The sequence below is a fragment of the Enhydra lutris genome, unplaced genomic scaffold (genome assembly GCF_002288905.1).
Source record: "Enhydra lutris kenyoni isolate GAN:26980312 unplaced genomic scaffold, ASM228890v2 scaffoldscaffold7, whole genome shotgun sequence".
Lineage (NCBI taxonomy): Eukaryota > Metazoa > Chordata > Mammalia > Carnivora > Mustelidae > Enhydra > Enhydra lutris.
This window is the reverse complement of record NW_019154091.1, coordinates 25623074-25695162: the sequence shown is the minus strand read 5'-3', so window position 1 is coordinate 25695162 and position 72089 is coordinate 25623074. Positions and strand designations below refer to the sequence as shown.

The 72089-nt window shown below is 41.1% G+C and overlaps 1 pseudogene; it reads right to left on the bottom strand.

Moving 5' to 3' along the window:
• Positions 1-36056: 36056 nt before the first annotated feature.
• LOC111142342 lies at positions 36057-64638 on the bottom strand (annotated as a pseudogene).
• Between the last annotated feature and the right edge of the window lie 7451 nt (positions 64639-72089).

Genomic DNA, 72089 nt, shown 5'->3' with positions numbered 1-72089 from the left:
GAGCTGATCATTGTATGAGTCATGTCATTGTGGAAACAGAGTGAAGATCAGCTAGGACAGATGGAGTCCCTCCTCTGTGCTCTGAGTACCTCAAACACTTACCAGTGTATTACAAATAATATTGTCCCCTGTGTGCGTGTCCCAAGTCTATGTGCATGGACTTCACATAGTCCATGAATTCTTTTTTTTTTTTTAAAGATTTTATTTATTTATTTGACAGAGATCACAAGTAGGCAGAGAAGCAGGTAGAGAGAGAGAGGAGGAAGCAGGCTCCCTGCTGAGCAGAGAGCCCGATGCGGGGCGCGATCCCAGGACCCTGGGATCACGACCTGAGCCAAAGGCAGAGGCTTTAACCCACTGAGCCACCCAGGCGCCCCTAGTCCATGAATTCTATGAAATTATACACAAAATTCCTTAGGAAGAAGGTACTTGCCTGTTTTCAACATATTCCCCAAAGGGTGTATGACCCAAAAACAGTTAAAAATTCTCCTTTAGCAACAGGATTTTTAAAGGCCACATAATATTCTACCATATTAACCAATCTTGTTGTAGATTATACTGCAAGAAACACTTGTGTAACCAAATCTTTTCAACCAGCTACAATTTCTGTAGGATGGAGGAAATTCTGAAATTAGAATTGCTCTAAGAACACTCTTGTTGAAAAGTTTTAACACGTTGTCAAACTGCACTTTAGAAAGGTGGTATCTTTCAAAATCCCATTAGGACGATGCGAAAATGTCTCTTTTTTTTCAAGCAGGCAGTAACACTGAATCTTATCTGTTTTTAACTTTTCCAATTTTATTGGCTAAACTAATAAGCCAATGTTTGAACCATCTTCTTTTTAAGTTCAGGGGACAATATTATTTGTAATACACTGGTAAGTGTTTGAGGTACTCAGAGCATAGAGGAAGGAATCCATCTGTCCTAGCTGCTCTTCACTCTGTTTCCACAATGACATGACTCATACAATGATCAGCTCTAACCCACCCCTCTTTTAAAATTCTGATGGTAGCTAGCCAATCTTGTAATGATTTTGATGTTCTTGGTTTCCTAAATGCCTACTCTCATCCTTTTATAATTGTCTGCTTGTCTAGGATTGTGTTTCCTATTCAATAATACCACACTGGTCTGCTGGACATAGCACCTTTCATCAAGATACCAATGACTCTAGGGTGATAAAATACCTTGACATACACCCCTCACATTGATGCCAGATCACTGGAAACTGCTTCTGGGAGAAACTTCAGGTAAATTTTCCACCTGTCTAAATGTAGTAACTCTGGAACTAGACTCTGGCTGAACAGAACATAAAATCATATCCCTAGAGGTAAGAGTGACCTAAAGACTCCCGTGGTGAAGAGGGTGAGCTCTTGCAGTGAGAGATTCTGGTCTTAAATCCCAACCCCCTGCTTGCTGTCTGGATGACCTGAGGCAAGTATATCCATGTGTCTAAACTTCATTACACCTTCCACAGACTTATAAAGGCACTTGCTTGGTGAGTACAGTACATCAGGACTACACCTTCATGTTGGTTGTAGGGAAGTTGCAGACCCCCCTACATAAAACAGTAACTTCCTGCTGTCCTCTTCCACACACTCTGCTGCCCCTTTCCCACCTAACTTCTGGTTACGTACCTCATTATCTGTCATATGACATATTTAATTATTTTTCATCTAGCCTCTCTCACTAGAACGCAACCTCCACAAGAGCAGGACTTTTTCATTCGGTTCTCTGCTTTAATGCTAGAGCCTTGGAAGGCAGACAAATAAAATTATGGTAAAGGTCAAATTACTCAGTGTCTATAGCAATGTATTCATTTCCTAATGGTGCCGTAACAAACTGCCAGACCACGTGGCTTAAGTAACAGATACTGTCTCACGGTTCTAGAGCCCAGAAGTCCAACGTATCACCCACTGGTCCCTCCCAAGAGCTGTGAAGGAGAATCTGTTGCATGCCTCTCTCCTAGTTTGCAGTGGTTTTCTGGGAATCCTTGATTTCCTCTGCTTGTAGACACATTGCCCCAGTCTCTGCTTTCTTCATATGGCTTTCTCCTTGTGTGTGTGTCAAATTCTGTATCCAAACTTCCCTACTTTATATGAATACAATCATATTGGATTAGGGCCCACTCCAATGACCTCATCTTAACTTGATCATCTGCAAAAATTATATTTCTAAATAAGGTTATATCCATAAGTACAAAGAATTAGACTTCAACAATTTCTGATAAGACACAATTCAACTCAGAACAAGCAGATAGCACAATACTCAGTACTCTACTGGCACTCAAAGTTATAAATTCTTCATATATGCTCAGGTTATGGGATTATTATCTTACAGAAAAGACTAATTTGATCTAGCATGAGAAGTTCTGACAAGTCACTGTGATATAACCTCACTTTGAGGAAATATTAACCAGACTTGCTGCCCCCTCATGCCTTTGACTCTGAATAATGACCCACAGGGAGGAAAGGCAGCTATGAAATCAAAGCCTTTGCCATCACTGTATACATGATATTTTATAGCCAAGAAAAGAGAGGCTAAAAGGCAAGAACCCACATGAGATCTTCCAATTAGCTAAAGCCAAATTCAGTTAAACCCCAAATTTCTCACTCCTGGATCCTTTCCTCCTTCATACAAATCTACCCACATATATTCAAGATAATAAGTATGATTATATAAAGACATTTAAAAACAGGTTGATTGTAGAATATTTTGCTTCTAGATTAGTCTGAATGACTAACACCAAATCGAGGGGGGGGACAATTGACTAGAAAAACAAACTGGAAAAAAAAAAAAGAAAGAAAGAAAAACAAACTGATCCATAAATATAGTAACCTGATCTTTGGCAAAGGAGCAGAGACAATACAACAAAGCAAAGATAGTCCCTTTAACAGACAGTGTTAGAACAACTAAGTGCAAAAAATTTTTTAAAAATTCATGTACACACAGAACTTATACAATTCACAAAAATTAACTGAAAATACATTCCATTTCTAAATGTAAAATGCAAAGCTATAAAACTCCTAGAGGGTAACACAGGCGCAAACCTAGACAATCTTGGGTGTGATGATGCCTTTTTAGATATAGCACCAAAGACACAAGCCATAAAAGAAATCACTGATAAGCTAGATTTCACTAAAATTAAAACTTCTGTTCTGTCAAAGACATTATCAAGAGAATTAGAAGACAAGCCACAGACTGGGAGAAAATGTCTGCAAAAGAAGCATCTGATAAAGGAGTGTTATCCAAAATATACAAAGAACTTTTAAAACTCAACAATAAAAATACAAACCCAATTTAAAAATGGGCCAAAGACCTTAATAGACACCTCATCAAAGAAGATAAACAGATGGCAAATAAGCATATGAAAAGATGCTCTACATCATTTGTCATCAGGGAAATGCAAATTAAAACAACAATGAGATACCAGTACCCACCTATTAGAATGGCCAAAATCTGGAACACTGACAACATCAAACACTGGCAAGTCCGTGGAACAATAGGAACTCTCATTCATTGCTGATGGGCATGCAAAATGGTAACACTACTTTGGAAGACAGTTTGGTGGTTTCTTATAAAACTAAACAAACTCTTACCATTTAATACAGCAATCACACTTGCTGGGATTTACCCAAAGGAGCTGAAAACTTACCCAAGGAGCAAAAACCTTGCTGTGGATGTTTATAGCAGTTTTATTGATAATTGACAAAACTTGAAAGCAACTGAGAAATCCTTCGGTAGATGAATGGATAAATAAACAGTGCTACATCCAGACAATAGAATTGTATTCAGTGGTATAAAGAAAGGAACTATCAAGCCATGAAAAGACAAGGAGGAAATGTAAATCCATACCACTAAATGAAAGAAGCCAATCCAAAAATGCTACATACTGTTGAATCCAACTATATGACTTTCTGGAAAAGGTAAAACTATGGAGACAATAAAAAGATCACTGGTTGCCCCCAGGAAATGGGGGAGGGGGATGAATAAGGTAGTGGAAAAAAAATGCTCTGTGTATAATTCTAATAGTGGATATAGTCATTATGCATTTGTCCAAACCTAAAGAATGTACAAAACCAAGAGCGAACCCTAAGGTAAACTTTGGACCTTGAGTGATTATGATGTGTCAATGTAGGTTTAAACTTGGTTTAAAAAAACAAGTATCATTTTGGTGAGTGATGCTGGTAGTGGGGGAAGCTATGCACGTGTGAAGAAAGGGAGTATACAGGAAATCTCTGTATCTCCCTCTCAATTTGTTATAAACCTAAAGCTTCTCTTTTAAAAGGTCTTATTAAAAATTGAGACACTTCTGGCCAAAATTAAGTGCCTATTTAATCAAATCTAGGACTCCATCGATCGTAAGAGACACCATTATTTTATCTACTACCAAAAAAGAAAATAACACTGCCAATTAATATGTGACGTTATTATAAGAAAGATACCGCTCAAATTCTGACGTGTCCATTGTGAAAGTGTCTGAGTCTCAAAAGACACAAAACATGGTAGTATAACCCCTCAGTCATTGGACTAAACATTTCATTTATATAAATTATCTTTCCTACACTGGCTCAGCCTGCTGCAGCTTATTGGAAGGACTGGTAAAATCGATTTCAAGACACTCCAAATCATTACCCTAGATCCCTCAAGTGACTGAACACATCCTCCTGATGTTTCTATCAAACAAAACTTGTGTTTTGTACCTTCAGGAACAAGAACTAACCAGTGAGAGAGAACATTCAGAATCAAAAAGAAGAGAGTGGAGAAGGAAAAAAAGCAAAGGTATTTCCTGCCAAAGCAGACATTTCCAAGTAGAGGGAAGTGGGAGAATGACAGTTCCTTCATAGATTCTCCAAAAGAAAATTACAAGGAATTCATCAATCAGGATCTGGAGCTGAGACAAGAGCTATGGAGGTATGAGAGCCCCCTGTGAGGATTAAGAACCTGAAAGGTTTGCTCTTGCTGTCTCCAGCCTGGCACAAGACCAGAGCCGCCTCTGGCTGGTATTTACAAAGAACTGGTGAGGGGCCAGTTGGCTGCCAGGGACTTGTTTCTGTACCATTTATCACACACAAATTGCTCTGCAGCTGGAAAAAGAGTCATGATAGCTGCAGCCAATCAAGCCCAGCAACAGGACCAAGCTTCCCTTTCTAGTCTCAACCCCTTCCTCACCAGGAAACTGGTAAAAGCCCAGCAGTGTCTATGAGAAAGGGACAGAGGAAGCTATGCAGAGCGTGGTTAAGCTGGCAGATAACTTGCCATGATAGCCATTCACTAAGTATTTATTTAACACCTACTATGTTCTAGGTCTTGGGAATATGGTGGTAAACAGGACAGCACACACATTCTGGGATTTTGGATTTGGAATAATTTGTACCCTGGGCTCTTCAATCTATTTCCAGTTGTAGGGAGAGAAAGGGCCACATATTGTCCCTTTGTTCAGTCTCTTCAACTGGTTCACATTCTCCCACCAGCTCACATTTTCCTACCCTCCCAGCAACATCCATAGGATCGGTCATGGGAATGCCAGCTCAGCAGAGCAGCCCAGGAAAATTAACAGCCCAGCGAAGCGAAGAAGTCAACATTTCATCATAATTTTGGAATATTTGGATGTGATTCACAGAAGAAGAAGGAAGGAGGACAGATAAGAGGGGTATGGTTGAGGTTAACAAGAAACAGTACCGCCTCACAGCTCCCACCATGCACTGAATAAGTTAGTGCAATTTTCTTGGGAGGATAAACACTGCTGGCCATTCAAGCTGACAGTGGGAGCTGGACAGTTGACATTTACAACAATGCTCAATGCAAATCAAGGCACTTGCCCCCAGAAATGGAATTTCATAGATTTATCCTTTGAAAGGCCATTTCTCTGACTAGTCTGGGTCAGCAGTTAAGCTGAAAGAGAAATATTTCTATTATTTGGCAGATTTTTCCAAAGCATCTAGTTCATTAGGCAAGAGAGGCCTTTATAAAGTCTGATTCTGGTGTGGTCATCAGGCAAACAGAATGAGAAAACATCAAAGAACAATCCCATTTCCAGAAATGATTAAAACAAATACTTCCTCTGCAGTCCCTGGTGTTCCAAGGGTAGGGGGTGGACCTTGCAGGCCAGGTGTCCTGGCACCTTTCCAGTTCAGCAAAGATCTGAAAATAACATGCTCCGTTAACACCCATGGCTTCACCTTGAATAAGCAAAACTTTCCACGCATGCCACTGCCACTTACTATTCCAGAAATGGATTAAAACCCAGAGCCACTCACTAGTTGGGTGACCTTGAAAAGTCTCGAAGCCTTAACTAAAGCCTTAGTGCTTTGCACCTGCTCTTCCCTCCACCTATGTCGTTGTAAGCCCAGCAACAATCAGTAATTCGCAGGTGCACTGTGTTTTATTTTCCTTAGAGCATTTAATATTTGAATTATCTCACTTATTTTTGCTTGTTTATCACAGCTGGCTTCCTGAGAACAGGGACTAAAACTGCCTTATTCATCTCTGAGACCTTGGTACTTAAAAAGAATATTTGGTACCTAGTAGATAATAGATATCAATAAGTATTTGTCATGTAAATAATTGAAAGACATTTAAATTATTTGAGTCAGAGTTCTATAAAAATAATAATAGTAATAACAATAAAAGAAAATACTTGCCCTTTTGGACTATTTTAAAGATAAGTGAAATCATGTCAACAAAAGCAGAGCCTGGCATATTGTAAGATGATCCATAAATATGAACTTAAAAAATACATTAGCATTCCTAATTCTACAAAGGCCTTTTTTTCAGGTGGCTTTCCAGAAACAAAGATTCTAAAATAATTCATACTTAGATATGATTAACTAATAATGGCTCAATAAATAATATTTATAATATTCTAAGCTACCATCTACTGAAAATGCATTATAAATTCAATAAAACTTTTTTGGGGGGAAAATACTATAATATATTCATCACTTGTAATGCATATCAATTTACCAAATTCTAGAAAAGTGAGAAAGTTTTTTAAATTTTTTTAAAGATTTTATTTATTTATTTTAGAGAGAGAGACAGAGATAGCAAGAGAGAGCATGAACAGGAAGGAGAAGGAAAAGCATGCTCCCCGCTGAGCAAGGAGCCCACTTCGGGACTTGACCACAGGACCCTGGGATCATGACCTGAGCTGAAAGCAGATGCTTAACCAACTGAGCCATCCAGATGCCCCTGAGAAAGTTTAAACACACACACACACACACACACACACACACACACACGGTATCACTTATCCCTGAAAAAAATAAAAGTATATTTTAGCCCAGGTGAAAAACTCTCTACTAGTACAGTTTAAGGTTGTACAGCTGGGTGGTGGGAAAGTTAGTGGGGAGGAAGACTATGCCACCTTGAATCACACTGTATGATTCTATGTCCTGGCCCAAGTGTGGAGTGTGAGCAATGGTTCTTGCTTTTGGACTTAGGAAGTAAACAAAATCATGAGCAGACATACAGCTAACTCTCAATCCGCTTCAATAACTAGGGTCAGGGTATGCTTGACTGGTCAAACACCCTGAGAAATCAGATTACTGAAAGGCAGTGGCTCGAAAATAAAGAACAGACTGAGGGGACACCCTCCTTTTACCACATGAGGGACAAAGATTGAGCTAAACTCTCTTTTATTAAGTAGAATCACATTCATCTACTCTCTAACAGAAATGCTCACTTGTGGAGGGTTTTTTTGGGGGGAGGGGTTGTATTTTTTTTATAGTACCATGCTATATGTTACATCCAGGACTTATTTATCTTGTAACTGGAAGTTTGTACCTTTTGACTACATTTACCCTCACTAGTTTTAATTTTATCCCCTCGTCCTTCCAGCACTCAGTTGCTGGGCAGTAGGGTTAATGACCAAATAACAGGATGATAAGAAAACAAGAAGCCTAAATATTCCAGGAGCTTAACAATCAAGACATAGCTGACCGGTCCCCCTCTCCCTCACGAGTGTCCAGTTTCTTCTACTGAATGGAAAGCGCTGTGGACCCATCCATAGCATTTAATGAGCCTCCTCTTTTCCCACTTTCTCACTAATCACAGTCAGCAACAATGAGAGTTCAAAGGTCTTAGAGTAAAAGCTGAGATCCTGGGAAGAGAAGACAGGAGGGATTTTCCTGTTAAAGCTGTACTTCTGATATCCATACCTGAGGTGAATTACTCCCATTATGATATATCAGTTTATTTTTTTTTTATTTACAAACATAAAAAAGGAGTTAGACTGGCAGACAACATATTCTAAAGGTCCTGACTGAGTGCAAAGGGACGCCTTAATGTTCCTTGGAGGTGGGGGTGATCACTAGCAAGTCATGGCCTTCCTCTTGCATTTCTTTGTCCTGCCCTCTCAAATAACAGACTGGGGAGGATATGAGGGGAGGAGCAAGAATAAGGACAAAATTAAAAGGTCTGTTTCCAAAGGGAATATCAGTATATTTTCTTAAGCCACCTGCCAGCTCCTGAGTCTGGGGAACCATCAGATTGTCTGAGAGGAAGAAGTGGGCTACTTCTAGAATAGAACAAAAACAAAAACAATTTAAATGAGCTTTCCTCACTGACCTGACTAAAGAAGGGCCCTTCGATGACAGGTGGAATTTCCAAAGCTGTAAATCCATACAAGAGACTATTTTCAGGAAAGGCAAAACCCAGGGTCAGAGGGAAAAATAGCCTTAGTTTCATTGGGGTTTTGTTTTGTTTTGCTTTGCTTTGTTTTGTTTTCCCTAAAAGGAGTCTATAAATCAATTGGCTCCTTTGTGCCTTCCTCCACACAATACAGGGCAGATTGCCCAAAGGGGAAAAAACCTCCATCCTGTCAGACTAAATAGCAGCTTGGGTCCAGGCAGCACACACCAGAAAAGGGACAGTCGTGTGTGGCACTCATCCTTTTCAACCATCAGGGCTAGTTCTGTGTCCTCAGCAGAAACTTGAGATGAGCTTCCCTGCAGAGTCAGGCAGGCCTCTACCGCCCTCCTCTCCAGTTGTGAACACCATCCCCAGAGGCATTTCCTATAGGCATTTCCTATAATATGATGCAGGGAGTTCTAGGAGTCCTGGAGAGACCCTACAGAGATAACCAGATGACCAGATCAGCACATCTGGGAGTCACCCACTCTGTGCTCAGCAAACAAGACGAATGGCTGCAAAAGGAACAGAGGGTGTCACCAGGAGGTTTCCTCTTGTACTTTTAAATTTTGTTCTGCCACTGACCACACATATCCAACACAACTGAAAACCCTGAGCCGCATAGAACCTTGTTTCGTCGAAGGTTCTTTGGGGTGAGGAAAAGCCCCTTCCACCTCCTCTGACCACCATTTCAGTATGTTCCCACACCTTCCCAATACAATACAAAAGGATTTTTAAAGAAGCAGATGATGTCTTTACAAAATGTGGTCAGCAAGCTGCTGAGGTAGAGCAGTAGAGAGCTGACTGTATCAGGCCCTGGCTCAAGGTTAATACAGTTGGTACACACAGATATTTAAACTATGAATTTTAGCCCTGTTATCTATTAAGTTTTTACTTCTGCTCAAGTAAAGTAGTTGCTCTACGAATGCAACCTCAATGATTAACTGAGCGATTTAAGATCTTCTAAAGACCACATTTGCTTCTTTAAATTAAACCAAGAAGGTATGGAAGCCTGCCATCAATAGCTTAGAACTCCGTGGACCCACCATAAGAAAGGGTTTCCCTCCACACCCCGGTGCGCACCCCCATAGCAATGTGTGACTGAAACAGAAGTGCCACGAAACAGTGCTCACCCTGGCTAATTTCCACTCAATTTTTCCCTTTAAAAAAAGTCCTGCTGCAAGTTGAAGCCCACTCTATCGAGTTGATGGACCACTAACAGGTGAAGAATAGCATTTTTTTTAAACCCTGCTTTATTTTTTTTTTCAAGATTTCATTTATTTGACAGAGAGAGATCATAAGTGGGCAGAGAGGCAAGCAGAGAGAGAGAGAGAGAGAGGAGGAAGCAGGCTCCCCGCAGAGCAGAGAGCCCGATGCGGGACTCGATCCCAGGACCCCGAGATCATGACCCGAGCTGAAGGCAGAGGCTTAACCACTGAGCCACCCAGGTGCCCCCCTAAACCCTGCTTTAAATTAGATCCAGAAACCAATACTAACGCTCCCCTCTCTATTTCTCCAACATCAAATGCTTTCTCACTAAAAGCATAAACATCCATATATTCTCAGAAATGCATCGTCCAGGGTGTGTTCAGGGTGAGAGAAAGGATAATGAGTGGGGAGAATTTTTTTTAGATCGTACACACCAGAAAGTATCAGCTGAAAACTTTCAGTGAGATTAAGGAAATGGCCCTAATACTACCCCACAGTTACCTTATAATGCCAAATACAATCAACAGGCTCTGAGTTCCTTCCACAGACCAGGTGCCTTGGGAGGCCCGTGGAGGGGAGGATAGAGCTGCAGTAGTGGGACTCTTTGCCGCTTGCATATTCCCCACTGGACAGACCCCCCCACACACATACACGCCGTAGGGGGGTGGGGCAGAAGGAGCAGCCCAGACCTGGGTGCCTCTCCGTTCTCATGCTGGAGAATGCAAACCCCATGCCCTTTGGGGGTGCAGCAGAAAGACCTGAGCTCTCCTCCCTTCCCTGTCAGAGGAGCCTAAAGCCCCATGAAATTTCTCTGGCCAATCCCAAGTTACTCGTCTGACAAAAAGCAGAGAAGGGAAATTGTTTATATTCAACAGTCTAAATTTCATTATTAATTGTTAAGTATTTACATCTTGGCAGGGATAAAGAGTTTATAAAGCACATTTTCCGGCCTTACCTTTCTCCTTCCAATTCCTCTCTTCATAGGGGAGAAGAAAGGGAAAGAGGGAACAATAAAATATAGAAAGTATGAGAAATGAGGGGTAAGAGAGGAAGGAAGGAGGGAAGGATTACCAAAGCTAGGATCTTATCATATCTCAATTCAACTAAACTCTGAAAATTTTTCCTTATATCTTTACAGTGAATTTTTCTTTTTTTTTTTAAGATTTTATTTATTTATTTTATCAGAGAGAGAGAGAGAGAGAGAGCACGCCCACAAGCAGGCAGAAAGGCAGGCAGAGAGAAAAACAGGCTTTCTACTAAGCAAGAAGCCCAACACGAGGCTGGGTCCTAGGACCCTGGGATCATGACCTGAGCCAAAGGCAGATGCTTAACTAAGTCACCCAGGTGTCCCTGCAGTGAATCTTTCAAGGCCACATGAGACCAAAAGTATTTGGAGTCTTCGCTGGGTCTTTATAAAAACAACAAAAATCACACATGTACTAAGGTGTGATGTGAAGTGTGTGAAACTAATGTAATGTATACTAAAATGCATCCTTAGTGCCTTTCTAGAAGTGATAAGGAGTAATCAGTAAAAAGGTGTCAAGACCACAGACCCATTAGTGTTTAGTTTCAAAGAGGTCCTATGGACTTCCTACTTCTTAAATCATTTTTATGGGTCACCCACCCCATTGGCTTCGTTTCTGCCTCTTCTTTCCATCGATCCAGATGTCCTAATGCACACATAGCTAACATCAGAGTTAATCATTTCTTTTCCAAAACGACTCTGTGATGTTTGGGGTGAGGGTGGGAGGGCCAGGAGGCAGCTGAGAAAGCAGTAATTAAGCTGGATGGCAAGCAAAGACTACAAATATTTTCTAGAGAATTAAACGTAAAGTGAACTCAACCTCTCTCCATCTAATTCCAAAGGCCTTCAAACTTTCTCTTAATGACATCTTGATGCTCTCAAAGATCTCACTTCAACTGATTGCTTGCTGTGTTGGTGTTGCCAGCTTGCTTGTTAGCAGACTCTCGCCACCAGGCAGGCGATGTTTTCAAGCCAATCATGAGGGAAGTGCTTAACTTGAAATGAGTCTAAAATAAGTGTTATACTCCCACCCCCCTACCCTGCCCCATTTTGATCCTACAGATATAACTTAATGCTTAATAGGTGATCAGCAGGGCCCACTTCATTGAATTTTCTTCTCTCAGCAGGAATCCAAATTTACATAAGATCACATTCAGAATTCCCTGATGTCAGCAAGCTAAGTGAAAGTAACTGTGTGTGTGTGTGTGTGTGTGTGTGTGTGTGTGTGTGTGTGTGCGCGCGCACGCCTCTGTCTTATTTAAAACTTCAGCTTGGGGTGGAAATGAAGCCACATAGCCCTCCCTAGAAGTAAAAACATTCTCTGTGGTGGAAACTAGCTTGATGATAAGGAAAATATGTAAGTGACATCCACATTGCCATAGAAAGACACCACTAGCATGCATTTCTCACCTCCCAGAGTATCTTCCTAAGTTAGGTTTTCTCTGAGAAAAGCCACATCACAAATGTGCTATTAGGAGTCAGCAGAACTGGGCTTCAAAACACCAGCTTTGCTCCTTACTAACTTTATGACCTTTAACACATAACAAGCAAACCATTCCTGCCCTCTGTTTCCTCAAACACACAGGAGCACGCGCACATGAAATCTTATTTTTAAAATGGCAGCACTTGATTAGATGCTGTCTGAAACTGATTTCCATTTATAACCTTCTATTCTAAACACTGGAGACAGTTTAACCCCTGACAAGTATGTACGGGGTTAAAAATCTCCAAATTACCAGAGTTCCCCCTAACACATAACAAATGCCCCTTGCATTTAGAACAGAGGTTAATTTCACTGCAAGCCTTCCAAGCCAGGGTCATTCATTCCTTCCTTCTAGTCAATAAAATGTATTGAACGTCTGCTACTTGTCCTGAGCGCAAGTGAACCTCACAGAGAGAAGGCAACAGATTTCAAAACCAGCAGCTCTGCAAGGAGGTGGGAAGTGGTTAGGGAACTTACATTGATAAATCATCATACTTAACTTTTTCAACAGATGAAATTCGCATATATCTGTTACTTTCTTTCCAACCCATCACCCCAACCCTTAAGGAACCAGAGCAGACAGAAATAAGACCCCCCTGCTTTTCAAAGTCTGGTGATCAGCTAGTAAACCATGGAGGTTCACAATCAGGGCAAGGAAACTCCCTGCAGCCACTGGAGCAACTATTAACACTGAGGACTGCTCTTGGAGAGAATGGCTATTTCGGGCCATTCTTCCCAGCAATTCCTTGCCCCTCACCCCCCCACACACTATATTATTCTACCTCATAAACCTCCATAAGCTCTTTTTTTTTTTTTAAGATTTTATTTGTTTATTTGACAGAGAGCACGCAAGTAAGCAGAGCAGCAGGCAGAGGGAGAGAAAGAAGCAGGCTCGCCGCTGAGCAGGGAGCCCGATGCGGGGCTCGATCCCCAGACCCTGGAATCCTGACCTGAGCCAAAGGCAGCGGCTTAACCAACTGAGCCATCCAGGCGTCTTCTTTTGTCCAGGAGGCGAGGGGGTATTTTCTAAGAATCCTTTTACTCTCAGACCTAGGAGGTAACACACCTCTCACTAAGGGATGTCAGAAACTCTTAGAGGGGTCCTTTTCCAAACTACATACCCTTCTACCACCCTGCCCACCACCGTGAGTCAGATTCAGATACACCTTTGGGATGTGCACCCCCTGCCCTGGTGTAGCCTAGGGTTTAAGCTGAGTGTGCTGAGGTGGTGTGGCAGGTTAAGGATCTCTGCTAGAAGATCACTGTCCACAACACAAATGCACAAAACTAAAGTGAATTAGCTCATCTCCCCAATTATCTTGCTACCTATCCTAACCAAAATACTTTAATTAAAACTAAGTCTAGATGTTAAACCACACACGCGTGCACGCGTGCACGCGCGCCCACACACACACACACACACACACACACACACACACACATATAATCATGTTCCAATACAATATATATGCCCTGTTTAGGTCTTTAAATGTAAGGAAAATTGACTCCTCCTATTTGAGGAGTCAAGAAACTCAACATGAATTTATATGATGAATAAAAAGTTTTTTTCTTAGATTCCATCTACATGTAGGAACTTTGCTTTATTCACCAGGGATAATTTCAGCAAGGAATCTTACTTACCGGCTAAATTTAAAAAAGAGGAAAGGGAAGGCACAACAAGCATGCCCAGTCTTCTTTCAAATGCTAGTTTTAATTCCAACTGTCCCTTTTCTGATCTGCCTTCCTTTCCTCCTCGGTGGGTGGGCAGTTAGGGGGACAGGGACTGGGAGACTCACTGGGGATAGCAACTGCTCTCTAGATCTGAACACAGAGATCAGATCTGAGTCAAACCAAAGAGTAGGTTCTAGTCCCAGATGGATTACAAGCTTTGTGACACTTGGTTAAGTCTTTACTCCTCTCCGTGCAGGATCCTCTTCTATAAAAAGGAGGTAATGTATGATCTCTGTGGGTCCTTATAGCCCCATGCTCTGGAGGCCTGCTCTAACCAATACAACTGATATACCCGGTAGGGCTTTTCCTACTAAGGAATCTTGTAGAAAATTATTTATAGTCCAGAAATACATAAGTATACCATCCTAAGCAACTAGTTATAAGCATACTTTGCCTACAAGTCTGGCTTTGAGCATCAGTACCTTCTTAGGAGCAAGTAAATGATCACTAGTCAATTTGGGGGTAATCAGTTTTTCTTTCCATCTTGTCCTGTTTCCTGGTTCGCCATCAGTCATGCCCCTGTGTATCTGAAAGGTCATTCAGTGACTGTATTCTTCAATGATCTTCCTGAAAGGGCTCCATTATGCCAGCTGCAACATTTTGATAGCTCTTTTCCTTTGTTCCATGCTCTTCATTTCCTGTCTGCTTTCTTCTGTATGTTCCTCTTACATTTGTGCATCCTACGCATAGCATTAAGCTCACTGCTGCTGTTGTCCCTGCATATTTTCTCTTCTTGGAGGCTTTCATGCAATGGACTTGGGCTCAAGACATCTTAGTGACTATTCCCAAAACTTCTCTGCACTGAATGCCCATTCCCACTCCCTCCCACACACACACACATATGTACATCTCTAATTCCGTAAGTAAAGATCTCAGACAACCTGCTCTTCACATCATTGATCACTCCCTAATTCCGTATCAGGAATTGAAGGTCTCGAAGCTCAACCCAGTCCACAGACATGTTATATCTGCCCCCACCACACTTTAATATCCACAAATATACCCAGATATATTGAAGCTTTGGGCACCAAGTTCCCTGCAACAATCAATAGAAGCTGAGGATAAATGGGCATGTGCCTCCCAGCTCACCCCAATGTCCAGTCTAGGAGCAGGTGCCATTTATTATCCCGTTTGGGCTGCTACCTTCTCACAGCTAGCCTCCTTTGTACTCCACCTGGTCATTAAAGGCATTTCAAGTTGCCACCCCAAGTCACCATGATGGAAGGATTTTTTAATTTATCTCAGAAAATTAAATGTAGTCTAGGCAGAGCCAAGACTTTTTCTGGAAAAATGTTACCAGAAAGAACATGAGGAACTTGGGACCCAAAGTTTCCAGATCTTTTAGTATTTCAATAATTTTCATAGATAAAATCCAGCCTTTATTTACAATATGGGCTTACTGGATTCAAAAAGACATCTCTTCTTTTCTGTACACAGAAGTTAGGGGAGGGTAATGACAGCAAAGGGAGGGAAATGGGATAGGGAAGAAAAGACAGTATTAGAGAATTTGTAATTTCAAAACTGAAGATTCATCATCTTTGGTCAAAACAACACAGAACTACAAAGTAAAGCCAATTAAAAATATAGTCTTCGGACCTTAGTTTGTGACCTAAAACAAATCCAGGGCCAGATACAGGCAAATTTATTTCCTTTCCTCATTCTCAAATCAATTTCAATGAGCATTTATATTTACTAGGCACAGAATTAGCAAGTATTTCTACTCCTTCCCTACGGGCCTGTGGAAGTTATCACCAATGGACAGGGACATCATTCTACACTGAGCCTGGTAAGCCTTCAGACTCTTCTCAGTGTGAGGGACTGGGCAGCCCAACCCCTAGAGCTGGCTGGCAGGATGAAGCTGTTTCTCCGTCTGGACCTAACAGCCTCTTGACACCTTCTGTACATGAAGGAATAACCCTCTAAGATGTGTCTTAGTAGGGAGATGGCAGGGGGAAACATTTGAAGGAAATTAGCAAGAAATGTCAAGTGAGGAAGGCAAAAATAGACTCTCCCTGTATCTTTCTGAAAGGTAAGCAAGATCTCTCCCCAACACAGAAAGAACAAACCATTTTTCAGGGGTTTTTAATATAAATCATCTTACTAAATTCTGACAACAACCCCATGTGCTAAATCTTCTCATAGCCATTACTCAGATATAGACACTTAGGTTACCCAATTAATAAGGAGCACAAATCTTGGCATGTAGCTATGTCATTCTGAAATCAGCCTAGAATACAGGTGACTAGCAGGTTTTATCAGCCAATGGATATGGTCAGTTTGGCTCACACAATTTTTTTAATGTGGTGTTATATTTAAAATCATACATATTTCCTCTAAGATGTCAGATTTCCCATGTCTTTTGAAAACTGAGAAGACCTGGCAACATTATGTCCACAGAGCAACAATCAGCTGGAGCTAAGATCAAGCAGCTAATTTGATTAGAAGGAGACCATCTCCTTTCCAGTCTGCCTCAACCTCTAGCCCCCTAAACACACATACACACACACACACACACACACACACACACACACCCCACACTCCATGAAATGCATGCACAGTAAATACAATAGCCTGACCCCTAGCCACCTTTGCTCTTTGCTTATGCTGGACCTTAATCCCAGGGTGGCCACACTTTCTAGTTCATTGTCCACCAACCTCCTACGTGAAGTAACTCTTCTCATATATTCTCATTCCTTTTCAAAGCTCTCTTTTCTTAAACTAGCACTGTTGACTTCTATAATAGTTGACTTTCTCCTTGGTCCTTCACAATCTTTCCTAAGCAGTCTTTCCAAGGGACTGCCCAAACACCAGAAGACTCACTGTCAAATTCCTGTAAAACTAAAATCATGCATATTGACTGACAGGAATTTAACACTTTCATGTCACCATTAATTTCCATTTTTCCACAATCACGTTCATTGCTATTTACTAATTTTATCATTTTCTACCCTCCAGACCCAGAAAATGCCAAGTAAAACAACCTATACAAAAGAAGAACTCAAAGAATACTTCTCCCTCCTAAATTAGCAAACACGATATAGTAAATATTAAAAACTACCTGGGAACCTGGGTGGCTCAGTTGGTTAAGCAACTGACTCTTGATTTTGGCTCAGGTCATGATCTCAGGGTTGTGAGATCAAGCCCCACATTGGGTCCCCCAATGGGCATGGATCCTGCTTAAGATTCTCTCCCTCTCCCTGTACCTCTCCACTCTTCCCTCTTTCTAAAAAAAAAAAAAAAAGAAGAAGAAGAAGAAAAAACCTACTTAAAAACAAAGCAGTGTTCAATAAAAATCTCTGTGTTTATTTCTACCCTTCCACACTGTTTCTTACCTTCATGATACTACTCTATCCAGAGAGATGATCTGAAAAGTAATAGTGAAATGTATCACCCAAGACACTATCTTGGCATAAGATTTAAAAGCACTGTTTGATATGCAAAGATACTTTTTAAAAAATGTGCTGTATTAACTGACAAGAAAAGCCTTAATTGCTATGTATCAAGTGTTACTAGGAAGGAAGGCTACAGGTGAAAAGGGTCAATAGTGGGCAGAATTGTTTATTGCTGAATTCTCTGTGTAGCACCCTTACAAATTATCATTTGGGTAAATTCATCAGCAAACTAGTCTCAGTCTCAAGCCACCTTGCAAGGAATTCTACCCACTGGCTAATAAGGCTCTAGCAACGTCCGAACGTGTGTTTACTCATATCCGTTAATTCACTCAAAAAAATAATTAGCAGGCCTAAAAGACTCCGTCCTAGGAGTCATGCTGGTGCAATGCTATAGCCATCCCATATTTTCCATGCTAACAAATTCTTTTCCATTGCTTCTGGCTAAAGGTATGGACTCTTCTTATGTTTATGACTCATGAAGTGAAGGCAAGACCATTGCTGAAACAAGTTCCAGTGACTGAAATCTAAACCATCAAGCCCCTGGGCCTCCCAGAAGCTCCACATTTTCTTCCTGTGTATGCCTCTGCCTTTGGATGTCACAAAACACTGCTGACTCTCTTCCCCCCTTAACTGTTATCACTTCAAATGCATTTAAGAATACTGTCTAAAATTAATTTTGTAGTATTTTTAAAAATGAATTAAATTTTTTGGATAAGTGAAGGCATGAATCTAACAATATTATCTGAAAAGGCAAAGAAAACTGGAACTTGTTTGAAGTTTTTAAGAATCCTATAGAGATATTAATGAATTCTCACTTCATCTGGTCTCATGAATAAAACTTCAAGGTCACACAAGAGAAACGTCTGAGTTTTAGACAACCACTTTACCACATCAATGGAGTCAAACCAAACTCTCAGATAATATGAAAGCCTTTTTTCTGCCTTTGGGAATAAATAAAATACCAATTCGTGATGGATTCCAGTGTGAAATGGTGCTTTGTCTAACATTGGGTTAATGAGTTCTCTCTGCCTGAACACACAGGGACTGACCGGAGGGTGGGGCTGAGGGAAGACAAGGCAAAAGCACAGGAAATGATGAAAGACATTCAGTCCAGGGTTTGAGACACTCCAAAAGTAACCTACGATGCAGATAATCTACATGAAGAGTAAAGATGAACAAACTACTGAAAATAGCTAACTTTAAATTCAGCAAACTCTATCAGATTCTGGTTTGCAGAAAGCTATGCTTTTGGCCACAGTATCAGAGATGGAAGTTGGTAGCACTAAAGACAAAATCCACGAAAATATTTTGGCTTCAGATGGAACAAAAACAACATGATCTTTTAAGGAACTGATATTGTAGAGACTTGATGATATTCTAGGAAATGAACATGAGATAATGTTTTCAAAATAGCCCCATGATAATGTCAATGAGTAATTTCAGTTCTTATCACCATATTATGTAGTTCATGAGCAGTGCTGATATTGAGGCAAGGAAAGGTGTTAGAATGTTAAAAATAAATAAATAAATAATGCCTGCCTGCCTGCCTGCCTCCCTCCCTCCCTCCCTCTAAGAAAAACAGCTGATGAACAGCTCTGACGGATGTAAACCTAACAGTGCTCTATCACGGAGAAAAAAATGAAAATGGGTTTATTTCCCAGCATACACTGAGCCAAATATCTCGATCCAGTGTCCATCAATACACAGATGTTCAGCTTCATCATCAAAGGAAAAGTTATGGGAAATAGAGCTCTAGATCACTTAAGCTGAAAAGGGCTTTAAAAATCATCTGGCTTGGGGTGCCTGGGTGGCTCAGTAGGTTAAGCAGGCAACTCTTGATTTTGGCTCAGGTCATGATCTCAGGGTTGTGGGATCGAGCCCCACTTAGGGCTCCATGCCAAGCATACACTGCTTAAGATTCTCTCTCTTCCTTTCCCTCTGTCCCTCCCCCTCCGCCCTGCTTGCACTCTCTCAAGGAAAAAAAAAAAAAAATCATCTGGCTTGTGCCCAAACTGACAGATGCCCAGAGATATTATGTAACTTTCCTCAATTACACAGCACATGAATTGCAGAGTCAGATATGTAGAACCAGGCTCTCCCCTTTCTCCTCCTTCTGGTTCTATTTCTCCTCTTCTTATAAAAACAATATGGATCAGCAAGGAAACACTGCCTGCAATGCCTATTGCAAATCTGGGAAAGTACAAAATGCTACACACCCTGGTTCCGTTTTCTCACCTCCCATTCACTCCTAACACACTGTGACTCTCTGGGAGCTTTTCCACTCCCACCTGCTTGACAGGTTTCACATCCTCTCTGGCAGTTTCTCCTACCCACAAGCCAGATGGAGTTAGGGGCTCCCTTTGGCTCAGCTTCTATAGCAAGAGTAATTTATTGCCATGTTGTATTTTAACCAACTGATAACCTTTCTATCTCTTACCACACCCACAACACTATGATTTCCTGGGAGCTGTGATTTCAGCTTCCTTATCTTATAGATGCTATTGTACCTAGCTCTTAGCAAAGATCAATTGATTATTGAATGAACAAATGTTACCAAATTTTTGCCTCTTTGAACATAAGAAAAAGCAGACAGCCAAAATAACATGATAATACAGGATAATATATCTAAACTATATAAATAGTTTTCAAATTGTAGAAGATACATGATTCAGTGCTATATAATTTCTATAATTTAAAAAAAAAAAAAAAGAAAAGAGCCTAATTCTCAGATAGATACATAGCAAATTGTGCCCATGGTTTAAAATTCAAATTCATCTCTGCTTTCCCTCTCATGGCCTCTCTGCTTCAAATATTCTTCCCCCATAATTGTCCCCTGCCCATCTGTGTTCATGGCTCAGCTCAAACATTAGCCCCACACAGGGCTTTCCTCCACCCCTTGGTGACTTCAGGGCCCTTTATCATACCCTCTTCTGAAGTCTCACAGCATTTTATCTAAACCTCTTTATGACTGTATTCTACTTAAGTAAGTGGATATTTTATCTCCTCTATCTCCCTAAGCAACCTGAGGAAAGCTTTCTATCTTTATACCCTGAAGATGTCTAACATAGAGCCTTGCCCTCGGCATATCCTTGGTAAACAGTTTCTAAATGGCCAACATGGGGAGTCTGGATTCCCTTCTTTAAGACAGCAAGGTGCATACAGACAAATCTCAACCTACAAAATCAGGGGGTGATCTTTTCCAGCTGGAACACACCATGACTTAGGAAACCACCTGTGTGAGCACTGGCCAGAAGGACAGGGCAGAACAGTGAGTCTATCAAGAGACATTTCTGAAGCAGATAGGTAAGAAGGATGCCTAACTTGGGCTGGAGGTCAGAGAAGACGTCCTAGAAGAGGTGCCCCTGGACCTAAGCCTCAAAGGTTGAGTTAAACAAAGAGAAGGAAGGGCTTTCGAATAGAGGGGGTTGATTAGTTTTTAACTGTCCTTAACTTTTAAAGTACATACAGTATTCACAGATGAAATCATATGATGCCAAGGGTTTCCTTTAATATAATCCAGGGGAGCAATAGAGGCCAGTGATGAAACAAGACTGGTCGTGAGCTAAGTAACAAATATATGGAGGTCTATGATATTACACAGCTTTTATGTCTGAAATTTTCCATAATGAAAGTTTTTTTCACCCAAACGAAAAGTGTTTTAAGCCTGAAGAAAAAAAGTAAGCAGTCATAGAGAATGAAAGAAAAGGGTAACTACAGAGGTATAGAAAGTTAACCAAACAGCACTGCAAGCCTGCCTAAAGTTGAAGACAATACATTTGTTGTAACAAAGTTGAATGACTGTTTTCCTAGAAGAACTCACAAGCTTGATGAAAAAGTGGATGTGAAGAAGGTACACTGGTACAGGGAAAGGATCTTGAAGGATATGATAGCAGATAGGAGAAGGAGGGGCAAGGGATGTGACAGTATTGGCTAGAGACAAATCGAAGCATGAAGCCATCATCCTGTCTAGGTTGGACAGGAAGGGATAAGAGTATACGGCAGAGGCTGACAGACTGGGAGAAAAAGGAGCTGGAGGTCTCAAAGAAAATGCATGGCTGGAAAATGGGGGTAAAAAAGCTGGAAGGACAGAAGGCTGTAGTCAGCAAGCCAGTCTATGGAGTTTATTATTTCAGTTCTGGGTGATGACAAGGTCAAGTGTAATTGTAAATGCCCATGAAGTGCCTATGTTAAAGGATGGCTGAAGTGGAATGGAGGTGAAAGTCAAATAGAATTAAGACAACTATGGAATTGGGAGGGTTGGATGCTGAATGGGTCCTAATGAAGCCCTAAAATCTCCCATAAAGATGAGGTTAGGTTTTAAGTTCCATAAAGACAAGGATTATGTTTCTCTCTCTCGTTTTTTATTTAATATACATGCAACATCTAGTACACTGTTTGGCACAGAAGATATGTTCCCAGATGGTTGTTGAATGGGTGAATGGAAGGACTATGTCACTAATGCCTTAATGTCAAGCCCTCAAGTCTCCATTTACCATTGGTTAGTTGGTTAGTTGGGAGTGATAGAAAGGGATGTGGAGAACAAATGAATGAATATACAACAAAGCAGGATTCATAGAGCAAAAGAAATATAAAAAATAAGTAAGAATTAGACTCTGAGAAAAACGCAAGAGTTCACTTTATTAGTCATTTATACCTGAACTAATGTATGAACTGCAAGTAAGTTAATAACAGTCTTTGAGTGTATGAAGTTTATTTTAAGGAAGAGGAAAACAAGAGAGGTCTGTTTGCCTACTGCCCTGTCTGGATGCTGTTTGCCAGGCCTAAGTGGGTGTTGTTCTGGATCACACCAGCCTGAGGTCACCTCTGGTTCAGAAGCCAGTGGGCAGGGCAAGGAAATCTGGCTTCTAGGACCCCCTTTTAACTCTATCATAGAGAAGAATCAACTCTTCACCCTGCAACTGGTCTGCCTGCCCAGGATGTTCTTGTTCTCAGAACAAAGTAGAGTTTTTAAAACTATGGTAGGCTCTTATAATTGGGAACACAAACCATTACCATTCAATCATTCATCAAATTCATTTATTCGACAAATACTGAGAAATAAAATAAAATTGAAGAAGTGACTTAGAAAAGGCAAAAAAAAAAAAAAAAAGAAAGAAAGAAACCTAAAGTCAAAAAATAGAGACAAAGTTGGGTTACAAATAAAATTCTTATTAATGACAACATCAAACACTGGATGAGCTTACCACTGGCCAGTTACTAGGCCACATGCTTTACCTAAAGTTTCATGTCACCATCATAGCAGTCCTGTGACTCAGCTAGTACTAGGATTCCCATTTAAAGTTGAGGAAATCAGCTAAAAGATGAAATGACTAGCCCAAGACCACACAGCTAGAGAGACGGAGCCAGGTCTAGCTCACACTGGTACACATGCCCTCACCTGTACTCTAGACTGCTTTATTAAACCCTGGGGAAGACACTGTAGGGTGTAAATATAACTTCATCTAGACAGACAAGACGACATGAAATACTAGTGGTGGAAGGGCTGAGCCTTTCAGGAGTAAGGAATGTTAGATAGAGGAACTTCTTATAATTATCTCTCTGGTCTCTGATCTTACATTCATGCAATTTCTATTTCCAACAGAGAAAGCAAAGCCTGGGTTTGGGGGACAGGTTAAGGGCACAGAAAATCCTCCCAGAGATCATTTAGGCTATCAAAGAACAGGAAGAAAAAGGGAGGAACTCCAAAGTCCTTGAGTCCCTATTCTTTGAATGAAAGAGACTAGTATGTAAATAAGAGCTTTGCATAAGCTAGACATTCTTTCAAGTCTAGTTTATCTACAGTATGAGTCACTTCCTTTTTAAAGCAGGAATTAAAAGAGATAGAGGCACATAATCATTACCCAGCACAAACCTTAATAGATCTTTTCTTCTCGTTCAAATGGCAAGAAGGTAAATGGCTCCTCCTTTTTTACAAAACAGCAACATCATTTTACATATAGTATACACACCATTTGACTGGTTAATATCCTCATTCAGCAGAAAGAAATGAGCAAGTGAGATCAACACGCAGATGAGATGATAGCAGGAAAGCCACAGGTCCAGCCCGGTTAACCTGACACCTACAAAGAAATTTGAATAATAAGAATCCTTTGAATGACTCAGGTAAGATTTATCTCCCCCAAAAGGAAGTTTAACCCTAAGTTATCCAGGAAAGATACTCATAAACCTTTAGAGGAAGTCTCAGAGCAGCCCAAGGCCAGAAAATGGAAATGCAAACAAGCTACCTGGACAGCCACAGATGGGAGGTCTGCCCAAATATAGTTGTATTTTGGGATGGTCAGAAAGTGAACAGGAAAGTGACTGGCCTCTTCCCCATCCCAATGCCTACTGCAAGTCTTGTCCAGCCCCAGGAAATAGGTTTTCAGGGGCAATTCATTGTTCAGGAGTTAAAGATTCTAACTGAAGAGTGAAGCATGGAGTTAAGAAAGCAAGTAAGAAGAAGCTAAAGCACATGCCTATTGTCTGGGGAATCCCAGGGGCCTCATTCATTTTCCTGTATACGCTGCATGTGAGAGTATGCCCAGCAAGCCAACCCCTCCAGTGCCCACATTTACTAATGCTCAAAACTGACAGCCCCCAGCACCAAAGTTTAAAGGTCTTGGGATGCCCTACGTAAAAGAACAAAATTTCACTGAGCATCTACCATGTACTAAGCACTGTACTAGTGGCCAAGTTTACAACAATAAGTGAAACAGAGAATGTTTCTGTTCTCATGGATCTACAATCTAACAGGAGAGACAACAGGTTGACTGTTGGTTCCAATGCAGCATGCTAAGTGCTATAATTAGGATGTAGAAGGTGGGAAAGTTTCTTATGGGAACTCTAGGAGGGAAGGAAGTCTTCTCAGAGGACATAATGTCCAAGCTGAGACCTAAAAGATGAGTAAGAGTAAAGGGGATATACAAGAAAAAGAGGTAGTTTTGATTGGGTATACAAAGGGCTTGGAAAGCCTTAGGTCTGTCTCATAAAGAAACAAACCCCTGTCACTTAAGAACGGGACATTTTCTCTTTTAGCATTTTATCGATTAATCCTCCTGCATCACAAGGAAAACTCTAGCCTTTGCTCTCAAAACAGGAATTTTCCTTCCTGTTTTGGAATAGGAAAAATCCTTCACTTTGCTTATCTGGTAACTTACCTGGTAACTTGTGAGCCCGCAGTAAACAGTACTTGGGTATTATATATATCTGAGGACTGGAAAGGCTTCTCCATTCCTAGAATTTTTCCTGACTCACTCATTAACTTTTCTTAATGTACTATTAAAACTAGATAGGTGATTACTATACACACAAAACATTATACACTTTAAAGCAAATTTGGGGAAGGGGGTGTGTGAGTGGCTCAATCAGTTGAGCATCCAACTCTTGATCTCAGCTCATGTCTTGATTTCAGGGTGGTGAGTTCCAGCCTTGCATTAAAATATAAAAAGAAAAAGAAAAGCAAATTCATAGGAACAACTGAAATAAAAAGGGAGTCCTAGGATACCAGAGGCAGAATTATGAAAATAAACAGCTAACGTTTATCAAACGTTTACCCAGAACCAGACAGTTGTTCTAAGTTCTGTATGCACGTTAAGTGAATATATTCACATGACAGTAGGTTCCACTGATATCTATATTTTACACATGGGTTTACTGAGACACAGAGTGCTTAAGCAATTTACCCCAAGTCATAGCGCTAGCAAGTGTAGAGTCAGCATTTGAACTCAGGCCATCTGACTCCAGAGCCCATGAGATCATCTGAGATGCTTGCCAATCAGGACAAGCATGGGAACAAACTTTGCCTCACAGGTTTGTCTCTGACCAATTCTGTATGCGCTAGCAGTGAACTGCAAACCCCTCTACTGTATACAAAGACCAAGCAACACAAACTATTCTGTGTTCCACCTGTTAAATCCCAAAGGCTGAAAATTCCTGAAATGTCCAGACCACTCTGCAAATGCTTTGAGCAATGTTATTTCCTTTGAGGGCTACTATATTCTTTCATATTTTAAGCAATTTCTGGTCATGGGGATTGTTGCTTCAGGATAACTATGATTACATTAGATTCATCAAGTTCCAGACACAGTACTTGCTAAAATTGCTTTTCTGAGGAAAACTAAAAAGTCTTAAGTCATTCCTATGTCTTAGAGGAATTAAGCTGGCTGGTTGTATCGTGGGAAAGTTATCTTTAAATAATTTGTGTACAATGTGAAAGAACGATTTCAAGGAAAAGTTATTTTTTTTTTCATTTAGTAAAAAATGCTCTAAGTTTCTTCTGCCTATCCACAGGAAAATGCAGTCAGTTGATTTATTTTTTAAAGGTACCACTTATAGGTCATATGCCATTACATGAACAAAATGCCAAAATTTCTGAAAGAATGAGAACTATGGTTTATCTCTATCATTATTCTTCTATTTACAATTATCATTTTATTCTGTATTTTATTTTATTTTTTTCATCATGATCACTGTACTCTTTAATCCCCATTACCAATTTAACCCATCTGAACATCATTTTATTAATTTAAAAAAAAGAAAGAATCTGGGGGGAAAGATTTTAAGAATACCTATCAGTTTGTTTTTTACTGCAACAGACATCCCCTCCTAGAAGTTCTTGCGAATTAACTTTGAGCCCCTATGAGTATTCTTTTCTGTTTATCCAGCCAGGAGAATATATTGCTGTTATAATTGGTTCTCTCTTTTTTTTTTTTTTTTTAACTATAATTGGTTCTTTTTAAATAGTAGTTGTCAAAAAAAAAAAATTTAAAACAACTGGACCAACTATTTTGTATCTAGGGGTCAGTACTTCTCGGATCATCATTTCTATTTTTGCCAAATTAATCAAAGCTGGATGAGAAGCCTCAGTAAAGAATTATGTAAACATTGCTTGTTTAAGATAAGCCAACATTAACTAAGACCTGCAGAACTAGAGAATTAGTGGAAACTTCATATTGATATAAACAGCTCTGAAGGCTGGTAGAGAAGACAGCAGTCATCCATTATCAATTGTTTTGATAACTGATAGCCAAAAAAATAAAAACATACATACAAACAACTGAAGACCAAGAAAACATTGACAGCCTAAGGATAGAGGTAGTTCTAGAAACTGATTTCAACAATTTCAAATCACAATTTTTTTTATTTCAAAACATTTTATTAAGAACAAAGTTTCCTCAAAAAAAAAAAATCAAAGCTTTTCATCACATTTATTTATAATGCCTTACTAGTCAAAAGGGAAACAAATAATAAACATCTTTATCTTCAGGGAGCTTTTAACAACAGTTAAAAACAGTTTTGTAAATCTGAGTTTATGTTTGTCCATGTTTAATTATTGTAACTTAGATGCCTGCAAATATGCCATATCAAGAATATCAGCCTTTAAAATATCAGTAACTGACACATCGGTTAGTAAATTGTGTTTAAAAAATCATATCTTGATTCTTTAACTACTTCTAAATTATCAATCACGGAAGTATAGAATTTCCTTCTTGCTCTTAGATTTTTAATATATTGACATAAGAAAATTAAGCATTCCCTCCTGTCAAATATTGATACTCCATTTGGAAATAAGCTGCTAAAGGAACTAGTACAATGAGGAATATAAGCTTACCCCAATTTTAAACAATGGCCAAACCATATTTATGAAACAGACGGGAGAGCAGAATTGATGAATACTGCTTTCTAAAACAAACAAAATCATCTTGTTATTTTCTGTCATTACCCACTGCTGTCAATAAGAAAAAAATTTCATGACAGTCCATTTATACACAACTTTATGCAAGAATTTAAGTACTTAACTACAGAAAGAGTATCCTAAAAGAAATCTATGTCTATAGATAACTGGTACTTCTATTCTGATTTTAAATATTGAAACACTATGATAAACATCTGGAGTTCCTTTGTCATGAGTTTTATTTCCAGCTGCCAGATAGGTCCATATAACAAGTATTTCCTTTCTGGGTATCAGGTATTTATTTCTATAAAAGGATCTTACCTGTCTGAATGAAAGAGACAGATAGAATTGCTACAGTCCCAGATATGTTTATCTGTTTGCTTTTACAGTGGCACAGTTTCTCTTGCCTGTTTTTCTTTGTAACCAGTTAAGACTATTTGAGATCATTCTGCAGCTCCAAAATTTCAAAGAGGCAACTGTATTGCACCAAAAAGCAGCTAAATTCAAGTGGCTCATTATTTAAGGACAAGGAGTCAAATTCATTCAGGCAATGAACAAACAATTCTGACTGTTTATGATTCAGTGTATTTTCTTTTTTAAAGAGCTGGTTTTCTAGGAAACCAATTCAGTTTTTTTACCCCAAAACCATTCACACGGGTAGGTCTAAATTTTAACAGAGTAGTCAACAAAAACTGTATGTATACAAGAGCTGTTCATTGACAGTACTGAACTACATTAAACACGGATTTTTCTATTTAGATAAAATTCCTGGAATGCTATAAAGAAGTCTCATTCACCCTAACTTCCTTTAAGAACAAGGACAGATTTTCACACTGATTTAAATCAGGAACTAGTTTTGTCAGAGGCTTAAAAACACTTTGGAAGAATACAGGTGGAATTATACACGCGGCTTCCACAAAAATATATGTTAATAAAATCATGACCCCATTCCTCACTAATCAAAGAGAAGAGAAGTTATAATGAGAACCCTTACTCAGAAAACAGTAAGAAATTAAATTCTACTGTCAAAGCGTGATTTTTTAAATTGTTAAAAATTTTTTTAATTTTTTTTTAGAGGGGGTGGGAAGAGACAGAGAAAGAGGGAGAGAAAGGATCTTCTTTTTATTAACATATAATGTATTATTTGCTTCAAGGGTACGGGTCTGTGATTCATCTGTCTTACACAATTCACAGTACTCACCATAGCACATACCCTCCCCAATGACCATCACCCAGCCACTCCATCCCTCCCACCCCCCTCCCCTTCATCACCCCTCTGTTTGAGAGAGAGAATCTTAAGCAGACTCCACACACAGGCCGAGGTGGGGCCCCATCTCGATGGGCTCAACCTCACGACCCTGAGATCATGACCTGCACTGAAATTGAGAGTCTGACACTTAACTCACTGAGCCACCCAGGCGCCCTGATTCTTAAATAGCTAAAACATGACTCACACAAACGAACGAACACATGTTAACTCATATTCAACTTGTTAATGGGGGAGCCTGCAGAATGGAAGCTGCTTCCAAGGGCATTTGGGGACCTGGAGACAAATCTGTAAAAATTTGTACAAATTTATACAAATTTGTAAAAGAGAATGTAGGAATAAAGGTGCTAGGTTAAATACAAAATCGGTTAATGTCCTACAGGACAATGAAAACATAATCTTTGGGGTTATCTTTTCTACGAGACATAAATCTATAAATCATCATGTAACCTCACAGAGTCTAGGCTTTGTTGGTGATAAACAATATGTCAAACAAAAGGTATTTTTCCATGAATAATTATATAATCCTTGGTGGCATTTTAAATATTTCTCCAAATGTGATACTGATACAACACCCTGTCCTCTTTTTCCTTTACTTTCATGTTTGGGATTATTTTTCTTGACACCTCTGAAATTGTGCTTAAAACAAATCAAAATGTACTACACAAAGAGCCATTATTGAAAAGCAATTCCCAAATCTGAGAACCTGCAATTTCTGGAAACGAACTTTAACTTCCTTTCTTCTCACCCCTGACTTGAAACAATGATTCTTTAACTCAGGAGTCACTGTGTCTGCCTCCCTTTGGTCTCTCCCCATCCTAGAAAAAGCCTGCAAGTTTACCGGCAAAGCCTTTGGGTCCTCTTCTGGCACAAATTGCACAACTAGCTTCCCTATTTTTGGAAAAAAAAAAAAAAATTTACCAAACTTTATCATACTAGCATCCATTACCTGAGAGAAAAATACTTCTTTTAACCTAAGTTAAACCTAAGTACTTTCCCTCTTGTCTTTATGGTCTACTAGTGACCATCTGACTATGAGAAAGCCAATGCTATTCTCCAAACAAAATGATCACTGTGCCTTCCACTTCCTCCTAGGTCTTATTTTCCAATTCCAAATTCTCTTCTAGGTGCTTTTTAAATATTCCTGAACCTGGTAGATTCCTAAAACCCCAACAAATATTGATCCAAGGGTCCGGTGTTCCCACAAATACTGAAAGAAATAAGATTACATTTTCCCTTTGTCCATTTTGACCTCCTGTCAGAGTAAATGATTAGACTGTAGCAACGAACAGGTTCAACATGGATGGAAGATAAGAAGACTCAGAAGAGAATTTAAATGAAAAATAAATAGTTAAAAAAAAAACAAGTACTTGCTCTCAGCTAAGGATTTGTCATTTGTTAAATGTATTGCATTTGTTTGTGTTTTCCTAACGCTCCTGCTCTGCTGCAGGAGTGCAAGGCCCCAAACTCGGAAGCACGGAGGGCCTCCGCCCGCTGTACACACTCACAATGCATCCCACGAAGACCAAAGTGAAAGGGAAGGCCTAGAATGTAAATGTCTCATTAGCCTGGGCCTGGGCTCGCTGCCCGGCTCTGACTGGGTTCCCAGTGACTTCTTTTAGGCATGAGGCCAGGACTTATTTTTATGTTAGATCTTGAAGAAGTGGATTCAGTTCCCACAAACCCCGCGGTACCGTGAAAACTTTAGATTCATCAGCACAGACTCCAAAAGGGGTGTGAGCAGAAGAGCAGCCAGAAAGAGAAAGACAAAATATCAAAAAGACACTTAATGAGGTACAGAGCCGTGCTCCTTTTGGTCAGAACAATCCCAGTTTTGATCTACCAGTCAATCTCCGGAGCTAAATTCCCACACCAGCTTGAAATAATTAGCTCCCCGAGCCTCCAAAGGAAAACCTCCAGTGTAGAAGTCCGTGAAGAGGGAGAGGGCCATGGACAGGGAACTTCCATGTGCTGATCGTGCACCACATTCCTATCCCCATACCTGCGCTTCAGTTAATTTATGCTTCACATCAACCCCATGAAGAAGGACAAGAAACAAGAACACTGTAGTCACTGTGTCATTTCTCTTCAATTTGAGTTGAACACCAAGGACCAAGCTCGTCATCATCTCACCCCTGCAGGTCATTTGACCCCCATCAGGTAACCTCAGCTGGCAGGTTAACTGGGGTACAGTAGCCAGACCTCTGGGGTCAGCAGGCAGGAACCCTCTGCACGGGAAGAAAGAGCATACACCAGGGAGCCCAAAGCCATGAGTGATTTTGTAGCAGAAAGGAAGTTATGTTTTTGAACACATACCAACCAAACTCTAACTGGTGAACCTAAAAAGCTGAGGCTATTTGAAGAAAGTGATGGGAACAATGAATCAAAAGCTTTCTTTACTGCTCTCCATTCCCAATAGAAGCAATGACACTCAGCATTTCCAGACATTCCTCGATCAATGATGTTTACTGAGAGGCTGCTTTCCAATAGATATCATTATAGGGTCCACGCATCAGTGAATAAGACTACAGCAATGACAAAAAGGCTTGTCTTCCTTATTAAGGTAATATTTGCTTATTAGAGAAAAATTACAAAAGGAGAAAAAACTGAAAGGAGAAATCACCTGAATCCTCCCAAACAAAAAAAAATTGTTAATTTTATGGTGTATATACTTCCCATAAACTTATATATATAATTACATAAAATTAATGTGCATTATATATAACAAAATATATAATATATAATACCAATATTATATTCTCCCTTTAGACCTATTTTTAGCATGTATAAATTCACACTATTTTTCCTAAAATGGTAGTATACTGTACATTATATTATATCATAACTGCTTTTTTCACCTGCCATATTATTAGCCATCATTCTACAGGTTACCCTCTGATTAACGGCTAATTTCTACATTTCAAAAGTAGAGCTAGGAGCATTGTTTTACAAATCCTAGCCAATGGGCTAGCCTCAGTAGACAGGAGGAAAACAAAAAGGAAGACTAAAGGCTTCCCCAAGTCTGCTAGCTGGGAGAGTAAGTGCTACAGCTACCACAGCTCCCAGCTGACCACAAGGAGGCAGGTAGGCAGCACCGTGAGAGTGGCAAGCACTAAAGGCCCTAGTTTATAGCCCTGTCTTCTCCTGGGTCAGGCAGGGGAGGGACAGCAGTTCCATCAGTGGGTGTAATAACACACAGTCCAGAATACTTGACACTTGCATCAGGCTCCTGGGAGGGAGGCCAAAGGGGAACTGGGTGTGGTCAGGGCTCTTACAGGGAACATCAGGGCAAGTTTGGGCTATCTGGCCCATGCATAAGTAACCTGCAATTTTTCTTCCACATTATATGTTACTAAAAGTCAATCACATTCTTGTTATTTATCTTAGCACTGATGCCTACATTCAATCTGGTACACGTTGGAAAAACTGCAAAACTTAAGGTCTAAGTCTTTAATAATTTCAGAGAAGTCTGGTGTCCAATGAAAGAAAGTCTCCTTTCAAGGTGGGATTTGCCTGTGGCCACCAGTCCCCACACAAAAAGGAATTACTCCAGAAGCCAACCATGGCATCATTTTTTTTTAATTTTTTATTTTTTATAAACATATAATATATTTTTATCCCCAGGGTACAGGTCTGTGAATCACCAGGTTTACACACTTCACAGCACTCACCATAGCACATACCCTCCCCAATGTCCATAACCCCACCCCCTTTTTCCCAGCCCCCCTCCCCCAGCAACCCTCAGTTTCTTTTGTGAGATTAAAAGTCACTTATGGTTTGTCCATGGCATCATTTTTAATGACTATCTTTTATTCAGTTCTATCGGCATACCAAAGTCTATCAACCATCTTTTTTTGAATGTTTTATCTTCCAGTGTTTTACAATAACATTCCTGCAATGAACATCCGGTTGGCAAATGTTTGTTCACTTGGTTTATTATGGCCTTAGGATAGACTCTTTCAAGTAGAGTTGTCAACTCAAAAGGTATATACAATCTTAATGACCTTTGAAATGAAAATACCAAATTCCTCCCTCAAAGAAGTTTTACCCATCTTTATTCTCACTAGTCCTGTATGGAGGTATTTACTTCTCTACAACTCTTTCTACATTTGGTAATACCATAAAACAAAATTGATTTGATTTGTGAGAAAACAATTTTACTGTTTTCCTTTGTATTCCTTCATTACTAATGAGGACAAAGATATTTTTTTTTAAAGATTTTATTTATTTATTTGTCATAGAGAGAGAGAGAGAGCGCGAGAGTGAGCACAAGCAGATAGAGTGGCAGGCAGAGGCAGAGGGAGAAGCAGGCTCCCTGCTGAGCAAGGAGCCCGATGTGGGACTCGATCCCAGGACGCCGGGATCATGACCTGAGCCGAAGGCAGCGGCCTAACCCACTGAGCCACCCAGGCGTCCCAAGGACAAAGATATTTTTATATGCTTATTTGCTATATTCTTTTGTGAATACTTTGCCAGCATTCTTTATGCACTAAAGACATTAACCCTTTGCGTTTATCTACTTTGCAAAGAATGAACTTTTATAATGTACATACTACATATGTAATGGTTTTTTCCCTCTTTGCCCTGTAAGTCATTCAAATGATTCCTTTCTTCCCTCACTGGCTGTACTTATGACTTTCCTAATCCTATTTCTAAAACACCCTACTATCTTGAAAAAGCTCAGTATATAACCCATGACATAGAGGACTCATAGGGTTGCAACAAGCATTTCTTTTCACGTTGTATATTTTAGCCTCATGGTTTTCACTTTTTTGACTACAGTTGAAGTAAGATATTTTACATCGCGTTCAATACTCCTCCTGTGGGTATAAATGTAAATATACATATCTAAGTATGTTAAGTAAACATATATAACATATAAGTGTACATGTATAATAGAAATGAAAGTTTTATAAAACAATACTATCCTTAATACCCACCTGTCTACTGCTCTTCTTCCTTTCTTCTCAGGCTAATTGAGACCGAACTAAATTGATTCCATGAACCATTAATAAGATCCAACCCACAACTGAAGAAACACTATAATAACTGAAGGTGCTTTGGATCTAGGAAGAGATATAAGCATGAGTCTTCCCTTAGAAGACTCACACTAATATTTTTGGAGTCTAATTAATTAACAATAATGATTATTATTATCACAGCATTCTCGAGTGCTTATTATGTGCTTATGAAGTGTTTTGCATGCAAACCCTCCCATGTTTTCAGTAAGGCGGGGATTATTACCATACCCATTTGACAGATGAGGAAACTGAGGAAGAGAGATCAAGAAATTTGCTCAGGTTCCCATGACTAGTACATGATATGACCACATTTTGAACTAAGCAGCCCAATCCTAGAAACCTTTATCTTCAACTCTTCCAGTCACCCTGCTTCAGCTGGATACAAGTCTAGGGACACTGACTCCTAAGGATAGAAGAAAACTATCTACAAAGGTTAGCGCCAAAGCTACAGAAACATCCGATGGTTCTAATAAGTTGTAAGACACTGGGAGAGAGAAACTTGATGATTCTAATTAATCATAAAACACAGGCAGAAGGAGATTGGGGAACAGTGAGAGGTTACCTAGTTTCCACCCTCAGAGTAGTTGGAAACTGTTTAAAAAGAGCCTGTTGTGTTCCCAAATCTTTCCTCTCCCTTCCCAAGCAAAGTAGGTGGAAGAAACACGAAGCCTATATAAACCAAGGTCAGAAGGAATATTAGAACAGCGGGGCTGGCTTATCTGTCAGACACTGGACAGAAATCTGAAATGAAACTCTACCCTAAACACACATATGCAGATATTTGTCCATCCTATTTCTTAAAAACACAGAACCTATAATCTTTAATGGACTGTGTTCATAAAGGTAGAGGGGAAGGGAGCTACAGTCTGAATTTGCAAGGTGAGAACAGCAACAAAAGCTACTCCATGAAAAATGTGTTCTTTATGACGTTAATTGATGCATCAACACCTTGCTGCCCTGGTCTTCACAGAGTCCAGAATTGGGGTTTTCCTATGTCACCAACTACAATCCTCTTTTTATTTCCTTTGATATTTTACTATTCATGCTTAAGTCAAAGACTCAGCTTATTCTACTGGAGGAGCATTTGGTTTGTTGGTAAAAGGGCACCATGGAAGTGGCAGGAAGTCCTCATGATGCAAGTCTTTAAAAACTGACACAGTGATTCAGGCCAGCGTTTAGTAACATCACAACCAGGAAGTCCTTTTTTAGATCTAATCTGCACCCATGGTGCTGCAATTTATAAATAAACTTTAGCCTCTCACCTCAGCCCCAGAGTACTGGATGCCCAAGGAAAATTTAAAACAGTAACTGAATGCACACCAAGCCCAGGAGCATTCATTAATTTGCATACAGTGCATTGTGATCCTCAGATAAAAGATGCCACATTTGCAGGAAGCCTCGGGAATTTTTTTTCACAAATTAGTCCCATAATTAAACTCCTGCTAGTAGTAATTGCAAATACTTACTTCATTACAAAATAATTCCTATTCAGAAAAGAAAAAGATGCAGTTCCTCTACTTATTTTATTGTTGAACGGACATGCACAATGGATTTTTATCTAAAAACTCGGGGCACTGAGCTCTTGCTGAGATAAAGTAGGAACAATGCTGAGATAAATTAGGAGCAATGCTTTCAAATCCCCTGCATTGGAGGAAAATGTGCTTCGGCTTCCCAGGTGTGGGTCAGAGGTGGGCAGACTGGGTCTGTGGTTGCATATTAACTCCCTGACCTCCACTAGATAGCCAGGTGACAGCTGCAGTGAGGTTTCTTTGAAGTGTGACATTCTTGCGGCACTTCAAAGGGCCCAGGCCTCTGAGGTGAGTCTGTTTGTCCGGCACACCTGGTACCTGCCAACCTCAGCAGAGCAGCTGGCCCACAGGAAGCTCCTGAGAACCAGCCCGGATCTCTCTAATGAAAACTGCGCTAAAGAGAGGGGGGCCCTGAGACCAATCAAGAGCTTTGAGCCCTGTCCTTTTCTGAAAAACAATGTCTCCTCCACCGCGGTCAGATCCTTGCAGCTCAGCAATGGCCAAGTAAGGAATTCTGACTGGAAATAGTGGAAATCAAACCTTATTCCCACAGGGAAGAGGTCTGAGCAGGGAGGCTTACCTAAAAGTGAAATGTGACCAGAATGCTAAGGCTGTAAACTGCTGGGAAAGGTAGGCGTGAAACAACCACAATAACTGAAGACGACTGGCCAACAGGAGCACACAGAGGTCGGATCTAGAATAGAAACCTAACCCTGGCTTCAATGCAGGTCGATTAAAAAGCACGGAGCCTGTACCTTACGTCTTACTCCATCGAGTCACCCTAAGCCATCACCTCTCCATGGCAGTGCTCAGTAACCAGAGTTACGGAATCCCTGCTCTGTACCGACGTGTGTCGTTATGTCATGAAGGTGACCAAACTCAATACTCCTCAAAGAATTTACCGTCTGGTGGAGATTATCAGCTATAGGCCTCCCTGTCAGGCATCTGGCCTCTGAGAGCAGACATCTTTGGGTTTGAATCAGAGCCATCCAGTTGGCTCACTGAGAGGCATTTATACCGTAATAAACGTTATGTGAATAAGGTCTCTCTCTCCTTCTCTCTCTCTCTCAAAATATCTTACTGTACTGTACTCACCCGTCTACTCAGGATGTGAGATGCTAACACCCGCGAGGCGCAGCTCGGTGAATGACGTAGGCGTCGCGGCGTCCCGCAAGCTACTGCTGACCTGCTGATGATTCGTCAGAAGGACGATGGGCGGCTTCCCGCCTGCGCTTGACACCGTGGAAAGCGAAACTGCGGATGAGAGAGGACGGCTAGATCTGCACTCACAACCCGCTCGTTGCTTGGAGGGGAAAGGGCCTGCATCAGCTGTTTGTGGTCCGGCCGAGAGGGCTGTGACCGTCCCTAACACGAGTGCGCCATGTAATTTTCGTACGACTTCTCGCGGGGAAGCCAGCGTCGCAGAGCCCACCCCGGTGAGTCGCAGCAGAGAGCTGGAAGGTGCCGCTACTCATCCCAACCCACGGCAGGCACTGTGCTCAGCTCACGGGCTAATGACAATTAGATGAGATCGTGAACATGACGCTCTTAGCAGACTGATGGGCACATATTAAGGACTCAATGTCCACAGTTCTTATTGAGATATAGGCATTATCTGGTGCACCTGGGTGGCTCCGTGGATTGAACATCCGACTCTTGATCTTGGCTCAGGTCTTGACCTTGGGGTCGTGAGTTCAAGCCCGTGTTGGCTTCACACCCAGTGTGGAGACTACTTTTTAAAAAATAAATAAATAAATACATACATACATATGTACATACATGCATAGGTATTGTCCCTGGAATAGCAAGTGATTATTTTTCATCAGCATATCTATTCCTATCATTGAGCCCACTCACATAATGAAAGAGAACTGCGGATAAGAGAAGGCAGAGGGTGAGGACCTTGCTTAACTTTGCATCCTTGCACATATTAGGGAGTACTGGAAAGAGCATTGCTTTGGAATTCAGATAGACCTGAGTTTGAATCCTGACTTCACAACATACTCACCAAGTTACTCAACGTCTGTCTCAGTTTTGCCATCTATAAAATGGAGAGAAGGATTGTAAAAATTAGACATAATGTATATAAAATACCTAGTCCGAAGCCTGGTGTACCCAGACTAGTAAGATACATCACAGCTCCAGCTTTCTCTATTGGTTCTTCTTTGTGCCTTTTATAGATTCCCTTTTAGCAAGTGCTTTGTAAAATAGCAAAGGCCTTGAAAACTGGCTGTAAAAGTAACATAGGGTCACATGCTAACAAACATCATTTTTCACCAGAAATAATGAGTGCACATAATTGTTAGAGAACCCAGTGTGTCAGCATATCAACCATGCTTCTGACAGGTAAGATCACAGGTAAGTCCAGTCCCAGCCAGAATGGAAAAATAGCATGAACTGACTTTTTTTAAAGACTGATTTATTTATTTGAGAGAGTGCACATGTGAGTACCAATAAGGGGTGGGGCGGAGGGAATCTCAGGCACACTCCCCACTGAGCGCAGAGCCCAATGTGGGACTTGATTCCATGACCCATGAGATCTTGAACTGGCCGAAACCAAGAGTCACACGTTCAACCAACTGAGCCATCCAGGTGCCCCAGGAATTTATTTTAATTAACACACATCCTTCCTTTATTCCCACTAACTCCCCCCATGACTTTGTCTTCATTACCAACCAGGTCTTTCGCGCATGCACACACACATACACACCTGTATTCTTGGGTCTAGCCCCCCTCTTCTTTATATAGGTAGTCGTATGTGGCCCAATGTGGTGGAAATGGCCTGAACTTTGAGGCTAGACACAATTAATGACTTCCTAAAAACCAACCTTCCTTTCAAACTGAGCCAGTTTTTCTAAGACCCAACCCAGCCTTTTCTACCATCTTTGCCAAGGCATGTATGGTCTCTCACCTAAACCTTTTAAAATACTTCAAGACTCCACTGCAGTGCAGTTCTCCTCTGTCCTTCCTCTCAGGACTGCCACAGGAATCTATACCTGGTATTTTACTTACTCCCCCGTGGAAGAACAACCCCATACTGTGAATATGAAAGCTATTAATATTATTGCTTCTGCTACCATTATAATGAAAGCTTATCTTTATGAAAGCATTGTGCTAAGGGCTATCAATACATTAGATTTTTATTTCTTCCAACTATAAAGTAAGTGTTATTTTTCCAGTTTTGCAAATGAGAAAATTGAGACCAAGTTTGGGTAGCCTGCCCAAGGCTGTAAAGCTAGAATATTGCAGCTCTGGGACTGCAAACAGGTTATTCATTCATATATGCATCTATTCATTCCCTCAACATTCAACAGATAGTTATTGAGTATATACTCTGTGTCAGGCAGAACCAGGTATATCAACAAATGAGGTAGATGCCGTTCCTGCCCTAGAGGGATTTGTCTTCAGTCTGACACCAAGTCCTGATTCTTTTTTCTTTTTAAGATGTTATTTATTTATTTGACAGAGAGATGGAGAGCACAAGTAGGCAGAGCAGCAGGCAGAGGGAGAGGGAGAAGCAGGCTCTCCTCTGAGCAGAGAGCCCAATGTAGGGCTTAGTACCAGGACCTGGGATCATGACCTGAGCCGAAGGCAGACCAGACGCTTAACCAACTGAGCCACCCAGGCGCCCCACCAAATCCTGTTTCTTAACCACTAAATGTACTGTCTCCCAAAGTAGAGGCTAAAGAGGTGTCCTGGCATTGTAGAATATACACTAACCTGGAAAAGGACTCATAATTTGACTTACCTAGAGATAGCCTGAGGTTCCAAATCATCACCCTTCATAAGCTAAAGGAAGAACTCCTAGAAGGGAGTTCAAGCTCTTCAAAGGAAAAACGTTCAAGCTCTACTCAATTTGAGTACAGTGGAAAAAGTCAAGATCTGTAAGTGTCAACCACTCACAGTTGACCACCCTCCTTTTCTAGCACAAGGGTCCATCCTGCCTGATGGAAGACATTTCTAGCAGATAATTCAGTTAATTTCTTTGTCAGGCTGGGTTGCCTCACTTCTAATATTGTTTCTGTATCCGTCTCTCCCATCCCCAGCCAGGCCAGACAGGGAGGCTCCTACTTAGTATTTTAGTGTGATTTTAGAAACACTGAGAAGCTAACTACTATCTCTTCCTCTAGGGCCTCTGCACTGCACATCATTAGGAACATAGAGACTATAATTTGACAGGTGCCCCTAGGATGGGAAACTCCCCCACAAAACCGTAGTAATTCCTTACATACCCCAGATGCATCAGTGTTTCCTTCCACCCTTAGTGAAGATGTTTTAAATGTAAATACTCTTCTAAAAGGCCGTATTCACACTAAGAGTCCATCTTTTCCTGGTGCCATTTGAGGGTGGGAGTAGTAGGGAAATGGGGGTAGAGTTCCTTGTGGCGGCCAGAATTGAAGGAGAATTTGGAACATAAGGGAGAAAAACACTGAAGACAGACCCTGTCCACATCTTACTCCCTATACCAAATTTGGGCCTCATTTTCAAAATTACAAGAGCCTCAAACCAAGGGTAACAAGTTGAAATATAAGACCCTACTTTATGTCCTTACACTTCACTCACCACACATACCAGTAGATAAAAATCTGACATATTTTAGAGGAGAAATATATAATTTCCATGGTACCAAACCATCAATTATTTTTCTAGTTTTCAGAATATTTATTGTAACATTCTGACATGCATATCATTTTAAGGAGACAACTCAAGTTTCAAAAAAGAGGCATACTATATAAGAGTCCGTAGGAAAATATAGCCTGTCTTCCACAAATAAGATGGGTTTCACTTAATATTCATTAAAGTGTGACTTGCTTTCAGCTCATAAATCTTGAAAACCACTTCTGGCCCCCTGCATTCTGTTTTCATTGGCTAACTCACTTTTTCTTTCCCTTGACACTTTATAGTTTGTGTTTAAATATGAGGCACAGCTGGTTTTGCCAGTGGGGGTTTCTGATTTGGTTTTACAAGAAAACACAGAACAAAATCCTCAAAGAGTTACAACAGGTGTTCCATTTTCTCCTCAGAGTGAAATAATACATTGTGTAATGATGAAAAGCGAACGAAAAAGGTAAGATGATGAACTACCCAACATAGCAGGACAGAAAATACAAGATGTGGCTGCTCAGGTTTAGAGCAGCTGCCATGTTCTGCATCTTTAAGACACACTCAGTCTGTCTGTCCCCTTTAAAGAAATTACCAATGATAAGGACACAGACTTGAAAATGAATGTCTACTTTCTCAAATTGGAGAGAGTGTGTGTGTGACAGGGCTTGGGGGTGGCGATGGCAAGGGAATTCTTAACAGATAGCCTATTTTAAGCTTGTATATCATATTTCTCTTTCTGCTCACATGGCACGTATGGACTAAGAATACTCTGTGTGGCCTAATGACCAAACAAATCAAGTTCCTCTCAAACAAGAGCAGTGGCAGAGCCAAGGATTTGAGCATAAAGGACACTATATGTTAGAACCAACCTTGAGAATGGTGAGTGATACCCTATACTGTGCTTAATTTTCAGAGTTCTTTTTTTTTTTAAGATTTTTATTTATTTATGTTAGAGAGAAAGAGAAAAGGAAAGTGTGGGGAGGGGCAGAGGGAGAAAATCTTCAAGCAGACTCCCCTCTGAGCACAGAGCCTGACTTGGGACTCCATCCTATGACCCAGGAGTTCATAACCTGAGCTGAAATCACTAGTTGGACGCTCAACCGACTGAGCCACTCAGGTGCCCCCAGAGAGTTCTTTAATTAAGGAAAGTAACAGAAAGAAGAGTGATGATAATGATAATAGCTAGGATTTATCAATTGCCTAAAATGAATCAGGCACTGTTCTAAGCATTTCACTTATAGTAATTTATTTAATCCTGATAACAACCCTATGTGCAGGTATAATGGTTATCACCATTATCTGTATGAGGATCCTGAGGTCTGGGAGTGAAGTGACTGGTTCATGGTCACACAGTGAACTAGGAATGAGCCTGGATGAAATAGCAAAAGATGGAAGTCTTTGGACAAGCTTATAACTGTGTACCATGGGGAATGTTAGCTACCCTCTTGTTCAGTGTTGTCTGTAGTCAGGTAGTAAGAAACACAGGTGATTTGGCCATCCAGGAATCTTAAAAGGTCTTTAGAAGTGTTAAACCTGTTCCAAAATTTCCAATTACTCTGCCCACACTAACCACTAATTACAGAAAGTGCCAATAAACTTGTTCTATGTTCCTATTACTATGTCCAGTGCTCTAAACATATTATTCATGTAAGCTTCTCATAACCCAATGAAATGGGTACCATCATGATCTCATTTACATATTTGGAAACTGAGGAATGGCAAGGCTTAAAAATTTCCCACATTTAGACATATGGAATATGGTTTTTCCAGGATTCTAACCTGGGCTTTTATGGGTTCAGAACTTAGGGAAAGAACACACCTGTTTCGTGCACTCTTTCTTCACAGAAGGAGCACATATGTGTTGAAGGATAATCAACAATTGATGTCCAATAATGTTTGTTGAACTAGTTGACATTATCAAACATGAACCTTGATACTCAAAGACCCTCTTGTTTCCTGATTACACATAAATTGTCATTCATTTTGGAGCTGCGATGTCTCAAAGAAAGAAACAGTTACACGGAGAGAAATTCTATGCTCCTACGTAGCAGGCTCTTATTTACTCTCTATTCTCCGTGCCTGTTGGAAGCCCACTTGTTGTTTCAAAGCCTGGCATTCCCTTCTCTGGAAGACATCCCCGATCACTGCAGTGCACAGACTTTCTCGTTCCCTCCTGTGTGCTCTACAGCCAGAGCTCTTCAAACTTTCACGTGCGTCCAAACTACCTGGGGATCCTGTTACAAGATAAATTCTGATTCAGTGGGGTTGGGATGAGGGCTGAGATTCTATATTTTTAACAACCCAGGGATGAGATTCTTGCCCAGGGACCACACTGAGTAGAGCAAAGCTCTGTATCACTCCATTGGTTAAAAGGGTTGGTTAGCACCCCACTCAACTTGCCAAGCTGTGAGTGGGCAACACCTCCTCCTTATTTGTCTTTTTAAATTGCACAACATTCTACTTTAATTATTTTGAAGCACCCTTGATATTAGAGGTTCCTCACCACAGTCCTGTGGGATCTGCAGAACCAATCTTATTATCCTGGAGGAAAACTGGGGCTTGGGGAACTTGAAGAGCTTGCCCAGAGTCACCAAGTTATCCCAAGCTCTTGCCCATGGTCGGATTTTCAGGTTTAATTCGCTCAGGTCCTGCCTTGTGAGCCTACCATCATTCTTAGCAATAGGGCATGGGGGAATGGACATGAGTAGACATGTTGTGGTCACAGCGACTGAGGAGTACCTGGTGGTTGGGGTACAGGACTTGTAACGGCTCCTGCACAGGATAGTCCAGCACAGTATTGTCTCACCCAAAATGCCATGAAGGGAAACTCACAGAAGGCATTTGGTGTACATGTGATCACTAAGCCGATGCTCAAGTCTTGGCTTGAATCTTTCAGCAGCAGCAATGCAGCACAGCTAGTGGTTAAGAGGCTGCTCTGGGACTTAGGATCTGCCCCCTGATGGCTCTTTGACCATGTCCATGTTAGTTCACCCCTTCTCTGTCCCTTCCTCTGCAAAGTGAAGATGCTAATGATAGTATCTACTTTACCAGATGGCAGGAAGTTTGAAATAAGAAACTACATGTAAAGTATGCAATGAATTCTCAAAAACCACTAGCCATTTCATTATTACCATCACATTTTTTATTCTGCATGCTGTTCATTTCAAACAGAGTAATGGTTTGAAGGGTTAGTCATATCCCATCTAAACGAGGGAACAGCCATTTTGTCAAAGCCAGCATGGTTCACGAGGAAATGTTTGGAACCTGTGTCCCACAACACACACGCGCGCATGCACTTAGACAAACGCAACTGTTCTGTATCTCCCTGGATGCCCAGGACCCCCATTTCACCCCCTAATAGGGTTAGAAGTAGGGATAGCCCCTGACCTGCCAGAGCTGAGTGCCCTAGTTTTTTCTTTTCCTTTAACAAAACTCACTCGCTGTTACATAATCATAATACCCTCCCAGGAAACTTATCTGTATTTTGGCAGAAGCCCTATACTGACACCATATCTCACTCAAAAAAATTTCAAAAGGTCCTGGGAGGTGGGACTGTTACTCACTAATGTTGTATGAGCCCTCTTTCTAGAAAGCTCTTTTAACCTCAAACATTTGATGAGCTCTTACTCATATTTTAATTTCACATATAGTGTACCCTGTGAGGTTTTCATTCCTCTAGCCCCTTGTCCTCGCCCCATCAATGAGCCACATCCTCTCCTCTGTGGTCCCATTACAACCAGCACCAGACCCCACTGCAGTGTATTGTTATTATCGCACTTCTCCACTCCATACTCAGCAAAGCACGTGCCCACCCTAACCCTTCCAAGCTCCTCCTTCCTCTGATATATCTGGGGAAACCTGGGGCACAGGCTGCACCCCACTTCCACATTCCTGCTTGTTTACAGTTGTCTTTGAACCACTGAGTAACTGTCCCCAATTCCCATAACTTGATTTTCAGAGCAAAATCTCTCTAAATTTCCAGACCAAAGCCCCATTCTTGGAGGAGAGGAGGTCCACTGTCCAAAGGAGGAGTTCAATTCCAATTTCTAAGAATAGAGCCATCATACCTCGGTAAATTATGTCAAGGTCCCCACGTGTGAAAATGGTGACATTTATTTTTTGTTCCAATAGCAATGCTCCCCTCCTTTTTGCCCAGATTTGTTCAATCCCCAGTTCGAATCATGCATGGGTCCGCATCCAAACTAAGCCAGGAGTTACTTAAAGGCGGGGACTGCACCACATTCACCTTTACATTTCTGGGGGCCACTATGCTGCCTGATGCAAAAAGTCACGAAGAGGAAGAGGATGTGGGCTCTGAGCCCTTTTGACAATCTCCCTATCACACCTCTTTGGCAACCAGTTCCCCAAATGTGGGAAATTCCAGCCTGGGAACTTCTACTTGCCAGACCCTGAAGCAACCGGAAAGATGAGCTGTGGCAAATATAAAAGAAGATACACACATTAAAATGGGCCTTGCATTTACACTTTGATTTAGCTCTTTTTATGCATTTCAAAGTGAGATCAAGACCTAAGCCGAGATCTAGAGTCAGACACTTAACTGACTGAGACACCAAGACTCCCCTAGTTTTCCTTTTTAAATTAGTAAATATCTTGAGGGAGGTACTTTGAAACTGCAAATACTGTTCTCCAACTTCCATGCACCAATACCTGCCACAATTATTACTATAGTGTTCTAATGGTGATTTTCCTTTTCCCTCATCCTTTCTACTAATTGGAATCCTCTGTAAGGAAGAATTGTTCCTTTTCCTCAATTATTCAATTATTCAATTATTTTTCAATATTATTATGGACTCATGGATATTTTCCTCTGGCTTTAATCTAATGCTATCATTATTTTGTTTTTCAAGATAACCTAATTTTTTTTTTTTTTTAAAGTTGGTAAGGGAACCATTGGCTTGGCCTTTCTAACTCTTTTTCCTCATCTGTAAGATGAAAATAATAATAATCGTACTGTTCTTCAAAGGTTGTTGTAAAGATGGGTGCCTGGGTGGCTCAGTCGGTTGAATGTCCAATTCTTGATTTCGCTTAGGTTGTGATCTCGGGGTCCTGGGGTTGGGCCCCACACCCAGTTCTGCGCTTGGAAGGGAGTCTGCTTGGGGATTTCTCTTCCTCTCCCTCTGGCCCCGCCTCCATTTGTGTCTCCTCTCTCCCTCTCTCTCAAATAAATAAATCTTTTTTTTTAAAAAGGTCTTTGTAAAGGGGCGCCTGGGTGGCTCAGTGGGTTAAGCCGCTGCCTTCAGCTCAGGTCATGATCTCGGGGTCCTGGGATCGAGCCCCGCATCGGGCTCTCTGCTCGGCGGGGAGCCTGCTTCCTCCTCTCTCTCTGCCTGCCTCTCTGACTGCTTGTGATCTCTCTCTGTCAAATAAATAAATAAAATCTTTAAAAAAAAAATTTTAAAAAAAGGTCTTTGTAAAGATTAATAATGTCATGCATATAAAGCCCTCAGCTTATTACTTAGCATCCAGTAGACTCTGAATGTATATTCGCCATAATGTCAGTACAATCAGCACATGAATATGTGTGTCAGATACAAACAGGAGCCAGTGGCACAGTGAAGTGTTGTCGGTTGTGGAACAGATGTCAGGAAGACAAATCAGGCAGGAATTCCACTGGGGAGCGGGAGGCACAGGACAGCTGCTACTAATCGGCCACCAATATTGGGCAAATCACATCCCCATCTGGAATACTGTTCCTCGTGGATACACATTGAAGGTCTGTCCAACTCTAACATTGTGTGACACTAACCTGTCTTAGATATATGGAAAAATTTGGTAACTCCCACTAAGTCAGGGAACAAATCAATAATGCTCCTACAATGACTTGAAAAAGGGACTTTCACAAAAGCATAATGTAAGAATTTTTGGCCAGAGTAGAAACAGAAATGAGAAAAAGCAAGGAAAATGACACATCTGGCTATTTTCTTGTCAGGCTAGTGTTTCCATCTCCTAGTAAAACTCTCATGATTTCCCTGCATCTGAGTGTTACATGTGGTATTGTGGGGTTTTTTGTTTTGTTTTGGATTTTTTTTATCATTCCTTCGGATTACAAAGATAAGCAACTTTTTTCTTGTAATTACATAATTGTGTTTTTAAATTTTATTGAAAGAAATGAAAACTTTTTTTAAGTGAAATAAATTGTGCTGTTTGGGTGTATCGTTCATTTGTATATCACCAGGGTCTGAGACAGTGCAGGTCACTTAGTGTGAGTTCAAAAAAATGTTGATTTTTTTTTTAAAGATTGATTGATTGATTGATTGATTGATATGCCAGAGAGAGTGTGCACACAAGCAGGGGGAGAAGAAGGCAGAGGGAGAAGCAGGCTCCCCACTGAGCAAGGAGCCCGACGAGGGATTTGATCCCAGGACCCTGGAAGCATTACCTGAGCAGAAGGCAGACCTTAACCGACTGAGCCACCCAGGCTCAGGCTCTGAGTCCCAGAATATTTGCTGATTAAATGAATGAATCAAGAATGAACAAATCATTCAACATATGCATTACAAAAGAAGGAAAAGCATTTCATTAAAAGATAGCAACAATATAATCACTCCAAAGGAGTTACAGAGTAGAACCAGGCCAGGGTGAAGGTGAAAAATTGTTCCTCATCTCACATGGGTTAAAAGGTCCCAGAGTAATGTAGAGGGGGAAGCTGCTACCACTGTTCTCTCTCCAGCTTCCTCTTCAGAAAAAATACCCTTTAACACCAGGCAACAAACCTCGTGGGATGAATGAAAACCATTGGCCCAAGGTCAATGGCATCTGTGACAGGCTCTGGGCCATGTTCAGGTTCCACATTTAGTGTGACTCAGATGTTACTCCCTCCCAAAGTTAAGGACATGGATTTGAACAATTCATAAGCACCTCTGAAAATAACTTCAACATGCTCCATTAATACCACCTCCAGACATACTCCAAAATTAAATCCTGCCTTGTTTGTTTTCCCAACACCTGCTCCCTGACTGACCAGACTGTTTCTCACAAGCATTTAACCTACTCTCCTTTCATGGGGAAACGCCAGCTACAGGAGCCACACTGGGGAACTGCCTTACAGGCAACACGTGAAGTCCTGGTGGTGCTGCTGAACCACCCCTTGGATCAGGTCCAGGCTGAACGGGCAGCAAACAGCATGACACAGCGAGTCGCACTACAGCGCAGGGGATGTGTCTGGGGCCATTGGACGCCATGTAGTCTTCACCGTCTTCTGATTGGCTTCTCTCCCACTGCGCTTAGGGTGCTGACCACAGGCTCCTGGTCCCTACTGTGCTTTCTGACATCACACGTCTGGCCACCTTTGTGACTTGATGCCTGGTACCCCTAGGTGAAGGGGGTCAATAGGTTAAACAGTAATCATCATCATTATTATCCCATAGTGTTATTAACATTTAATAAGATAATGGATTCAAAATTAGGGGTGCAACAAATGTTGATTTTCCTTCCCGTGTCCACAAACCTGTCTGAGCAGATCAAGGAAGAAAAGGAAAACAGGAAGTAAAAATGGTTAAGAATTAGGTTTTAAGTCCCATTCCCACTTCTCTTTTTTTCCTAGTTCAGCAGAAACTATGACAGACCAAAGAAGGTCAAAGAATCCTTATGTGGAATTGCAATGGAGAGTGTGATGAAATATTCTAAATGGCACGCATGTTCTCAAAGGAGTAGGCAACGCGGGGGAGAATTCAGGGCCAGTAAATGGGTCCTTTTCATGCCCAAGTTCTGTAGATTTTAGACCTTGCCAGGCTATTTCTCAGGAAAGTTATGGGGGGTGGAGTATGGAGAGAAGAGGAGTGTTCCTACTCCAATTACAAAATTGTTTAATTTTACTTGCAACTCAGGAAACCCAAAACACAGAAGAGAGACCACTGAAAATATCATGCTGTTTCACCTTTTCACTGTCTTTACTGTAAACGTGTCGTAGTAGGAATATTGATAGTTCACGACACAGTAAACACAGATGAGCAGTTCTGCAGAATTTGGGGGTGAGGGAGAGAACAGAACATGTACACAGCTGTAGCCCAGTATCATCCCATGGTCATTATTTAATACAGATGAATTATAGAGTGCCACCAGCAGAAGATAGAAGAGATTTGACCTTAGAAAATAGTGACCTTGCAAACATAGGCGGGAAGAAAAGCAAGGAAGTGATTACCACAAAAGTCACAATAGCTTTACCTATAAGGGGGCGGGGTATGGTCTAGAAGGTAAACAAAGGAGGGGCTTCTGGGCTTACCATGGTCCATTTCTTGATTGAGGGGTGTTCATTTTATAATTATTCATTATACTATACGTTTATGTTTTCTGTTTGCATATTCTGTTTCATAATTTTTAAAAGGTTAAAAAAAGAAGGAAAATAATATCCCTCCCATCATTAAGGGGGAAAAAAACCAGTTTACCGCAGAGCTTAGCACTAGGTAATTTCATCATCTTCCTCAGCTGACATCCATTTTCCTCCCATAGGCTGTTTTCTGGAAGAGAAAGAGGAGGGTGGATTTTTGAGGAGTCACAAGGAGACTGCCATTAACACTCCAGAATAGATGACTTACCACAGACAGTTTTAGTACTAGAGTATGTTTGGGATAGATTTTTTTAAAGTCCAATTATTCTAGAGTTAGAATTCAGTGAGGCTCCACAAGATACCAGAAAGTTCTCCAAGGGGTAGGCAGTATTCACAAGTCAGAGTCATCAGACACAAAGAAAGGGGATACAAATGGGCTTATGAAATCAGCAGGAAAAAAAAAAAATTTTTAAGGAGTTATTAAGAACGCAGTTGCTCCGATTCAGGGCATAGCGGAGCCTGGGGGCCTGCATGTGAAGAAAATCCTTCCTGTGTTTGGCATCTGAGTGACTCACCCAGAAAACCATCCACTGCATGCAGCAAAGAGGAAATGAATCATGGAAGCTTCTGACCTTTGCCCTTGTCATCTCGCTACAGGGAAACCACCCACAGACAGTCTCAACAGGCTGGAGACAGGGCAGTCAAACGAGGCATATAAAAAATGATGCAAATCCATTGGCAGAAGAAAGCAAGATAATCAGGTCAGGAGAATGCAGCTGAGGGGCTGAGAATACAGAGTAAGAATTGATTTTCTGACAAAACTTAGCAGTTGAACTGGCATCACAGACGATCTGGCAGTATCCACTGGCATGTTGTCTTAAGCAGTTATCTGAACATCTTCCACCATTAGCTGGGATGGGGGTGGAAAAGCACCATAGAGGGGAACAATGACCCAGTGCCCCCTTGGAATCCCCATCCTATGTTTGGTATTTAGAGAATTTGCTTGGCTTGCTTCAAGGAAGTAGACCAAACTCATACAAGTAGGAAAGTTGTGATGAATTTTTTTTTTTAAGATTTTATTTATTTATAGGCAGAGAGGCAGGCAGAGAGAGTGGGGGAAGCAGGCTCCCTGCTGAGCAGAGAGAGAGCCCAAGGTGGGGCTTGATCCCAGGACCCTGGGATCATGACCTGAGCAGAAGGCAGAGGCTTAACCCACTGAGCCACCCAGGCGCCCCAATTGTGATGAATTTGACAGACTCATTTACACTGAAGCAGATGCGAGCTAAATGTCTGCTCCAGAAAGGTAGAGTTTACAATAAGTGGTGGAGGAGCCCTAACACAATCCGAAGAATTATCCACAGCCACAGTCCGACATTCAGGTTGTGATTGTAGTTTTAAACAAACTCAGCACGCCTTCAGAATGCTAATCCAAAAGCCAAATATAGTTCATCCAAAAACATGTACAGAGTAGAAAGCCAACACCCAGGAGGAGAAGGAAAAGCTCTCCTTGCTTAGGGTAATGAGCACAAGTGCTTCTGCGACAGCCTCTCTCCTCACCAATCAATGGCCAGGATATTGGTGACCACCTGGTGAGCTGCCGCTGTCAAAGGCATTGCCCTCTCTCCAAGGTGAGCTTTTTAATGCAATTTCTCGCCTTATAGGGTCTACAAATAGTTTGGGGTCTTAGATACCTTATTACAAAATAATATACCATCCCTCCAAGAAATTACCCAGGCCTTTGCCCTTGGAGTGAATTTGGCTAAGAAACCTTGCCCTTGCTGGTTAGGAGAGTGGGAATTAGGTGCTCACATGCCACACGGCTTAACTCAGAGCTCTGATCTGTGCCTGGGAACTCAAGCTGTAGGGGATATTAGGACACAAATGGTATTCAGGTCTAAGCTCAAGAATGCAGGTTGGGGCAAACCTTAGACCCTTTCCTTTCCCTTCCACCCTCACTTCCCTCTCTGGCCACTTTTGTATTCTCTCTTCTTATCCTCACCAACATTATCCCACTTTATTAAATTAGAGAAAGGAGTTTAGTCATTTCTAGGTAGGCAGGCAGGATTTCTTGGTCCGCACCCTATTATTGCCCTGAGCATTTACTGATGGAAATGGAAGTGATTCAGTCTTCTCTCACAGCACAGAGGCGCAGTATGATCTATGAGCCTTTGAGTGCTGCTAAATGATTTACATACAATTGGTATCAGGGAATCCTGCTATCATCTTCCCACTTCCTTTATGAACTTCCATCCTAGCAGTATTTTCAGCTAATGAGCTAGTATATTTTCTGTAACTACAGTAATAATTTTTTTAAAAACAGCTGCCATCTATTCAATACTGACTGTAAGCTAGGCACTCTGCTAACGGTTTTATAGACATTAATCCTTTTAATCTTCATAGTAACCATAGCATAGAGGTACTATTTCTATCACTACCTTATAAGTGGGAACTATAAGTTAGAGAAATTGTGTCACTTGTTACAATCTAAGCTCTTCACTATCACGCTCTATGGGTCCTCTAAGGCTGGGAGCAGGAGAAGAAACAAGTGAACTGTATTTGTTGCCACACTGCCTTGAGTCACCTTTTCCATACACTCAGGTATGTAATCATAATAGGCAGTAGAGGGGAAACATAATAAAGTCTTATTTCCATGCGGACATCCTACCTGTCATCTGCACATTTTCTATATTTCTTTCTTATGTGTAAGAAATGAGAAAGGAAGAAACCTAGCATCAGAAGTGGTAGCAGCCTGACTTCCCTCTTCCTGGATAATGGGGAATTTGACCTTTCTGAAAAGAGGATCTTTCAAGCTTGACCAATAAAAGCCCCATCAGAAACACCTCATCAAGCACACGTTGAAAGAGACCAATTGAGTTCAGCCTCTCATTTGGAATTCATCTTCTGACCTTCTGCTGGGAACAACAGTAAAGATAATACAAATCACTCTCTCAGCTTCTACCTCCATTTTTAACCTGAACTAACCTATCAACAATGTACAGAGCATCTGTCATATGCATTGGGATTAGAGCAGTCTCTGGGTAGCAATCATGGAAGAATTAAACAGTCTGTCTTTAATGAGTACATGTTCCCCATAGCTTGGCATTTGGGAGCTGGTTTCATCTATTGATGACATACAGTATAGAACAGTTGGTTTCTGATTCCAGAACCCACTATATTCAAAACAACATTTTTTAGAAATTAGCAGATTAGAGACACAGGATTTCTTTTGACTAATCAGGGTTTTGACTCCAGGAATGGAGAAAGGACATTGCAAAGACAACTCAATGTTTAGATTTTAAATGAGTATCCCAGTAGTTGGAAATCTTCCAGGGAAAACTAAAATCTTTGGGAGAAGGGAAAGGAATCATCTTGATTCTCATCTGCTGATTTAGTTTAAACCCCATATCATATCAGGAATTTTTGTCCTTAGGAACACGTGTTTTAGAATCAGACAGATCTGGTGCAAGCCCTGATTTCCCACACTTACTATCTCTAATTTGGGCCAGTTTTTCAACCTCTCTGAGTAGCCGTCTCCATCTATAAAATGGGTTGTGAGAACGGAATGCATCTTCTATGTAAAAGACCAGCACAGAATGAGCACTCACTATATGGCAACTTAAAAAAACTGACATTCACATTGCATTTTTCCAGTCAACCAATTTGAAAATTAGATGCCAAAGATGTAACGGTCTGTGCAAGATAAGGCCGCACAATAAAGACTCACCACCAAAACCCTGGCAGATTTTGCTAAAGGAAGGAGGAGGAATTTCTTTCCGAGGAATTTCTTTCCAAGGAATTTCACCCATCTCACACTCCCCATGGACCTGAAAGGGGAAACCCATTTGAGACACCAATGGATGAAGATTGAAAACTTGCCCTTAACTGTGGCAGAGTGAGAATTCACCAAGATAATCAACAATAACAGGCTTCAGAGAAAAAGCCTTTTGAATTCAAACCCAGCTAATTGGCGGAAAAGAGCAGGTCAGACAAAGGGAGCCGGGGTTCTATGTGGAATTGGAATCTGAGTTCCAGTTAACCTGGATTCATTAAACAACTTAAACCAAAAGACTTGAACCATGGAGATCGCTTACATCCAGATCTCTGGATCAAATAACTTCTTCCCAAAATAAAGCCAGTGGGAAACTTTCAAGTAGAGTTTGATAATCTCAAACAAAACATTAATGGCAATTGTTACATGTTTTATCCCAGCTGTCAATCGTATCTTGGACTTGGCATGGGGAGAATCACCAAAACTTGCCCAAATTAAGTTTCATTATTAGGGATGTATAATTGATTCCCTAATGAAACTGAGATACCCACAAGTAACATAATGAAGGTTAAGAAAAAAAAGCAAAAGCACCAAAAACTCCATTCTGAGCCTTATTGATTAGAGTCAGATAAAACAAAAATGTAAACCAAATCTCAGTATACAAGTCAAAAGAAATAAAATGGGGGAGGAGAAAGGGGAAGAATAAGGAACAAAATGAGCCGAAGAAACAATTGCCAAGTTCTCACAGCATCTACAGAGAAGGGGAGGAGCAAACATAGAAGCTGACAGGAAAAGATTCAAGAAGGAAAGTGTGGGAAAATGTGAAAGTGCCTTGAGGAGGAGCCAAGTTTTAGTGGGTGGGAGAGATGAAATGATAACATCTGTTGCCGCCTAAGCTCTGAACGGAAGAAGCAAGAGTCTCCTGAAGACCTTTGAAGAAAGGAGAGGGCTCCCGGAAATGGGGCAGAGGCCATGCCTTGTGAGCTTCAGGTGGGAAGAGCCTCACTCATCACAGCAGTGGGCTAAAGACTGTGGTTGTGAACAACATAATAATAATAAAGGCTTGTCTCACTCCTGCATAGAGTTTTTTTTTTTTTTTTTTTTCTTCTGAGGTAATCTGTGTGGAAAATAACTCCCACATATTTCTTTCACAGCTGCTCTTATCCACGGGGAAGTGACATGAATGGGTTAACCTGGTCACAGCAATAGAACATGGAGGGGGGTGACTGAGAGGTGGTGGGGCCCCCCCTCAGCTGACTCAGCTAGGTTGTGGCAGCTGGAAGCCTGGAGATGTGATATGCAGCTCAGCTGGTCCATCTGTTGTCTGAGGGCTCTGGTGACCCGTCTTCCCCTGAGATTCAAGAGATTACCACACACTGGCAGCTTCCCATACTTCTCAGCTCCCTAAGACAGTCACGTGCCCCAGTAAAGTCTCCCAAAGCAGGGCTATGAACCTCATCTTATTCTAAGCAGCCTTCTTGCCCATTCCTCACCCTTGTTTTCATTTCCCTTTTCACTTGGGTGAAAGGAAACAATTCCAGATTTTGGTATTTGAAAAGACACCTCTAACTGCCAGCTTGACACCTCCACTTGGATATCTCCTATTAAAGACATCAAACATGAACTCATGATCCTCCCCTACCCTGCTCCAGAGCAATCCTGCTCCACCTAAAGTTTCCCCCTTTCACTGGATGGCAATGGCATATTCTTCGGTCCCTTCTCTTTCACTGGCACCCCGCATCCAGTCCATCAGCAAACACTACCGGTTCATCACCAGAATATACCCAGACTCTCAGCACTTCTAAGCACCTCCATTATCCCTCACCAGGAGAGTTGCTGTAGCCTCCTAACAGGTCCCTGTGTTTCTGCCCTTGACCTCTGTCATGTGACATGGTGGGCCAACTGACGCAGGTCATGGCGCCTCTCTACTCAGCCCTTCCAGTGATGTCTAGTCGCAGCTGGAGTAAAAGCGAACATTCTTACCGTGACCGAAAGGGCACACTCTGGCCCCTGGTGCCTCTCTTACTTTATCTATTTCTACTGTCCCCTTTCCTCACTCCAGGACACCCACTGGCCCCCTTTCACTCCTCCAAATATACTAAGTATACCTAGAGTTCCTAGATTTAGTAAATAAAAAACTAGACAGTGTGATTTTTTAGTATAAGTGTCCCCCAAATATTTTATGGCACATACTTCTATTTAAAACATAGGTGTTGGGGCGCTTGGGTGGCTCAGTGGGTTAAGCTTCTGCCTTCAGCTCAGGTCATGATCTCAGGGTCCTGGGATCGAGCCCTGCATCAGGCTCTCTGCTTGGTGGGGAGCCTGCTTCCCTCTCTCTCTGCCTGCCTCTCTGCCTAATTGTGATCTCTCTCTGTCAAATAAATAGGTGAAATCTTAAAAAAAAAAAAAAAAAGTAGGTGTTGTTCGTCTGAAATTCATACTTCCTATATTTTCTCTGGTGAGCCCAGGGACACCCCCACCTTGAGCCCTTTGTACTACTTGTCCCCGCTGCCTGGAACACCCTTCCTCTGAGATTTCTGTGGGTCGCTCTTTCACCTACTTCAGTCTTTCACTCAGACGTCACCTTGGGGAAGCTGGCCCTAGTCACATGAGAAACCATACTCTGGTTCTTCCTATCCCCTTTTTCCTCTTTATTTTTCTCTAAAACATAATTTACATAATTTACTCCACCAACTGAAATGTAAACTCAATGAGGACAAGGCAGGTGTTTTTTTTGTTTGTTTTTCTGCCTGGTTCACTGCTCTGTCTCTAGCACCTAGAACATTACCTGACACCTAGTAGACCATTGATGAATGTTTGTTGAATGAATGAACAAACCTCTTAAAGCTGTTCATAATAAAGCAGCCAACAACAAATTGCCACTGATTCAAGGATTTTTAGACTCCACCTCCATCCATGTTGAGATTCCTAAAGAAGCCCACCCCATCCGTTTCCAACAGTGCCACCCCAGAATGAATCACCTTTCTCAGCTACCCACAATACAGATCGTCTTGTTTGATACCGATTTTAAAGAAAATGCCAAACGTCATAAAATATAGATAATGCATTAACTTACTTTGCTGTGCTTTACAGCTTACAAAACGCCTTCACCTCGTGAACTCCTTTGAAAGGCCTTAAATGCAAGAGAATCAGATTCATAAAGACCAACTAGTTTCACAAGAGGAAAATTTGGTTTTCATCGTAGTAATTACATTCGCAAAGACAGTACTCAATCCAACTCAAAATAATTCAGCCCAATTTCTGCCGTACTCACCCTGCTGAAAATGTTCTCTTTAGAAATCCAGTTGAAACTGTTAATGCTGTGACAAATAACTTATGAAAATATATTTGCAGTAGATAACACCTTGACTTTGTATGTATGTGTATGTCATGTATGTGGTTGTGTGTGTGTGTGTATATGTGGTTTTAAGAAATAACCTGCATCACCTCTCCTGAATAATGCTAGTCCAATTAATCATTAAACATGTGAAGGTTTTATATCATCAAAGTCTCTTCGGTGTTTACATTAGAGCATGAGAAAAGTATCCATTGCTATATCTTTCAGAACGAGCAATGTGCAGCTGCTCTTAATTTTCAACTGGAGGGGGAAAAGGCATTGAGGCACATCTCTGATTCGCATACCCCAAAACTAGTTTCCTTGAGTGTTTCTGAACAAGCTAGGGAACACAGTTGTGTCTTAGCTTTCATGCAGCGGTAGTTCCTAGCCTCAGCTACACATTCAAGTCACGTGGGAGAGTGTTAACAATCACTCACTGATTGCTCAATCCTATCCCAGAGAATCTAATTGATCTGGCCGGGAGCCTGGATCCTGGGAGTTTGAAAAGCTCCCTAGGTGAGTCTAGGAAAGAGCCAAGTTTGAGAACTACTATTGAAAGTTTCCCAAAAATTGCATGGTGGAAAGAACCCCTTTTTGGTTTTCAGTGAGACACCACATTTCCAGATTTCAAAAGCTCATCTCCAGATTATAGCAAAGTAAATGAGTTTGAAGGAGTGGGGGAAAGCTGCTCTGATTTTATCTAAAATCAATGTGTACTGTTTGAGGAAAAAAAAAATTATCCAAGCTTTAATATAAACAAGAGAAGTTTCAGTTCAGCAGCCCTGGGAAACTCCCCAATTTAACGTAGCCTTTCAACGACTCTCACGTGCATTAACTGTGGCAGCAGAAATAACTGACAATGTGCTCTTTATTCACACCAAACACGCCAGTGGACTTCAAAAGAAAATCAACATTTACGGTTTAATTACTGTTTATTCCCTGTATTCAAATCAGCTTTCTTTGGCTGCCCCCTTCTAAATACTCAGAAGGGGATTTAATCATCTGATCTAATTCTTCCAAAGAATAGAAAGTTATCATTATGACAGCACAATGAAAAAAAATCATTAAACAAATAAATGAGAAAGAAACTGTATGAAGCATAACCACATTGGGTATTTTTTAAAGCCTCTGTAAGATAAAACAGTTCATTTTTTGAAAGACAGTAATTTAGGGGTTAAAGCCTGATTTCTCTTTTTTTTAAGATTTTCATTTATTTATGAGAGAGAGAGAGAGGTGGGGAATGGGCAGAGGGAGAGGGAGCAGCAGTCTCCCTGCTGAACAGGGAGTCCTATGCGAGACTCGATCCCAAGACCATGGATCATGACCTGAGCCAAAGGCAGACGCTTAACTGACTGAGCCATCCAGGAAACCCTTTTTTTAAAAGATTTTATTTATTTATTTGAGAGAGAGAGAGAGACAACCTGATTCCTCTTTCTTAACTCAGTTTCAACTTATTATGTCTATGCTAACAAAATGAAATGCATCAATAAAAAATATTAGTGCTTAAACTCAATGTGGTACCATCTACACCAGTGCTATCCAACAGAAATATAATGGAAGCCACTTATGTAATGCGAATTTCCTGGCAGATATATTAAAAAGTAAATAAACAAACAAAAAAAGTAAACAGGGACAGGTGAAATTAACTTTCATAATTTATTTAGCTTTAACCAAATATAGTCAAAATACTATTATTTCAATTAAATCATATTAAAAATCATCAATAAAATTCTCTACATTTTTTTGTACTAAAAAATAGAGAATCCTGTATGTATTTTATATGCACAGCACGTCTCAATGCAGGCTAGCCCCATTTCAGAGCTCAATAGCCCCATGTGAGTAGGTACTAGAGAGGGCAGGTCTCTAGCAACACAATAGCCTGAAAATTAAAGTGAGTATTTTCCCTTCTGGTCTTTACTTTTTGGCAAAGCACCTTTAGTTGTGCTAAACAGAATGTGGGCTTGGTGACAAATGACCCATGCTGAGCACTTTCTACCCTTTAAATTTTTTGCGCGGCTTTGCTGGAAATAGAAGCTACAGTTTGGCCCTTTTCTGCACTAGTATAATTCATGTTTGCTTTTCATTAGCCAAAAAGAATGATTCTGACTCAGCCTGGTTCTTAGTTACCCCTGAAAATTGATAGCACTTGTCTCCAACATATGACCTATCCATGTAGACACAGTTGTTTTAACACCTTCTTTCCCCTGGTTAGTAGTATTTGTTGATTACACTGGAATGGCTCTCTCTACCTTTGTTAACTGTCATTTACTGGGATTTTGCAATTTTACTACAATATCCTGACAACATAGCCTCTTAAACAGTCCGAGGGACTACCATTGTAGACAATGCTTTTACAACTTAATGTTTTTACAATAAGTTAAGCTTAATCTTAACTTTCAATGACCTAGGCAACAGGACTTGTTCAAATTTAACCCAAGTCAACTTCCCATAATATCTAGAAGAGATCCAGGCAATCTTTACCTAGGCCTCTCTCCACACACTCTTTGAAGTTACATTATTTCTTAATCGCCCTTCAGCCATTGGTAAATACACTGCCTTCTCCAAATCAAACAAAAGCTCTCCATGTTCTCCAGCTAGTAGATGATGTCAGAAGAAAAAAGTGAAGGAAACATTTATATTTATGTCACAAGTCAACACATTGTGACCCTCGCCTCAGCCTTCAAGGAAAGCAGATCAGAAAACTAGCTACGGCACAGTTTGTCAAAAGAATGGATTTCAAGAATTCAGTTATCAGTTTTGTCATTTACCGAGATCACTGGAGTGTAGTCATTGCGCACTGTGCAAATATAATTTGCCTTCTTTGCAATGGCTTCATTTTTTTTCATGCACAAAGCTTTGCATTTTAAAGAATCTTTGCACATAGCAGAGCCCTGAGAAGAGGGATGAAGAATTCTGAAGGCTCAAGGACACATTTTTCCATCTTTTCTCAAGAATACAGTCTCACCACTGGAAAGGATTTATATTTTGACATACACAATGCACACAAAACCAGAATAAGAATCTGCCACGGATGCCTATTACTTATACACCAAACCTGAACTCCCTCCAAAGACTGACCTCATACAACCCATCATTCTGTCTCACTACTTGCTTTCATATAATCTTCCCTCCCATCAGGATGGTTTCTCTACTACCCCTCACCTAATCCCTTCGCTCCATTCACCACTGCCCCCACCATCACATACTTACTCCTGCCTGCATGCCATTACCCATTGTTTTCCATACACCCGCAATACCCTCAGTGCTCAGGTGAACCCGTAAGTATCAGTGAAGGTATTCACTTTATACCTTATCACTTCTAGGCTTGGGTTTGCGAGGCTAAAATTCACAAGACCCGTTTATCCCTCATCACAGTAATCATTGCCTGGCTTGACACTGTAATTAGCTAGGATTCATGCAGGAATGTTTCACTAAAGTAGAAGAGGCACTTTTTATGCTCAATCGCTCTGTATAAGGAAAGGGGATATTTATTCAAGGAAAGGCTAGCTGCATACACATGTAATTTTTTTAGGAAATGTCTGGGGTTTTTAAATTATAATAAGATACACTAACACAAAATGTATCATTTTAACTGTGTCTAACGGTTCAGTTCAATGGCATTAAGTACAGTCATACGGAAACCATTATCACCATTCATCTCCAGAACATTCTCATGTCAAACTTTCTCATCTCAAACAGAAACCCTGGGGCGCCTGGATGGCACAGTCAGTTAAGTGTCGGACTCTTGATTTCAGCTCAGGTCGTGATCTCAAGGTCTTGAGATGGAGCTCAAGACCGTTTGGGGCTCTATGTCAGAGTCTGCTTGGGACTCTCTCTCCCTCTCCCTCTGCCACCCCCTACCCCAGCCCCTTAAATAAATAAATAAATCTTCCTTCTGTCTCTATGAATGTGACTGTTCTGGGTACCTCATATAAATGGAACCATGTGTATTTGTCTTTCTGTGTCTGGTTCATTTCACTTAGCATAACATCTCCAAGTTTCATGCATTTTATAGCATGTATCAGAATTTCCTTCCTTAAGGCTGAATAATATTCCATTGTGTGTATACACCACATTTTGTTTATCCATCAATGAACAAACTATCAAAGAAAAGGGCTTATTTGCCCTTTGAAGCTTCTTAACCTCTGCTTCCCATCTCCCTCATGGCAAAGTAGAAGTCCCATAATTTATTAAAACACACACATGCACAAGTTTCCATAGCAGCTTGCTATTTAAAGTTCACAAATAGGTCTTTTGAACATTTGGAGACTGACTATTTGATTTCCCAATCCCAGCTATCTCCTACCCTGATCAATCTTACATTTGTTAACAATGAACTGAATTCAGTTTTCAATCCCAGCTGCCCTGACTGCTTCTCACTCAGCTTGGGTCTAGGACTAGGATTTTCTGAAATCTCCTTTGCTAATGATAGAAATTAATTTTTTAAAGATTATTTATTTGAGAGAGAGAGAGTTTGAGAAAGAGAAAGAGAGAGATCACAAACAGGGGTGAAGGGCAGAGGGAGAAGCAGACTCCCCGCTGAGCAGGGAACCTGACACAGGGCTCAGTCCCAGTACCCTGGGATCATAACCTGAGCTGAAGGCAGACGCTTAAGGACTGAGCCACCCAAGTGTCCCTAGAAATTAAATTCTTAAGTCACATGTAAAGAGACACTAACGTCCTATGGAGGGAGCTTTTCAGTACCTGCCCTGATCACTTCTCATTTATATTCATCCCTCCTTTAACTCACATCTTTGTGTCATTATCATTATTATTATTACTAGTACTTTAGGGCTTTCCATGGCATGCAGCATTAAATTCTATTCTGAATTATTATTTCCTTGATTTGTCTTTTCATTTTATCTTCCCAGCTCCAGTATAAATGCTTCAAAGCACGTTCGATCTTGTTTCTTTTTATGCCCGGTCTATACCATAACACAGCACTTGTTTGTTGGTCCAAAGAAAATACCGTCTGACTCCTTGATTGCCTGAGGTTCATGGCGGCTCACATTGTGGGTTCTCAATAAAACATTAAGCAAGAATCTCTTTCTCCGTGGGTTCAAATGAATCATACTTGAATTTTACACTTTCTTCAGATATCCTGACTCACTAACTCAAATATCTAACCATCAATCTGACCACACTTAGTAACAAAGCAAGGGCACGGGTGAAGCATGCTTCTTGCTGTCTTACACCTTGGGTGTGCTGCATTCCTGAAATTACTTAAATAGATTTCACGCTGTCTTAGAAACGCCAGACAACAAGCACCCAGCAAGTGGGCAGCCATGGACAGGGGAGGTACTTGAAGGTACAACAAGTCATTCTTCAGGGAGGGACCCAGTTGTGAGTGAGGAACAAGTTTTCGGTAAGTCCACTTCATGAGCAAGGAAAGAGGCCACAGATGCCAAAGCACAAAGACCTAAGTGAACGGAAATGGTGTCCACCTCCATGGCGTGATCTACCTGCCCTCGCTGTGTGGAGGGGGCCCATCGTAAATGGAAAACTCTCCTTACTCACAGGGAATGATGATGATAACAACAATGACAACAGGTGACAACAGCGATCACAGCAACTAATGAACACTGACTTTGTATCAACAATTCGCTAAGTCACTTTTGTCAAACACCTCTGCAAGTCAGCTATTATAATATCTATTTTACATGTGACGTCATTTCACTTAAACACCATAGCCACTTACTTATTTAATCCTAAATCCCCTGGACTCCAGAATCTGTGCCATATATTTTATCAGTCAGACTAAGCCTGAGGGGGCAGTGAGAATGTGCTCTAACTTATACTTTTCCTCAGAAAAAAGATTAGTGCTGATCTAATATCCCAGACCACTCTGCTTAATGGCCTGGTCTCCCAAAAGATCGTGTGAAGTACTATGAGAATACCACCTAACCGTACCATAACTATCTAGGGTTTCATTCAAAGCATGTTTCTCTTACCTGGGACAAATGTTAAAGTAACTGGGTCACCAGGTAAACAAGCATTAACTGGGATGGCCCCGAGAAAACTAAGATCTACTTACATATTGGGTTTTGATAGCAACATGGCAAATTAAATGGCCAACTATTTGAAATATTAAAGTATTTTTACAGTGAGGTCAACTGAACTATAATTTACATACAGTAAAAATTAACTTTAGGGCGCCTGGGTGGCTCAGTGGGTTGAGCCACTGCCTTCCGCTCAGGTCATGATCTCAGGGTCCTGGGATCGAGTCCCGCATCGGGCTCTCTGCTCAGCAGGGAGCCTGCTTCCCCCTCTCTCTCTCTGCCTGCCTCTCTGTCTACTTGTGATCTCTCTCTGTCAAATAAATAAAATCTTTAAAAAAAAAAAATTTAAAAAAAAAATTAACTTTATTTAGGTATCCAGTTCTATGAATTTGGACAATCATGACAAGCTGTCCAAGCTCTTTCAACTGCCATCATAGTCAAGGCATGGAAGATTTCACTACAGAATTTCTAGTTAATCCTCTCCTGGACCCTATTATGTCCCTGTAGCATTGCTTTCTCCAAGTGTTATATTAAAGGAATTACATAATGTTGTTTTCGAACTTGGCTTCTGTCAATTAGTGTAAGACATTTGGGATTCATCCATGTTGTTTTGTGGATCAGGAGCCCATTCTCTTTTCTTGAGTGGTTTCCATAGGATAAATGTGCTTCAATTTGTTCACTATTCATCAATGGATAGACATTCGGTTGTTTCCAGTTTGGAGCACTTATGAATAAAGCTGCCTTGTAAACATTCACGTGCAGGTTTTTGCGTGGACATATGTCAACACTTGTGTAAATACCTAAGAGTAAAAATGCTGGATTATATGGTAAATATGAGTTTAATTTACAAGAAACTGCCAACAAGTTTTCCAAAGTGGTTGTCATTTTTTGCATTCCTGCCAGCAATGGATGATGTTCTATTAACCCCACAATATTTTAAAGATTTTATTTATTTATTTGAGAGAGAAAGCACAAGCAGGGAGAGAAGCAGAGGGAGAAGCAGAGACTCCCCATTGAGCAGGGAGCCCGATGTGGGGCTTGATCCCAGGGCCCTGGGATCATGACCTGAAGCTGAAGGCAGACGCTTAAGCCACCCAGGAGCCCCTACTTCGACATTCTTGACAGCATTCGGTATCTTCAACTTTGGTATCTCGGTGAGGTTTTAATTTTCATTTCCCTGATTATTCATGACTTGAATATCTTTTCATGTGCTTATCTGTCATATGTATATTTTCATTGATGAAATGTCAGTTTAAGTCTTGAGCCCATTTTTTATTGAACAACCTTATTTTTTGTTCTTTTATTGTTAAGTAGTGACAGCTTGTCAACTGTTTTGGTTATCTGATGTGTTTTTAGAGGCTAAAAAAATGTATGGGTGCGATCTACTTCACAACAGTGAATATACTTAACACTACAAAAGTGTACACTTATAAAAATGGTTAAGATGGTAAATTTTATGTCATGTGTTTTTTATTTGAGAAGGAGCACTCTTTATTGGGGAGGGAGCATTGCACTTGACCGACAAATGAAGGCAGCCTGGGGGGCTGCTCAAAAAGGTATGCAGGAGGGTTTGCTAAGAAAGATCAACGGGAACATGGGTTCCTCTGGGCAACTTCCCCAACCTCATCCTTTCACAGGGTTGGGACACCCCCGACTATTTCCTTGAAGGCAGCTGTGGTCCACTAGAGATACAGTCCTCATGGGTACCTTCTTGGTTTTTACACAAAATATTTTCTTTAGATTTCTTGAAGTCTTTATTTGTTACTTTCATTCTACGTTTTCTCAAAGCCATCAGACGAGCTTCTGGACAGATTGCCTCGACATCGGAACCAGAGAGGTCATCTTTAGCCATGATCAAGTCGTCCGGGGTCACTCCATCATCCAGCATCATCCTGCTTGTATGGATATGAAAGATGCACTTCTTAGTCTTGTCATTGGGCACGGGGAGCTCAATCTTCCTGTCAATATGGCCTGGTCTGATAAGTGCTGGATCCAAAGTTCCTATTCAGTTTGAGGCCATGATAACTTTCATGTCACCCCTTGAATCAAATCCAACTAACAGGTTCAACAGTTCCAACATTGGTCATTGAATTTCTCTCTCACCACCAGAATCTGAGTCATAACTTTTTGTTCCATTGGCATCAATTTCATCAATAAACACAATGGATGGTGCGTATTCTTCCACAACTTGAAGCAATTCCCAAACAAACTTGGGCCCATCACCTCGGTAATTCTTAATAAGTTCAGTGCTAATCACTCTCAAGAAAGTGGCTAAGGTTTGGTTTGTTACTGTTTTGGCTAATAAGGTTTTACCTGTGCCAGATGGACCACAGAGAATGACCCCCTTTAGGGCTTTTATACACATCTCTTTATAATATTCAGGATGAGTGAGAGAAAGCTCCACAGATTACTTAATTTCCTGGATTTGGTTGTCCAACCCCCCGATATCAGCATAGGTTTCCTGGGTCGTCTTTTCTACCTTCATCACTGTGACCAAGGGATCTGTTTCACCCATGAGCACCCCTATGACAGCATGCTCCTTGTGGCTGAGCAAGACAGACTAATCCGTTTCGAACAGATACTTGTCTACAAAGGAAAGAATGCTGACGTAGTGTTCTGAGCCTATAGATATAAACACAATGGCATGATTGTTATCAATGGTCTTTTCCAAAGTTTCTCCTGATATTGGGGTCCCCCTCAGATCGTACACCTTAGATCTTTCCTCCTCTTGCTTTTCTTCTATAGGCTTCATTTGTTCCTGATTTTTAATGAATTCTTCCTCAATGAGAAGAGAGTCTTTAATTCTCTCTAACTTCAATAATTATAACCGACACTGGGTGTGAGGTGTCACCAGCGGCAGCTTGCCGGCAGCATCTGGTCCCTCTTTTTTTTTCTTCTTTTTCCCCCTCTGGTTGATACAGGGAGTTCACAGTTCTTCCGGCAGCAGTGGTTCAAGCAGCAGAAGCAAGATAGGTCAGAGAGTGGTGGTCACGGCCCTGGAGGTGGCAAGAGGATGACAAGGACAAAAAAAGGAAATACAAACCTCCTGCTATGTGTATTTTAACAACAATTTTTAAAAGTATAATGGCTGAGTGGCAGTCTAGGAGTCAGAATGCAATGTGTGCTTCTCCAGGAAACCCAACCAAGAAGCCAACTGCTAATACTCCCTCCTGCACTAGAAACAAATGTCTCCAGTTCTACTAAGGCCAGAGATCCTGTTCCAAGCCCAAGCAAGATGAACCTGGGAGCCCTGGAAATCTGAGGATGATGAGGTACTTGGAAAATTCCTGATGAAAGGCATCCTGGGATAGCCAAGATTATTGGTGCAAGCAGTGTGCGGTATCCAAGATTCTTGGTGTGAGGCACCGTGAGTTATCCAAATCTTCTGCTTTCAAGAAGTTCATTTCTAGCTGGAATGACAAGCTAAATGGTTCTCTGTTGAGAGGCGCTGGGCTTTTTAAAATTGCAGATACTTGGGCCACACAAGAGACCATGGTGGAACCAGAATCTCTGAGTCATTACATTTTAAACATGCTCTCCAGTTCATTCTTATACGCATTAAATGTTTTAAATAATTACAAATATAAAAACAGAAGATCAGCTAAATCAAGGATCAGCAGACTTTTCTGTAAAAGGCCAGACAATGAATATTTTAGGCTTTTTAGGCCATACAGTCTCCGTCATCTGCACCAGCTACATACTTTGTGGGACCCAGTAAAAAATTCTTCAAAAATTGTTCAAAAATTATTGACTTCAAGAGGGCCACAGCAGAGTATTAAATCAGCACAGGACCCTGCTAAGCCCAGGACTCCTTGCCACCACACAAGTCATGCCCCACGAAGCAGCCCCATCTGTAGCAATTCCAACTCTACAACTATGTGTCCCCGCCACCGGTATGCAGAAGCAGCTGCAGACAAGTACACAAATGGGCAGGTGGTGGCAGGAGTTGCTCAAGGGCTCTAGTCTGCTCACCCCTGAGCTAGATCATCTTTTAGCAGGAAGGCCTGCTCCCTGATGTTCAGAAAGCTACATGTAAGCACTACATGGGGAAAGAAATCAGGGAACTTAGACGCCAAAAGGACATCCTGCAGTTCAGAATTTCTCTGATGCAAACCTTGTTCCTGGCTTATCTGTCATCTGCACACCATAATTCAGTTAAAGTCTCTTTCAAAGGAATCTGTAGTCTGTTAAATTGTACAAGATTATCCAAAAAAGTAAAGATGGTTTTGTGTTTTGAGTCAGAAACCGGATTATAGCAGTACAGGCTTTTCTATCAAAGTAACCTAAGGACGATTTGGAGTTCAGTTCAAATTGGAAAAAGAAATAGCAACTTCCAACTGGAAATACCTAATCAGCTTTTTCGTGATGCTACCGTCCAACTATAGCATTACAGACATCTTACTGTGTCTAACTTCATATCTTGTCTCCTACCATGTAGTATTTCAGGCCCTCAGCTCTCTCTCCACTAACAAAGTTAGAACCATTTTTTTAAAACCAAGATGGTATATTTCAAAGTGATCACATTTATTAAAAAGCCTATAGCTCAGACACATGGGAGGTGCTCACAACATGTTTGCCATAGTCTAGGGATAAAATTGCACAAAACTAATCATTAGAAGAAACATTATTAATTCATCGGGGTGGGGGGGAAACCGCTGACATTTTTTCCAGTCTTAATTGTCCTGGAGCCCATGGCCATGACTGTTTGAGGAAAACATATGCTGCACAGCTGCAAATGTAAACCTGATTACCTCTAAATTAATAACATGGAAGAGGCAGCACTTGCAGCTGTGAGAGAGAGGGAACCAAAAGGAACCCCAGTGCAATAGAATCTTCCTAACATTCGTAATGTTTGTTTTATCACAACCAGCTTTGAAGAATTATAATAAAAATCCCTGAAGCGGGGGGAAGCACATCAAAGCCAGAAAGCTTGCCACTGCCATTTCCTTGCTCTTGACCTGGCCCTTGGAGTCATTACCATCTGAGGTTCCATTGGTTTTCTTTCCGGAACCCAAAGGGATCACAAAGGGAAGACTGCAAGTACCTTTCAGTGGCCAGGCAGCTAGCATTTCCAGTCTTTACACCGCATGTCAAACATGGGAAGTTGGAAACGAAAAATCACAGCTGTGAATTTCTGCTTAAGGTTCATTTTTCAAGAGCAAAACTAATGTACCATGTAATGGGGGGATGGGGGAGCGGGGGTGGAAAACTTGGGGCAAAGTGCACGTATACTTCCTCAGGAGACAGCATTTCTTTCAACATGCACTAAGAGGAAGAAAAAGAAAGACGTTTGTAGGTAACGCCGAGTCCAAACCATCTTGGGCTTGGTCTGAAATGAAGTCTAATGCCTAAGTTATAAAGATCCATTAGTAAATTCATCAGTGAGACCTTCCTTACATTCAGGTTCAAGTAATCCTGACATTCACCACCCTGTGTACGAATCTTCCAGGGATCTGAAAAACATATAGAGTCCCCATGATTGACCTAGAAGCTTTAACTCCATTTTTATTGGGGAAGCAAGAGGGGTTCTAATAAACTCAGGGGAGACTGAATACTAACGGATTTGGTAGAGACTCTAAATGCTACTGGAAAAAGAGAAGGGTAATGGGCGAAATGACTGTAAGCAAATGATTTCCCCTGAGTCCAGACTGCTCATCTCTAACATGGATATACTAATGCTCACCTCACAGGTTTGTTGTAAATGTGATTGTAAATGTGTCTGGCATCTAATAGGCCCACCAGTGTTAGCTGAATCTGAATCTGGAGCAAACATGTGGAGAGTCTGGTGGGGAGGAACATGGATCCCTCGGTGACTTCGGGAAGCAGAGCCCTGCCTCCCATCTTGATGCATCCTGGACCATTCCAGAAAAAAAAAAAAAATCATTGTGCTGACACTTTTAGGTCTTTTTGTTACCACAGTTTAAAATAATAATCCTAGGTAATCTAGTTAGAAAGCTGTGGGATAAAAGCAGGACTCTAACAAAATGACACGCCAGGGATTAAAGAAAAAAATAATAAAATAAGAACTTCCACTTATGGAGGACCATCAAATGGTCACCATCGTCGTCATAATGTTGATCATGTGCCAATCAATGACTGCTCTGAGCACTTCATGTATATTGTGTATATTAACTAATTTTAATTCTCTGATCTCTGTTAGGTGAATTAGCTACATTATCCACATTTCACAGGTGGATAAACTGAGGCATAAAAGCATATAAATAACTTGCCCAAGATTACATAACTGTAGGTAAGATCTCATTTGGCTCTTTCAACAGCTAAATCTAGGAGATGGGTCTTATCCTCATTTTGCAGATGAGAAACCAAGACTGAGAAGACCAAAGCATGTCTGAGGACACACTGCCAGGAAGGGGGGCTGCTGTGCTTGGCACCCAAGACCTTCCAGAGCCTGTCCGTTCACCCACTCCCCCGGAGAGTCCAGAAGTCAACTGGGAGTCTTCTTGAGAACCCAAGAGTCTGGAGGGAAGATTTTATTTGCACCTTCCTGTCAGAGCTAATTATTCGGTGGGTTAATCTATCTCTTCATCTTCCACTAAACTTAGTACTACTTTTCAGTAAAATAAATAACAAGCTTGAATTTCACCAACCTGGGCAAATCCCACACATGTTACACTGTCTGAGAGGTTCCAAGGCTTCTTATTTCCTTTCTCCTAGGGGAATGGCTGTAATGAGACAGGAGCACCCCTCAGTGAATTAATAAATAATAATAAAATGAATTAATCAGGCAACAGATTAATACAGTGATCTGTTGATTAAGAAATCCTTAGAAACTACTTTATAGCAAATTACATGTTTTTTTTATTTGAAGGAAACTGGTGCCAACACCACAAAAGGATATTATATAGAGATGGGCAGGAGGGAAGTATCCCCCGGGAGCTGCCCTCCCAAGGGAGAACTGACAGCATACAAGGCCAAGTGGGAGGTCTGTCTTCCACTCTAGCCTCTTCCACTGCTCACTGTCCACCCATATTCACACCCGTTGTCCTGTATTTAAATCAGATGGATTCGAGTCAGTCATTTTCAGGCACACTGATTACATACACAGAAACCTGTTGCACACAGTAACCTGAATGCTTTTCAACCCATTGTTTCAACAGCATTTGTATTTTATAAGGTGTTTGTCTATGTCTAACTTGGGGGCAAAAATCCATGGTTTGCTATTAACTGAATTTCATGCTCTCTCCTGATAGGTAGAGAACTAATTATCTGAAAATCCTCTGCAGACTCCTCTAGTAACATACACAAACACACACACACACCACACACGCATACACTACACACACATATCCATCCATCTATCTATCTATCAGTGAGTTCATCTGGAGCAGAGAATTATGTCTTCCTCAAGTTTTTAACACAGACCTTATCAAAGTTCCTGGCAAGTAGGAAATGTTCAATAAATATTTGTTGAGTAAATGAAATAATGAAATATTGAATAATCCTTATTCAATATTTATTTAATATGATTGAATGAATAAATGAAAGGGGAAGAAATGATAGACTAGAATCACATAATGGTGGTTTCTTGTTTCTTGGGTATTCTCAAGCACATATGCACACACACACAAACACATGTGTTCAAATATTCACTAACACCACAAGCACACACACACACACGCACACACACACAGACCATCACCACTACCATCCACACCCGATTTCCCAAGGATTGGCTCAGAAATAGCTACAAGGGGGACACCTGGATGGCTCAGTTGGTTCAGCATCTGCCTTTCAACTCAGGTCGTGATCCTGCAGTCCTGGAATTGAGTCCCACATCGGGCTCCTTGCTCAATGGGAGTCTGCTTCTCCTTCTGCCTTCCCTGCTTGTTCTCTCTCTCTCTCTCTCTCTCTCTCTGGCAAATAAAATCTTTTTTAAAAAGGCAGGGTGGGGGAAGGAGGGGAAGAAATAGCTACAAGGGACCACAGCTTCAGGTAAGTGGTGACAAAAACCACTAGTCCTTGTGGGTAAGTCCTTCAGAGGCAGCCAGAATGGAATCCTCCCGTCACTCCCTTTGCTGGTAGAAGCAGAGTAGGGCTCCTTCCCCCATCCCTCTGGCTCTCACATCAGTCCAACCCAACTGCTGCTCAAGACTCAGGCACAGACTTTGTGTTTTCACTGCACTTAAATTCCCTCCAGTTAGTACTGAAAGTCTTGCTAACCCTTACTTCTGTCATCCTAAATTAAATATTATTACCATCTCTCTTACCCTACCTCTGGTAATGAAGTCTCTAACAAGATGCTGTGAAAAGCCACTGTTGTGGCATCCTTCACATTAAACCTAATGATGTCCCTCATCAATAACAAGAGCACAAGTAATCCGTGGTGCGTTTTAAGGCTTTACTGGGTGCTAAGGCTTCACAGGCACGCTTCATTTAATCCTCCCAGCAGAAAGGTAGGCTTTACTACTGCTACTACTGCTACTGCTACGACTGCTTTTATTCTTATTTTTCCTTTTTTCCAGATGAAAAACTGAGTAATAGAGGCATGATATCACCCAGGATCACACAGTGGAGGAGCTGGGACTGGAATCCATGAACTCTAACTACAAAGTAAATGTACTTGCTACCGATATCCCAGTTATTTTGAATGTGCCATTCGTCTGGGAGACCGGAGTGAATACTGCAAAGACCCTGGTTTGAATCCTGATGGCACTACTGGGTGTTTTGGGCAAGTTCCTTGACCTCTCTGTTTCCTCATCAGTAAAGTTCAGAGAACAAAAACTAATGTACAGTTTATCGTGGGGATCAAAAGAGGTCTGGGGCAGGAAGCAACTCACTACCACAGTCTGGCACCATGGATCAATGACCGCTTCCTTCAAGTTTCCCAGCCCACTGTGTTAGCCCTCATCCAATGATGATACGTCGGTGGAGAATGTATTAAACCCTCGATGTGTATCCCAAGAAAAATAAATCCCCTCGACCTGCGAGACAGATTGAATGACTTAAAAACAGAAACAAATCTTTCTAGCACAGGGGAGGTACAGGGCAAACAGTCTTTACAGACACTTGTAGAAAAGTGGAGGTGAGCTGTGAGTTTACTCTGCACAGACACAGCCCTCCCTGCTGGTTACCCACACTCCACTGGGAGGTTTTATTTGACTGGGCGCCCCTGCACTTCTCAGTTAGAGTGGGCCCCTCAGCGGGAGAATCATCAAAGCCATTGACTCCTGCCAAACAAAATGTGTTGGCATGTGATGTATCACAAGCTAATGATTTTAGACTCTTTACAGACATGGGCTAAAACAGCAAAGGTTTCCTGTTCGCTTATTAAAGAGCCCAGAAATTTTGCAGGACTGTAAGGTGGCATTGAAGAGTTGTATCTATACAGAAGCAGAGTCGAAAAAGATAATGTCAGATAGTAACATAGTTAAAACAGTTGATACCCAATACTTAGGTTTTGACTGATTGTTTACCTAAAAGTAAAGGGGTTGGGGGGGAGGGGTAAGTTTTTGTTTGTTTGTTTGTTTATCCTTTTACCTCTAAGTTTTTAACCTAGCCTGTAGAGCCAACTGTCCCAATTCTTAACATCATGTAGAAGTTTAGAAACAGGCTTAACGCTTGCTGAAATACAATATCATTTCTTGGTGCAAATAGAGATCACTTATAAAATATGAGTGAATTTCAAGTAAACAAGTGCAAACAGAAATGTCAGTCTATTCAAACCTCCTTTTTCTGGCTGAGATTCTTTTTTTTTTTTTTTAAAGATTTTTTTTATTTATTTGACAGAGATCACAAGTAGGCAGAGAGGCAGGCAAAGAGAGAGGAAGGGAAGCAGGCTCCCTGCTGAGCAGAGAGCCCGATGCCGGGCTCGATCCCAGGACCCTGGAATCATGACCTGAGCCGAAGGCAGAGGCTTTAACCCACTGAGCCACCCAGGCACCCCACTGGCTGAGATTCTTATTAACTAAACTGACATATAGCAGCACTCCACTGTATTAAGAGTCATGACTTGAAAAAACAAGTTTTATAATAGAAGGGTGATCACAAAATAGGTGTATTAACAATATTTAATCCAATCTTCAGCATATGGTAAGCACTCACTGACCAGTCACTACTTTATAATATGTATTATAAGTATTATAAGTACTAAGAGGGTAATAACAATAGCAATATTTATCTCCTGTATGCCAAGCACGAAAATATATTTATTTATAATTTCAAAATGAGGCCTATCCATGGATCAGGAATTATCGGTCCCGTTGTGCAGATGAGAAAACAGGTCTAGTAAGCTATCAAGTCTACTGAGTGATAGAGTGGCCTTTTGGCTCTTGGCATATCTAATTCCCAAGTGCACATTTGCCTTGCCCTGTGAGGCCAGGCTGTGCTGAGCAGGATTAACTGAGACATCAGCACGGTCATGTGCGTCAAGACCATGAGCACCAGAAACCCACCCTGTGTGGACATCAAATGAGATCCAGTAACCTGACCATCTCCTCTTTCCCTTTCCTCGAGTCTCAGCCAACACTCTTCTTCCCAACGCCAGGATAATCTGGCTGAAACATGGAGCCCACTGGGGAGGTGTGGAGGTGGGGCTTAGACATGGCCGTGGGCAGTAGACACGCATGTTTGCTTGATTAAAGTCAGAATGCCCTAGCGTACAGGGTGCTATGAGTTGGCAAAAGCCAGGAGGGCATTTTTTCTGTTTGCCGAGTAGCTGATGTTCACATGTCCAAATCGCTCTTCTTTGAAGCTCTTCTGCTGTGTTTACAGTTATGCCCTAGTCATTAGCCAACAGGGACTTGGGGAGTAGAGTGTTCTGGGAATACTTCCTGTCAGGTTTTTCCCAGCCTCTCTTTGGAATGCCTCTGCAATCCGCTTTGTATCTCTGGGGGTGGTCCAATGTGCCCAAAGGGATTCTGCCTTGTATTACTCAAAAGGATTCCCAGCACTCAACCTCAAAAATAGCTCAGGGCCTAATAAGATCTCATTGAAATAGTCTCTGTTTTTGCTTAAAAACACAAGTCTGGCCTGGTGTCTACAGGTCTATCCATAAAGAATGATTTTGCTACTTTTTAAATTATATGTCACTGTAGGGTACTAATTTATATGCCTAATTTGGAAACTGTGAAATGCGACAAGCTACCAGCAGTCCTCTAGCTGTGTGAGGAAGCCCT